At 43.9% G+C, this 60,948-nt stretch overlaps 1 protein-coding gene across 1 annotated transcript; it reads right to left on the bottom strand.

The window, feature by feature from the left end:
• Positions 1-2,039: 2,039 nt before the first annotated feature.
• On the bottom strand, positions 2,040-45,168 carry LOC116898356 (the record flags this gene model as incomplete). Its single annotated transcript, XM_032899672.1, has 4 exons — positions 45,100-45,168; positions 14,758-14,888; positions 2,321-2,638; positions 2,040-2,223 (listed from the first exon to the last, which is right to left on the bottom strand). Coding segments are annotated over exons 1-4 (702 nt in total), but the record flags the coding sequence as incomplete, so codon positions are not given.
• Positions 45,169-60,948: the final 15,780 nt, after the last annotated feature.

Here is a 60,948-nt window from a genome sequence, read left to right as displayed (position 1 = left end):
CTAGAGTGGTTGTACCAGTCTGCAATCCCACCAACAATGGAGGAGTGTTCCTCTTTCTCCACATCCTTAGAAGCATGTGCTGTCACCTGAGTTTTTGATCTTAGCCATTCTCACTGATCTGAGATGGTTGTTTTGATTCGCATTTCCCAGATGACTAAGGACTTTGAACATTTCTTTAAAAGCTTCTCAGCCATTCAAGGTTCTTCTGTTGTGAATTCTCTGTTTAGCTCTGTACCCCACTTTTAATTGGGATATTTGGTTTTTTGGAGGTTAAACTCTTGCGTTCTTTCTATATTTTGTATATTAACCCTCCATCAGATGTGGGGTTAGTGAAGATTTTTTTCCTCAGTCTGTTAGTTGCTGTTTTGTCCTATTGATAGTGTCCTTTGCCTTACAGAAGCTTTTCAGTTTCATGAGGTCCCATTTATCAGTTGTTGATCTTAGAGCCTGAGTCATTGGAGTTCTTCTGTTCAGGAAATTTCTCCCTGGGCCAATGGATTCCAGGCTCTTTCCCACTTTCTCTTCTATTTGAATCAGTGTATCTGGTTTTATGTTGAAGTCCTTGATGCACTTGGATTTGAGCTTTGTGCAAGGTGATAAATATAGATCTATTTTCATTTTTCTACATACAGACTGCCAGTCAGACCAACACCATTTATTGAAGATCTTTTTCTCCTCTGTATGTTTTTGGCTTCTTTGTCAAGGATCAATTTTCCATAGTTGTGTGGGTTTATAGTTCTGGATCTTCAATTCTACTCCATTGATGGACCTGTCTGTCTCTGTATCAATACCATGCAGTTTTTAAATCACTATTGCTCTGTAATACAGCTTGAGGTCAGGAATAGTGATTCCCCCTGAAGTTCTTTTATTGTTGAGAATTGTTTTAGCTATCCTGGATTTTTTGGTTTTCCATACAAAGTTGAGAATTGCCCTTTCCAGGTCTGTGAAGAATCGTGTTGGAATTTTGATGGGGATTGCATTGAATCTGAAAACTGCATTTGATAGAATGGTCATTTTCACTATGTTAGTCCTGCTAATCCAGTAGCCTGGGATATCTTTCCATCTTCTGAGGTCTTCTTCGATTTCTTTCTTCAGAGACTTGAAGTTCTTGCCAAACAGATCTTTCACTTGTTTGGTTAGTTATACCAAGATATTTTGCATTATTTGTGACTATTGTGAAGGGTGTTGTTTCCATGTTTTCTTTCTTTCTTTCTTTTTTTTTTTTTTTTGGTTCTTTTTTTTTTTTTTTTTTTCGGAGCTGGGGACCGAACCCAGGGCCTTGCGCTTCCTAGGCAAGTGCTCTACCACTGAGCTAAATCCCCAACCCTGTTTCCATGTTTTCTTTCTCAGCCCGTTTATCAATTGTATAAAGGAAGGTTACTGAATTGTTTGTGTTAGTTTTATACCCCGCCACTTTGCTGATGTTGTTTATTACCTGTAGATGTTCTCTGGTAGAATTTTTGGGGTCACTTATGTATATTATATTGTGATACATAATCCTGATTTCTTCTTTTCCTATTTGCATCCCCTGGATCTCCTTTTGTTGCATTTTTGCACTAGCTAGAACTTCTAGTACTATATTGAATAGATAAAGAGAGGGTGGGTAGCCTTGTCTTGTTTCTGATTTTAGTGGGATTGCTTCAAGTTTCTCTCCATTCAATTTGGCTGTTGGTTGCCGTATATTGCTTTTATTATGTCTAGGTAAGGGCATTGAATTTCTGATCTCTCTAATACTTTTTTTTTGTTAAAATAAACCAAAAGGAATTTATTTACAAAATGTCTTATTTCAACAACAGTTACAGCCAAGAAACAGGGTATCCAGCAATAATGAAGAAACCCCGCTAAGGTGTTTAAGCCATTATGCCCAGAATGTCTTCCCTTGCTGGCTAGAAGGATGTCTGTCTGAGTCCTCCACTTGCACAAGGGCATCATTTAACCAATGGGGGCTGTGTGAACAGCATAGACATGTGTGGGTTCAGCTGAGTCACAGGTTTCTTAGCTTTTTCTCCTCCCTTGTTTAGTTTTCTACTTTTCTCCTCTGTTGACTCCTTCCTCTTTTTCTCCTCCACTATCAGCTCCTTTCTCAGCTTCCTCTTCTTTATTGTCAGCTCCTTCCTTTCCTTCTTTGTCCTGAACACTGACCAAAACTGCTTTGTTATAGCCTTCCTGGTTCCGAGCAATTTCAATGGCAAAAAATTGAATCCTGGGTGCAAAGATAGTGTTCTCTTCAGTGTAGCCCTGAGAACAATCCAGTCACAGCCAAGTACCATAGTTGTAATCTTCTACGATCCTTTCAAATTTTAAGCAGAATGGCCTCTACTTCTCTATAGCTGATTCAGATTTGAGTTCTTCTAGGTCCAATACATCTACCCTGAGTGTCTCAAAAATTTCACGGAACTCAGAGTAGATTTGGTCATCTACTTTGGTGAGTTTCAGAAACTGTGAGTCAACTGATGCAGTCAGTTTATAATAGACTTCAGCATGCTGCATTGCTCGAATGGCCCAAGCCATTTCAGTATCAGGGTCATTGCCATATGACTTGGGAGGGTAAGAAAGAGCATGGGCGATGGACAACGCTTCCCCAGAAACCGGCTCTTCACTTTCGCTGGCAGCATCCACGTTGCCGCTCTCTCTAATACTTTTAACATGAAGGGGTGTTGAATTTTTCATCATCCAATGAGATGATCAAGTGAGTTTTTCTTTGAGTTTGTTTACATAGTGGACTATGTTAATAGGTTTTCATGTATTGAACCATCCCTGCATTGCTGTGAGGAAGCCTACTTGATCATGGTGAATGACCTTTTTGATGTATTCTTGGATTCAGTTTTCGAGAATTTTATTGAGTATTTTTACATCGATATTCATAAGTGAAATTGGTTTCAAGATTTTTTTTTCTTTGTTGGGTCTTTGTGTGGTTTAGGTATCAAAGTAACTGGGGCTTCATAGAATGAATTAGGTAGTGTTCCTTCTGTTTCTATTTTATAGAATGAGGAGCATTGGTATTAGCTGTTCTTTGAAGGTCTGGTAGAATTCTGCACTAAAATCAGTTGGCCCTGGACTTTTTTTGGTTTGGGAGGATTTTAGTGATTGCTTCTATTTCCTTAGGGGTTATGGGACTGTTTATGTAGTTTACCTGCTCTTGACTTTACTTTGGGGTGTGGTATCTGTCTAGACAGTCACCCATTTCATCTAGATTTTCCAGTTTTGTTGAGTATGGGCTTTTGTAGTAAGATCTGGTGATTTTTTGGAATTTCCTCAGTTTGTGTTGTTATGTCTCCCTTTTCATTTCTGATTTTGTTAATTTGAATACTGTCTCTGTGTCCTTTAGTTAGTTTGGCTAAGGGTTTATGTCTTAGTCAGGGTTTCTATTCCTGCACAAAACACCATGACCAAGAAGCAAGTTGGGGAGGAAAGGTTTTATTCAACTTACACTTCCACATTGCTGTTCATCAGCAAAGGAAATCAGGACTGGAACTCAAGCAGGTCAGGAAGCAGGAGCTGATGCAGAGGCCATGGAGGGATGTTACTTACTGGCTTGCTTTCCCTGGCTTGCTCAGCCTGCTCTTAATAGAACCCAAGATCACCAGCCCAGGGTTGGCACCACCCACAATGGGCTGGGTCTGCTCCCCTTGATCACTAACTGAAAAAATGTCTTACAGCTGGGTCTCATGGAGGCATTTCCTCAAGGGAGGCTTCTTTCTCTGTGATAACTCCAGCTTGTGTCAAGTTGACACGCAAAACCAGCCAGTACAGTTTATTTATATTGTTGATTTTCTCAAGGAACCAGCTTTTGGTTTTGTTGATTCTTTGTTTTTTCTCTTTGTTTCTCTCTGGTTGATTACTACCCTGAGTTTGATTATTTCCTGCTGTCTACTCCTCTTGGGTGTTTTTGCTTCTTTTTGTTCTAGGGCTTTCATGTGTGCTGTTAATTTGCTCATGTGGGATCATTCCAATTTCTTTACAAAGGCACTTAGTGCTATGAGTTTTCCTCTTAGCACTGCTTTCATAAGTTTGGGTATATAGTGTCTAATGTTTTCATTGAATTCTAGAAAGTCTTTAATTTCTTTCTTTATTTCTTTCCTTTCCAAGTTATCATTGAGTAGAGAGTTGTTTAGTTTCCATGGCTTTGTGGGCTTTCTGTTGTTTTTGTTGTTATTGAATACCAGCCTTAGGCCATGGTGATCTGATAGGATGCATGGGATTAGTTCAATCTTCTTGTACCTGTTGAGGCTTGTTTTATGACTGGTTATATTGTCAATTTTGGAGAAAGTACTGTAGGGTGCTGAGACAGTGTATTCTTTTGTTTTAGGGTGAAATGCTCTGTATATATCTGTTAAATCCATTTGGTTCATAACCACTATCTGTTTCACTGTGTCTCTGTTTAGTTTCTGTTTCAATGACCTGCTCATTGGTGAGATTGGGGTGTTGAAGTCTCCCATTATTATTGTGTGAGGCTCAATATGTGCTTTGAGCTTTAGTAAAGTTTCTTTTATATTGAATGTGGGTGCCACTGCATTTGGGGTATAAATGTTCAGGATTGAGACTTCCTCTTGGTGGATTTTTTTATGAGTATGAAGTGTCCTTCCCTGTTTCTTTTGATAGCTTTAGTTAAAGTCTATTTTATTGGATATTAGAATGGCTACTACAGCTTGTTTCTTGGAACCATTTATTTGGAAAACTTTTTTCCAGTCTTTTAGTCTAAGGCATTGTCTGTCTTTGTCACTGAGGTGTGTTTCTTGTATGCAGCAAAATGATGGATCTTGCTTGCATATCCTGGCTATTAGCCTATGTCATTTATTGGGAAATTGAGTCCATTGATGTTGAGAGACATTAAAGACAGGTGAATTGTTGGTTCCTGTTATTTTTGTTATTGAAGGTGGTATTGTGTGTAATTCTCTTCTTTTGGCTTTGTTCTGAGATGCTTAATATCTTGTCTTTTCTTTGGTATAGGCATCTTCCTTTTGTTGGAGTTTTCCTTCTAGAATCCTCTGTAGGGCTAGATTGGTAGTTATATGTTGTTTAAATTTGGTTTTGTCCTGGAATATCTTGGTTTCTCCATCTATGATGATTGAGAGTCCCACTGAGCACATGGCAGGCCCCTTCTGGAGCAGAGGACTAGAGCTTTTCTCATGTCTGGTTCCTACAGAGAGCACGGCAGCAGCTCCACGCTATATTGAACTCTGTGCCTTGCCCTGATGCAAATGGATTCTGGTTTGTACCACCCATCATGCAACAGAGGACTTCTTGTTTTTATGATTTGCTTCAGGGAAGGAATGGGAAGGTGGGCGGTCAAAGCCATCTTGCTTCTGAGGCTGCACGGAGGGCTTCTAACATCCTTTAGCTGGAAGCACCTCACGTGGCAAACCACGTCAGGGATGCTTTCTGAACACTAAATCTATGACAGCTACAAGCGTTTGCTATCTTGCTCTGCAGTTTTAGTTCCTTGCCTGACAGAGCTGCAAGAAGAAAGCACAAGACTCTCACCACCCTGAGGGAGGCCACCCTTTGAACAAGAGAACTTCTCCAGCCTCTGAGTCTTCTCCACCCTAGCCATGCAAAGGGCGAGAATAAGGAAGTGGTGTGAGTCATTCAGTGTGACCACGCCTCAGGAAAGCCCCGTTCCATCCTTCCCCTTGTTCTGGGGTGGCACTTCCTAGCTCTGGGTCACAGGAGCTAAGTTTTCATCTACACCCCCAGAGCTTTCCGTAGGTAGTGTTTCTTTTTTTTTTTTTTTTTCTTTCTTTCTTTCTTTTTTTTTTTTTTTTTTAAAGAAATAGAAACAATAGCGTTAAAGACAGACAGGAAAACCCCTTGGCTGAATAAGACAAGACTGGTTCTTCAAACAAGCTGGTTGCTCAGAAATGGGCACGCCATTTTCCATTTGTGTATGAGTCCTTTACGGTTGTCTTCTAGTTCACTCTCCGCTGCTGTAGTAAACATTACGAACCTTTCACCCCCCGCCCCCCCCAAAAAACCCACTTAAGCAAGGAAAGAGTTAAATTGGCTTACATTTCCAGGTCACGGGTCACGGTTGAAGGAAGTCCGGGCAGGAGCTCAAGCAGGAAGTAAGGCAGAAACCATGGAGAAATGCTGCTTATTGGATTGCCTCCTCAGTCAGTTTACATAGCGCAGGTCCACCTGCTGGTGTCACCAAAATGGGTGTCTATATCAATGAGCAATCACAAAAGTGCCCTCCCCATTCCACAGGCCAATCTGATTGGGGCAAGTTTTCAAATGAGGCTCCCTCCTCTCAGGGGACAGTGGGCTATGCAAGTTGACAATAAAACCTGACTGGCACACCAGCCTACTTAGGCATGTGCCTGGGATGCACAGGGTTTTGTCTCTGTGAGAATGATACACATTTTCCCACTTTGATTTTCAGGGACATGTTTCTTACCACCCTCTGAGGGTCTAAGGTTGGTGTGAGGTGTTCTTTTGGTCAACAGGAAGGGCTTCTGGAAGAGATGGCACTTGGCACGGTGATTGCTCTGGTGAAGCCGGGTGCTTTCAGGCCCCTGATTGAATCAGCCCTCTCCTAGGGATAAGGACATAGGGAAAGTGTGCAACATGGGGAAGGATCGGTCTCCGGGGTGAACAGGGTGAAGGTGTTCTAGTTGATAGTCTATTCTCCTAGCATTTTGACTATATTACCCCACCTCTTTTAAACACCGGTATGTGTTCGTTTTCATTTTAAATATTTATTTATTTACTTACTTAAATTATTTGTGTATACGTCTGTGTGGCTATGTGTGATGCAGTACCTCTTGGGGCCAGAAGAGGGCAGCAGACCTCCTGGAGCTGGAGTTAGGGCTGTTGTGAACCGCTTGACCTGGGTGCTGGGAACCAAACTCAGATCCTCTGGAAAAGCAGTCCGCGTCCTCAACCGCCCAGCCATCTCTCTAGCCAGAAGCTGTGCGTTATATTGAGAGGTTTTACATGTTATGAGTCACTTGCCTTCCATGTTTTAAGACTGTCTTCCAGCGCTCTGATTGCAATGCATCTACTTAAAACCTCCTCGTGCTTAATCCGATTCATTCAGATTCTTAGAAGTGTAGGTTGGTGTATTTCACCATATTTGGAAAAGTCTGCACCACTATCTTTTTCAAGATGTTTCGTCCTTTTTGAGACAAGGTCTTCTATATAGCGGAAGATGGCTTCAAACTTACAATACTTACCCATCCCCCAATTCCTGAGTTTTAAAACTATAGGTATGTGACACCATACTTGGCTTGGCTTATTTCTTGCTGTCATCGTCGTCGTCGTCATCGTCATCATCATCATCATCATCATCATCATCATCATCATCATCAAAAATTCACCTTCTCAGGTTTGCAACCCCATAAGAAGAGCAGCAATATCAACCAGACACCCCAGAGCTCCCAGGGAAAGCACCATCCTAAGAGAACACAGGGATGGGCCTATGGCTCCATCCGCATATGTAACAGAGGATGGCCTTGTCAGGCACCAGTGGAAGGAGAGTCCTTGGTACTATCAAGGCCTGATGCTCCGGTGTAGGGGAATATCAGGGAGGGGAGGTGGGAGGGAATAGACAAGTGGGTGAGGGAGCACCCTCATAGAAGCAGGGGAAGAGGATAGGGAGTCTCTGGAAGGGAAACCAGGAAAGTGGATAACATTTAAAATGCAAATAAAAATATCCAATAAAAGAGAAAAGATTCACCTTCTCTTTTCTGGAACTGTCATAAGGTATAGGTTTCTGAGGCCTTCTTGGCTTTCCTATTTTGTTCTTTCTGATGCAGAATAATCTCAATTGAACTATTTTCTAATTCATTGATTCCACTTCTAGTAGTTCAAATATTTAGTAATCCAATCATCTGACTTAAATTTTTATTGATTTGTTGTATTTATTTGATTTATTGTATTTTATGAGTATGAGTGTTCTGCCTGAGGTATGTATGTAGTGTGTGTGTGTGTGTGTGTGTGTGTGTGTGTGTGTGTGTGTGTGTGTGTGTATCCTGAAGAAGTCAGAGGAGGGGCTGGATCTCCTAGAACTGGAGTGGAGTTCTGGATGGTTGTGAGCTCCATGTGCATGGGTCAGCTTCCTACTGGTTCCAAGCAGTGACACGGTCAGGGTCAGATGCCACGTTAGTTACCTGTCACTGGTGCTTGATTGGTTATTTATCTGTTGGAGACAGGGCCTTGACACTTTGCCTAGCCTGTTCTACACGTGTTTCCACATCAGCATCTGGGGTAGTTGGAACTAGAAGCCCCTGAACCTGGCTTGCCACTGAAGCCATTGATTTTTTTTAAAAAAAAATTCTGAATGTGGGGCTGTTGGCACAGAAAAAAAATAATGTTCCTGAGTTATCAAAACAAAGACAAGCCCTGAATTTGGAGATTTTCAACAAGTAGCTACAACAAGTAAATTTTTTTCCATTATGTGATTTTGGGGAAGTTTAAAATCTACTCTTTCCTCCCCAGTGGTGGTTGGTCATCTGTTCTCATAGCTGTTTTGATGTTGATTAACCAACTTGACACAAATTAGAATCACCCCGGGGAGAAGGAGCCTCACTTGCCAGATTGCCCTATAGACATGTCTGCAGGGGCATCTCCTTGGTTGCTAATTGATATAGGAGGATCCTGCCCACTGTGGGCAGCACCATCCCTACGTATGTGGTTCTGTGATGCACAAGAAAAGTAGGTAAGAAAACCAATGGAAGAAAGCCAATAAGCAAGTGTTCCTCTGTGGACTCTGCTTCAGTTCCTACCTCTAGATTCCTGCCCCAGGCTACTGTCCTAGTTTTCTTGGTGAGGAGCTGTAATCTGTAACTGAAATAAGCCCTTTTCTCATAAAGTTGCTTTTGGTCATTGTTTATCACAGCAACAAAAATAAACAGTTGAATCAGGGAGTTAGGGGGAGGAGAAGGGTTTGTGTCAAGTAAAAATGCCACGAAGCATTCTTCTTACCAAGAGTCAGTCTTTTTTTTTTTTTTTTTTAAAATAAAGACACAGACAGTGCAGTATTGGAATACTATAGTTTGCAGTTCAGACAAAGATGATTTTGATAACTGCAGATTCCATGGTTTTTATGGAAAAGCATGTGACTAGTATCTCTTATTCTGAATTTCAAGAATTACGTCTCCATTCGAGGAGACTATAGAATGTTACAAGATCATTTTTTTTTTTTTTCGGAGCTGGGGATCGAACCCAGGGCCTTGCGCTTCCTAGGCAAGCGCTCTACCACTGAGCTAAATCCCCAACCCCTACAAGATCATTTTTTAAAATAAAAAGTAAAGTCATAATACCAAAACCATAAGAATATTTCACGAGTCCATGTCGATGATTTTAGTTAAGAAATTCTTGAGAAGCTCTTGTAAACTTCTTAACTTACAGAATTGTTTGTAAGTCAAAAGACAGTTAAAGATACACATACACACAGGCAGTAATGATCCTGACATATTGTGGGACCTATAATGGTCTAGGGTTACAGAGGAAGAGTCAAAGGACCCTCAACCCCAGATACCTCAAATAACAAGAGCTGGCTACCTCCTCATCCCAACCTGGTAACCTAAAGCTGGGTCTCCCACCATCACCCCTGGTAAGAGTTTTTCACCCTAACAGTTATCAAGGTTCACTCCTTGTTTGACCTTATATGGTCCCACTCCCCACACCCTACCACTCCTGAACATGTAGATGAAACATCTACCAACACCCCTGCCCTGGCCAACGGTGCAGAGCCACACAAACCTTGCCCCAGAGATGCTGGTCACCTCCCCGGTGGCATAAATACTTCTCTCTCCTTGCCAATAAACAGACCAGCGCTCCGAAGCCGTTCCTGGATGTCTGAGCACTCATCGCTGGTGCTGGCGGAGGTCCTGCACTATACTCACCAGTGCCCAGGTAAGTGTCCCTCCCTCCAGCCCAGTGCAGTGTTCCTGTCTCCCCCGAGGAAGAAGCAGACACACGGAGGCAACTTATGACAGTTTTATAAATAGACGCATATTTGGTGGCCCTTAAAGCCAAATAAAGAATTGTAGTTTTATAAGGTAAAAAGAAAAGTCGTGTTTCCCTCAGCACGCTCAGGTGGTGTGATGCTTGGCTGGTGGGGTGCTTTGGTTAGGTCACATGGTGAATGGCATGGTAGAATCACAACGGAGAGGCAGAAGTCATAAGCAAGATAGGCAACCACTATGCAGGGAGGGGCCAGGTGTGTTCTTTATGTCCACTGCACTTTGGGGGACAACCAGTGTCCCCGGAGAACTCTATTAGTCTCTTTCGAGGGCAGTATTGGCGATGACCTAAATACTTCCCTTGGAACCATGCTTCCTAAACCCATTATCTCTCACACTACCACAGAGGGCCAGCCATCCCGACACATAGACTCTTGAGTGCAGAATGAGACACTCACTCTACATCCACACTTAGCACTCTCTGGTCTGGTTCAACTGTAATTGGTAGCTGTTCCCCCAAAGACCACGAATCCTACTTCTCAGAAGTTGAGAATATCACACCACAGAGAAAAGGAGACACTGCAGAGGGGATCGAGTCAACAACCCCGAGTTGGGGACCTCTGCAGATGATCCGGGTTCCATTGTCACCAAAGGGGTCTCGTCAGAAGGAGGTAAGAGTCTCGGCATCAGAGAGGCTGGGGGATTGTGTTGCTGGGTTTGAAGATGGAAGACAGGATCACAAGGTAAGTGATGTCGGACCTCACGAAGCTGCAACAGCCACGGTGTTGTACCCATGAACCTCTAGGAGAGATCACCTGGACCGTAGGCCACTGAAACCAACGTCTAATTTTGACGTCTCCAGTTATAGGAGGATGGATTTTCACAGATTTGAGTCTGTGGCGAGTTTCCCTTGCAGACATAGGAGACTCATGGAGAGATGGAGGTGTAGGGATGAGGAGGGCTCACGTCATGCTCAGTAACAAATCAGCCCAGCAGTACCGGGTGCCTGAGGCTGTGCCCTCACCCCTGCCTCAGAGGACCCTGTTGATGGGTGTCTTCCCAAGGTTACAAGGCTCAGGTCTTTCTAGTCTGTCTCCGTGGGGCCTATGGTGGTTGGGCCTCTGGCCAAGATAGACTTGGAGCTTCGAGGCTAGGTATAACTTACTAACTAGGTTTTGTAAGGAATTTAGTAAAAATATATCCTATCTAATTATCTGGCCGTAGGTGCTTTCATATTGGGTGCCTCTAAGCCACTGGGCAGAATCCAGGCCTCTAACCATTAACACTTTAAAGGAGTTCAATTCGTTAATTCAGAGCGGGGTAACATGAATTATTATCAGTTCTAAGAACTGATAGGGTTGTGAAATAGGTAAAAGGCAATAAAAGGCCTTAAAGGTACCCTGGAGGACTAGACGGGACACGCGGTAATCTCTCTTGCCCATATCAAAGTCTCAGAGTTTTCCATGACAAGCGAACCGAACTGAGAGGGCGATTACGTGGGGGCGGATCTACACACAGGGCAGGCTGAGACTGAACTCGTGACTGAAGCTATAGAGCGGAGTGCAGGGGTCACATCAGGACTCATGACCGGGGGAGCTTTGCTGAAACCATCGTGTGTTATAAATCCATTACTTCCTCAGACTCTATATCTAAGGTAAAGGATGAAGGCCAGGCGACTACGGGGCGAGGGGGGTTCCCCACCTTGTGACCTTAGAGCAGCAGCTGCACCAAGAATTTATGATGAATTAGAATCCTCAGCCCTACCTCAGTCTTACTGAATCGGAAACTCCAGGGTGGACCATAGCCATCCAGGTGACTGGGGCAGCTAAAGTTTGAAAGCCACCGAATACCACTTCCTGGAAGACAGAGCACTGGTACCCAGGGGGCTTATTTAGCCACCGTGGGACACATCTGTGACTTTCTTCTGAAGTTGCATGGCAGAGATTCTCTCTGTGTAGGAGGAGGAATACATGTTTTATATTAGGAGAAATATAAACTAGTTATTCAGAATTCACCCAATGCCCAGTCAACACCCTGGGCCCATTTGCTGTAGGAGAAACCCCTATCTAGAAGTTATTTCAATATGGCCAATCCAAAGCAAGATCAAAGAAGTATTTTTGCAGCTTTGGGCTTCAAATATTTTGTGTAGGTAGATGGTAGTCTAGTCCCTTAGTCATCCTAGTAGGCGAGAGTGTGTTTAGATTTCCTGGTCTCCACAGCGGGATGTATTTGGTCTTTTTATCCTCCCCGCCCCCTCAAAGGCAGGGATCACAAGGTACCATGGGGGCGTGGCTAGAAAGCCGTGACCACTTCCTTTCTTTACAGGTGATGGTCACGTGACAGCTTTGAAGTGGCATGGGTTTTTTTTTTTTCTGTATTCTAGCTTGGTAATCTGTCTGTGGGCAACCTCAGCACAATTTTGTTTCCATTGTTTTCATGGAAGCTGTTCTCTCCTCAGACCCAATTACTCACTTATTATTACACATTGGTTACAGGTTATACCGATTTAAGAAGTATCTGTGATGTAACACAGTGTGCTCACTCAAAACTTTTCCGCTGAGAGGAAAGAGGTCTGGGATATGGGAAGAATTAGAGGGGAATGGGACAGGGGAGTGGACTTGATCAAAATAAGTTATGCACGTGTATGAATATTAAATAAAATATTTTAAAACATCAGCCAAATATGTATAGTGTGGGAATGCTTCTACAGCCATTGTGAAGAGGGTTCCTATGAAGGAAGCATGGTGTCTGTGGCCAGTTCTTTCTTAAACCTTGTCACTTCACTGAGAACTACATGCAAAGTTTAGATGATATGCACCCCAACTCCTTAACTCTTCCTAACCCTCCCAAAATTTGTGTGCATTTTTGTTTATTTTAATAACCCATTGAGTTCTATTGATACTGCCCATATATCCCTGAGTATGGAGCCGTCTACTTAAGTATGGTGACATACCAGGAGCCATGCCCTTAAGGAAAAATGTGGCTCCCGTCCCCAGAAGCCATCGACTGTTACCACTCTTCCCTCTAAGTTAGAATAGTGAATGGCTTGATCCTGTGCAGACCACTACAGCTGCTATGAGTTCACGGACAGAATGGCCCCATTATGTTCAGAAGATACTCGTTTTCTTCACTCCTCCCTGACCTCTGAATCTTATAATATGTACCCAGCCTCTTCCTCAGTGAGCCTTGGAGAGGTGGTGTGATGTACTCTTCCCATTTGTACTTGAGTTCTCCACAGTTACTTACTGCACACATTTTGTCCAGATGTGAGTTTCTTTGCCAACCATCATACATGCATGCACACATGAACACACACACACACACACACACACACACACACACATACATGATGGCCTCTGAAGGCATATGCTCCCATCCTATATGCACACCCCTACAGATACTCATGCATAAACATAATTAAAAATAAAAACAGTTCTTTTACTATAAGACTTTCAGAGTGTTTAACACAAATATACATTAAGAATCTTTAAGAGAGTGACTTACATGGCCAAGAGCTTGTGATTGGGGAGTTCACAGGCTCTGGAGGTGAACCTGTTAAAAGGCAATATTAAACTGCCCACTAAATTTGTATCTATGTAGCTATAGATTAGTATAGCTCTAAAATCCCATCAAAGAAGGTGTGTGTGTGTGTGTGTGTGTGTGTGTGTGTGTGTGTGTGTGTGTGTGTGTGAACCACAATGTGTCTGAGAAGTCATAGGACAACTTGTGGGAGCTGGGTTTCTCCCTGTCACCAGGTGGGTCCCAGGGATAGAACTCAGGTCTTCAGGCTTGACTGAAGTGTCTGCACCTGCTGAGTTATCTCACTAGCTTAGGGACTGTTTTTAAGCCAACGTTTTCAAATTGATTTGGGCACAGAACATTTTTATTACTGAAGTATCTTATTTCACCTAGTCTAGGAAAAGTGAATACAGACTGGAGGTGATCTTCAGAATTTGATAAAGGAATGTATTAAGTGGGAAGGTGGTATGACGTTGAGATCCTGGAGTCTCTTCAGCCATGTATCCACAGAGCAGTTAAGATTGCCAAAAGTATTCCATAGACTTCTGTTTTACCCACTTAAATTATACCCAGACAAAATATGTGAGGATCAGTTGTGTAAAGCTTTGATATAAATGTAAATTATTTAATGATTGTGGCAATTGAGGTGGTATGGGGCATTGTTGCCCTAAATGTGGGCCAGGGAGCAGCAGTGCTGATGTCCCTCAGGAGATATGCATGGAGCTCTAACTCAGGCTTGGGTTATCAACAGCAGTACCATGGTAGAATGCAGCTTCTGTCAGATCCACGTTTGTAAAGCTCTGTGCAGTGTGCTGTTCCCCTTCCTCATGGGTCTTCCTGCCACTTCTTGTTTCCCACCTGGACTTCCTTGTAGTTCCTCTCTTCCTGGAAATTCAAATTCATTACCATTTATTTCCCCAGACCAACCATCATTCCTCTTTCCCTGAATAATGGTATTATAGGTGGTTTATTTTACATGGTTCTTGGAAGACCATAGTAAACATAAGAATGGAACAATTTTAAGTTCCTTAAACTACTCAAGGCAACATGTCAATTAGTTTTCCAACGTCAGGTTTTCTAAGCCTTTCGTCAGCTATAAGAAGGGGCTGGGGCTTCTGGACCCATGGCTCTCTGTTGGGTTCTTTTTCCTACCAAGCTTCTCTACCCCAATTCATTCCAACCCCTCAATGCTAGGTAGGAGATAAAGAAAGCTAGAGAGAAGGGGAGCATCAATGTCATTAGACTGCTTCCTGTGACTGAGGAGTGTGTGAGTTCCTTGGAGCAAGTTCAATCTTTATCACCAGGGTATCTCCAGCCAGCGACCAGCGACCAGCGACCAGCGACCAGCGACCAGCGACCAGCGACCAGCGACCAGCGACCAGCGACCAGCGACCAGCGACCAGCGACCAGCGACCAGCGACCAGCGACCAGCAACAGGGGCAGGAGTGTCAGCAGCAGCAGCTGCAGTGTCAGCAGGAGTGTCAGCAGAAGTGGCTGCCACTGTACCCCCCTCAGGACCCTGGCGTGTATACCCTCTCAAGAGTCCTCAGGATTCCAAATATAAACTATCTTGAGCTAGAAATACCACGCTCCTGCCAGCCAGAGCATGAGACGAATCACAGTCAGCTGCTGTGGACGATCTGAAGCAGCCTCATATCCCACACCCGGGATTAAAACAAAAACACATTCCCATCGCCTTTCAGTGTTTTTAAATCAATCAAAATTGTCACTACAGGGATATATCGAGAATCACTTTCTGTTTCATAAAGTTTCGCAGTAGTTAAAAAAAACCTGTGTCCTGTAACTATAAAGTTAGCATCCGTGTGCTTGCAGCATCAGACTGAGCTCAGGGATTCTGGTGGAGGAGCTGGCGGAAGGCCTGGAGGAGCGGAGGGGGATTGTAACCCCACAGGAAGAACAACGTAGGCTGGCCGGGCCACCCAGTGCTCCCAGGGGCTAGACCACCAACCAGGGAGTGTACAGGGAGGGACCTGTGGCTCCAGCTGCATATGTAGCAGAGGATGGCCTTGTATGACATCAATGGGAGGGGAGGCCCTTGGTCCTGTGGAGGTTTGATGTCCCAGTATAGGGGGTTGCTGGAGGGGCAGGGCGGGAGAGGATGGGTGAGTGGGGGAGCACTCTCATAGAGGCAAAGGGGAGGGGGAGGAGGGCAGATGTGGGAGGGGGTTTTGTGGAGGGGTAACTGGGAAGTGGAATATCATTTGAGATGTAAAAGAATGGAATGATTAATAAAAATAATAAATTAAAAAATATAACATCCTTATTAGTTGGACTTCAGGAGTCTGGTTGTCAAAAATCATATAGTTCTAAGGCACAGTAAATAAAATAAGCACACACACCAAATTTTCTTGCAAGGTTGTTTCCTTATTGGTTGCTCTGACCCAGGATAGGGAGGAAGGGCTGACTGCTCTGGCAGTGGCCTTGATGCTTGTAAAAGAACCTTGTCCTTTTGTAGCCTTGAGGTTCATTGAAATGACAGAGTTCAGTTTAAGTATAGATTTTTTTTCCCATTATGGAAGATTAAATGACCTTTTCTGACTAGACATAAAATCAGATATCTTAGATATCAGGAAATCTTCACTAGAAAATGCAAGTGGTTTTGGATGACCTCATCACGTGTGTGTGTGTCTAACCCAAGAAGCTAGAGGAAAACTTAAATTCTGACAAGATTTCTTTGGCTTGTTCTGTGGTAGGAAAGAAAGAAGGCAGTATGCAGTATGTGAGATCAAAGACCGCCAAAAGCCTTGAGTTTTCTTGTCTAAAGGAAATACTAAGTCTCTTATCAGCCTCCAAATGACAGAATTCCCCAAATATTCCTGAATGTTCTTCCCTCGCCCCTGCTCACAGTCAGATCTACACATAAAAATAATGTGGCCCCAATGCCTTAAAGCGTGAATCATACAAAAGGGAAGTGAGAAAGACAGCCATGGGAAAAGACGGTGATACACAGAAGAGCTGTGTGTTCAGCAGAAGAACCATGGAAGCTTCTCAGAAACAGCCAGTGCATGACACCACGCGGCTCAGAATCCCCCAGGGGAGATCTGAGTGGCTTGCCAGCGCTCTGGAGCTGATTCAGGCTTCCCGGGAAGAAGTTCTGCAACACTGTATCTCTGTTTGTTTGTTGTCGGTAAAAGGCTGTTTCAAAATGAAATATCAAGAGAACTTAAGCCTGTTCCTGAAATGTGAAATGCGAAAGGTGACCCAGGCCTGTAATTCTAGTTCTTAGGAAGCTGGGCAGGAAGATTATTGCAAGTTAAAGACCATCCTGGGCTACAGACTAAGATCCTGCCTCAAACCACCAGAAGCCAGCTCAACACAAGAACAACCGATCAAACAAAAAACCCAAAATAAATTAATGAATAAAACAAGGGCTGACATTTTACCTTTCCAAGCCCCTGACACTTGTATCCATGATAATAAAAATAGTCTATGTGTCTGCTGTTCAATATGGTGGTTACTTCCAAACTAATTGGTTAGATTTCTAAAAATGTAAATTAACTTTAAGTAGTAGCTGGAGTAGTAACTAGGGACATCTTCTTTAGATCTAGAGCAGTATTTTTATTTGTTTATGCCGTTTTCCTAGCTCATTTAAAAAATGCCTCGTGTCTTAAATGAGAGTGGATCTTGACTGTCATAGCTTGGATACATCTTCACAGAATGAAGAAGCACATTAGGTGGTGTTATATAAGACATCGAAAGGCTTCCTGAAAAGTCCCAAGTGCTCCACACATGGGGTCTGTGGGAAGGCCTTGACTGTACACATCTAAGGGACGGAAGTACGTGGTTGTATTTCCAGCACTTAGGAAGCTGAAGCCGGAGGAGCAAGTTCTAATTCAGCCTAGGCTAGCGACTCTATCTTAAGAACAAACAAAAGTAGAACAGAAATGGAAAGCCACCAAGCCCAGCGCACAGCGATGGGAGGGGAGCGTTGCTGTGCTAGAGATCTGCCATGCCTTTGTCTCTCTCCATTCTTGTCTATAATTCTGTTCAAAAGCATTCCTGGACCCTCTGACTCGATTTGTGATACACAAAAGGATAAAATAGTTTACTATCCGTAGGTTGCTGTTTAAATTTTGAGATACAAACAATTAGGGATAAAATTAATTCTGAGATACAGCAGAAGATCACCCATGTTTTAGGCATGCACCCCGCCTGCCTGCCTTCATGCCATGACTTACGCCTTGGGCATGAATTTCTTTCTGTGTCAGGCTTGAGAGGGGCCCTCTGGGACCCCTTTCTTTGTCTTCTGAGTGTTTCTAGCCCCCTGGAGACATTTGCCCACATTCTGCTTTTTTCACAGAGTGGTCTGTGTGAACACCCCTCACAATCTCACAGGATCTGAGTCTCAAAGATCCTCTGGTTGTGAAGGTTTAAGCCTCAGTGACTGCTTATGCTCTCTGCTTAGTAATTGTGTGTGAGGGAGCGCCTCTCACCGTCTCTTCTCAGGCTCCCTGATGGCTGGCTTTGACTCAGCACCCGGTTTCAAATAAATCTCAAGTGTGGGTCCTCTCTCCATTCTGTTGAGGAGAGAGCCCAAGAAAACCTCCTCATAGTAGACTTTCCCTGTAAAAGGAATTATTCATTCTTGCTAGCATGTATAAAAGATACACAATCCTGGTGTTTTCTTTACAAGCCGTAAACCTAGAATGAGCAGGTTTTGAGCTATTCTAGCTTACATCCCAGCCATATGTCCCTTGTTGCTTGCTGTTTCTCCCAGCCTCAGGCTAATGATCCATCTCTTCTCATCTCTACTTCCTCCTCTCTTGGTTTTCTCCCTTTTCTCTCAATCCTTGAGTCCCGCCTTTCTCTCTCTCTCTACTGCCCAATCACGGGCTCTCGCTTTTTATTGACCAATTATCTCGAGAAGCAAGGTTTACATAGTTGCTAGTGTATTTGAGGATCCGCTCTTAATGAGTAGGGAAGCCAGATCTTGGGGAGCCAGTATTTAGCATCTGCGTACATAGCAGTACCACACCAACCCCAGCAATTCCCAGGTGAGGATGAGGTATTTATTATTTGTCCTCATGAGTTTACTCTTGGGAAGTTGACCTCAAGTCCAATCAGAAAGTTGTTGGCTCTTCCTAAACATCTATGCCACTCCTACGCCAGCAGGCACATCTTGCTAGCTTGCTGCAATTCACAGCCTCCAGAGGAGGGTAAGACTGTTAATGACTTTTCTCTTCTAGCTATCTGCCCAACACCTTCCAATCCCATGAGAGCCGTCAGGAGGCTTTCGGCTCAGTTCAAGTTTGATTGCTCCATGACCTGTGACCAAAGCATGATGATTTCTGCAACAGTCTTATCATCTAGTTATGATAGGCGGCAAGGACAATGTGACAATTGTCCATATTGCTTTGGGAGCCTCTGGGCCTTCCTTCACCAACAGTTCATGAGAAAGCATCCCCCACATAGCACTAACATTTTTTTGTTTAATTAACCTATGGCTTCTCAACGGTCATGTTTACATCCACCTATTAATGCTACCCTCAACCTAAGTCAGAGAGACGTCTTCTTGTAGAGAGCAGTGGTTAATATTGATTCATAATGGGTTGACGTCCTGAGAATAAAGAATAGTGGAGTGTTTAGTCCTAAATGGGTTCATCTATATCAGTCCTTCCAAGGATCAGGGGGCACTGTGGAGGAGGAGCAGAAAGAATGTTAGCACCAAAGGATTGTGGGTCAAGATTGCTAAACCATTGCTTTGAACATGGTGGCTGCACCCATGAACTCAGTGCAGTTGTCATTACCATCACGACCCACTCAAAGATTGAGCCTGTCCTAATCATGGAAGGGGGAAGGGCTCATGTAGTGAGAATTGCGGTTTCTTTAAAAACTCAGTTATGTTATGTGGATAGGTTTTTGTTTCAATCCCCAGTGTGGGATATGGGGCTGTTCTCCATTGTCCACAGCCATTACGATTGTCTCATGCTCTAGGAGGGGCATGATTCTTGGAATTCTGGGGACTTTGGAGAAGGTATAAATGGGACAGTCCTGGAGGGCCTGTGGCAGCAGCTGCCTGCCCCTTCCTGCTGCTACTGGACTTGCTCCCAAGGAACTCCATGCCTCTACTCAGCAGGAAGCAGTCTGAAGAGGAATGGGCCCCCTTCTCCTCTAATCTTCTCTCACTCCTACCTGGTGTTGGAGCAGTTGGAAGGGACTGAGTGTAGAAGGGTTGTAGATACAAGAACCCAATAACGTAGTGCAATAAGTATGACTACAGGCTCAGGAGGTCCTTAGACTGCAGACAGTTAATGGTGTCGAGGGGAAGGGAATACCACTGTCTTCCGTTGGTGTAGCCACTGAGAAGTTGCCTGTGCTCCAATAACTAAACGTTTTCCAGATTTGTTTTTCTAGTCTTAGTATGTGCGTCTCCTTCATTAGTATAGAGAGTTGTGAGGACTGTAAGGGCTAGCCTCCGAGAGAGGGCTTCCCAGGCCCCAAGTATAGCCGTACTGTGTGTGGACAGGACTGAGCTCGCCCATTGTGTGCTCCTTCTATTCCCTCGTGTATAAAGGGAATAGTCAGAGTATCTTGGATATTTTATCAGACTCATGAACAAATTAAACAGGCTAATTTAATATGCCTCGCACATGGTAGGTACTACAGGTCATTGCTGATGTTATTTCTATACAAATCAAACACTTTGCTTCTTAGTGGGATAAGGCAAATAGAATAAAACGAACTTGACTTTCTTTGTATCTTTATAAATATGCTCAGTTACTGAAAACTGACATAAAAGTGGGAACAGAGGAACTATTAAATTATATTATTTTTAATATAAATTATTAGACACCACACACACACACACACACACACACACACACACACCACTTCCTTTATTCATTATTTGGCATGTTTCTAACACTTACTATACATCTTGCAAAGTGAGTCCCTGTAGACATGAAATAGAATCTTTAGGGTGGAGTTCAAGATAACGGACAAAATGTAAACAAATTGTCATTGGTCTACTGACTGAAAAATGAATGGTATTCAGCACTGACTGAGGAGTGGGTGGTACCCAGCAGAAGTGCCAGAGAGAAAGAGGTAAAGGATTATTTGAAGAAAAGTTAGAAAAGTCTTCCCAGAGGAGAAGACATTTGAGAACTCTGAAGGGAAGGCCGGGCTCACCAGCGCCTAGAATGTTCCAAGTACCCTGCAATGTCTTTGATGGAGAACATGAGGGTGAATTGAGTGTTACTTAGTCCCATGCCCGGCTCACCTTCTGACCATGTTCTCCTTCTGGTAAAACTCACATTCCTGATAAGTGAGTGTCTGAAACCACATAGGTGAGCACGTGAAGGCGTGGCACAGAAATCTGGGGGGCACCTCTGGGGTTCCAACAAAGGTTTGACACAGAATGAAAAGGAAACTATAAAAATCAGCTTAATGCTCAAGGTAAATCCGGCATATGGACGGTAGCCTAAGGGAGTAATGAAAAGAAGAAACTCATCTCACTTAAAAAGTGTTCCAAAACCTTATGGGAACGGGATGAAGAAGCTTCCAAAAAGAGAAGAATGCTGTAAATTAGAAGACATATAGGAACCTTAAAATTCTTGTAATCTTTCCTCCCACCGCCCCCACACCCTTGTGGGAAGGAGCTGTAGGAACAAGGATTCAGCCTTGACCTGGACCACATGGACAAGAAATTCTGGGAAAGCAGGGCTTGACGCAGGAAAGCTCAGATGGACGTAAGTCTACAAGTAATGAGCATTTCCTCTCACAGGCAAAGCCACCGCTACGATGTTATGAAGCATCTAACTCTTGTCCACTAAAGGTCCCCCTTCTTGTTGCCCTTGGAGATCCAAAGGGCACAGCCTGCTCTTTTAAGCACTATTATTTAGTTAAACAGCTGCTACTAATTACAGCATGACACTCACACTGCACAAGAGTGGTGGGATTCAATTTCTTTCCTCTCCATGAGGAAGATACCTCTTGGAAGTAAGCTACCCACTTTTCATTGAACCTCAAATCTTTATGCTACTGGAACACTGTTGAGATTACAACAACAACAAAAATCGTGCTTGAATGATAACAACACTTGGAGTTCTGCCAAGCACAAATAAGTCTAGATGTAGAATGAGGTGAAAGTCAATAAAACACTTTTGCACAAGTATAGCACAAAAATTGGCAGCCCAGAGCCCTGGGACGATTGCCGTGTGCCATCTGGTTTATGAATGAAATGTTGTTGGAATGATGCCACACACCCATGCTTTACCTATTGTCTGTGTGCTGCTGTCCTGCTAAAACAGCAAGTCATCATTAAAGAGAGCAGATGGCAGGCTGCAGCCCTTTGGTAAAGGGCTGATGTAGCATGCATGTCATTGGTTCAATCCCCAGCGTACCCTAAACTAAGCAGGTGGTGATGTGACGGTGAGGATCAGAAGGCCAAGGTCCTCCTTGAATATGTATTGAATTCTAGACCAGCCCGTCTAAAAATAAAAGTTAAAGAGAGACGGATGCCCAGCACAGAATAAAAAAATTCTCTCCCTAGCCCTTGATTAGTCTTTGCACACTCACTGCCCAATGCAACCACGAACACACATCAATCTTACCCACTTCTCTTGACTCGAGAGCTTCACTCAACCGACAAGTGGTGGAACTTTGGTGAGAGGTAAGGAAGTTTAGGATCTGGCTCTTGCCAATAATATCAAAAAGGCAGAGAAAGAATTAAAATGGATACTTTCAAGATGCAGCCTCTAGTATAGAGAAGGACATTCATGTTGACACTAGGACAGCAAATCCAGAAGATTTTCCAGAAGCTAGGAAAGACATTCTGGAGAAACGAGGACAGAGGGAACTGATCAAAGAAAGATGCATTACCGTTTCATTTGTATATAACATGAATATAAAATGTTGCTCAGATTTTACACTCATGATTTCTGTGAAGATAAAAGTCAGGAGACAGGAGGAAACTTTCAGAATGATAGATTGATGGCGTTGATCATGACCAGGGTCATTTACTTACTTCCACACCCAGCAAATTGGATGGCTATATCATGTGGATTTTCTGTATGCCAATCATACCTCAATAAAGTGTTTTTAAATGAGTAGGAGTTAGCCCATCAAAGTGCTGAAAGGAGGCTAGGAGAATTTAAAGACCTTTTTTTTAAAAGATTTTTTAAAAGATTTATTTTATTCATATGAGTACACTATAGCTATCTTCAGACACACCAGAAGAGGGGATCAGATCTCATTACAGATGGTTGAGAGCCACCATGTGGTTGCTGGGAGTTGAACTCAGGACCTCTGGAAGAGCAGTCAGTGCTCTTAACCACTGAGCCATCTCTCCAGCCCCTAAAGGCCTTTTTTTGACAACCATCAGAAATATGAGTCCACTATATTTCTGTTATAAGAATCCAGACTTGGGACTGGAGAGACGGCTCAGTGGTTAAGAACACTGATTGCTCTTCCAGAGGTCCTGAGTTCAAATCCCAGCAACTACATGGTGGCTCACAACCATCTGTAATGGGATCCAATGCCCTCTTCTGGTGTGTCTGAAGACAGCCACAGTGTACTCACATACATAAAATAAATAAATAAATCCTTAAAAAAAAGAAAAAAACCCCAGACTGGGATCATGGGTGCCTTGGGCTTCAAGGAGTTGGCAGAGTCTCACAGATAGAAGGGTTTGCACAGTGTGATTCATCAGGCAAATGTGGTTCAGAAAGGATAATGAGGGATAGGAGTTCATATTTTTGTGTTTGTTTGTTTTTGTTTAAGTATATATTTCTCAGTCCACAGTGAGTAGTTATTTATTCCTAACTTGCAAACCTCTCCTTACTACCTGGCTGTGTGGGAAGATTAACAACTTCATCCAGCAAAACACCTCATTTCAGAATTGAATCTAGACCTTGGTGTTGGTGTTGAAGCCCCCACGTTCCGTTTTCCCTACTCCGCTGTTTACGATAATACAAAAGGACCATGAGGATGAACGAGACCTTTGCCTTGTCTTTTTGGAACATGAGTTAGAAGTTTGAACACCAGGATGTTCGTGTTATAACCCTTTACTCTGTAACCCAGAAGTGAAGAAAACCTACCAGTGTTCTAGCCATTCGAATGCCAAATCACATAGCCACACGGAGTCGCCTAGTGATCGACCAGGACTAGAGATTGCTGTGGTGGCACAGTCTAAAATCCCAACACTCCGGTGACAGAAACAGGAGGATCCTAAGTTTGAGGCCATCCTGGGCAACATAGCGAAAATATGTCTCATAAAACTGGCAAGGGGCGGGGAGCATCCCAGAGTGAACAGGCATTCATCTGTTTGCATCCTGGCTCCCTCACTGAGTTCGGCTGAGTTTGGCTCTCACAATGCCAGCCCTGTGCCCTGAGCTGCTTGCTCAGCCATTGCTGCTATGAGCTCACCTCTTATCTACCTCATTAGTGGGAACTCGTGGGAGGTTGATAACCTTCTCTGAGCCTCGGAGAGGGTGAAAGGGTCTCAAACAATCTTAAACCTTAAAAAAAAAATGGGAGTCAAGTTTTGGAGCAGCGGAGGTCTCTCTCTTACTTAGGATCATTAAAAATGGACTGGAGAGAGATAAGCAATGTGAGCAGTTGCTAAATATACTGAGCAAGTTCAGGGCTGGGATCTGTGGGACTATGTGCAGCTGGACAAACAGAAAGACTATTTCTGTAGGGCTTGGACTGCACGGTGCTTTGGGTCTGATGATGCGCTTGCTATTTAAAGACCGCCGAAGGGTTATTCTATCCAAAGTCCAGGGTCGACGTTTCTCTTCAAGGGGAAATTATTTTCAAACCTCTGAGTGGATTTGGAGTAAAATTTATCAATCACAAGCGTTATCTTTGCAGTGGCGTTAAGAGCCCCAAAGGCCAGGCTGACATTAGAGGAAAATGGCCACGATTGACTGAGCTGGAAGACATGTTGGTTTTCTTATCCTTTTAGAGAGGAGAGAGAGAGAGAGAGAGAGAGAGAGAGAGAGAGAGAGAGAGAGAGAGAGAGAGAGAGAGAGAGAGAGACAGAGACAGAGAGACAGAGACAGAGACAGAGAGACAGAGAGACAGAGAGAGAGACAGAGAGAGAGACAGAGAGAGAGAGAGAGAGAGAGAGAGAGAGAGAGAGAGAGAGAGAGAGAGAGACAGAGAGACAGAGAGACAGAGAGACAGAGACAGAGAGAGAAAGAGTAAATATGTGTGCCCTGGTTCAGAGGACAATCTTGGAACCTGGTCCCCACCGCCCACCTTGTCAGAGACAGAATCTCCCGCTCACTAGTGTGTACACCAGGGAACCGGCACACAAGCTTTCAGGGATTCTCCTGGCTCTGGCTCTGACCTCCCCTAAGAAGACCTGGGTGACCTACACACATCAGCTCTGTGTGAGTCCTGGGGCTGGAGCCCAGCGATGTGTGTTTGTTGCGGTAAATGCTCTATTCACCAACCTCGTCGTGTGTCTCTTCTTTTTTGAACAAACCATTTCCATTCTAATGATAGTGAGTTAAAAGGCAACCGCTGGTTTTTGAGATGAGACTGCTTGCGAGATCTTCTGTAGATTGTTTGGGGAAAAATGATTTTTTCCCCCTTTTTGGCCTAAGCTCTTATATTTAGACCAGTGTTCAAATGCACGTTAGACATCAGGAAGCTTATTAAAACGAAAACGGTTAATATTTAGTTGACATTTGACGGCGTTCTGCAGGTTGTCTGTCCTAGCTACACATAGAACAGTGGGACATTTTTAATCCTGAAAATAAAGCAGACTGAAGGGTGCTGTGAGCAAATGTTTGATCCAGTGTCAGGGGACAGATTGACAGTTTCAGGAATTAATCTTTGTAAATGACGCCCGAGCTGCTTGTCACCTCCCGGTTGGTGCTGTCTTGTGTTGCCCAAGTTACTTTCCTCAGAGAGCTGGGCAATTGCCCTTGATTGTGCCTGTGTTTGGAGCACCCCACCCTTAAGAGCAGACGATAGCTTTTCTGTCTATGGAAGAAAACTTGGAATGCGAATGCCCACAAACACAGGCTCCTCCACACAAGGATTTCCTTTCTCCATACTCTCTGTGCTGAGAGTGTCAGTGGTTGTAAATCTTTTAGCTCACCTGATGTCTGTTAATGACCTAGAAGGGAATCAAACCTAGGGCTTCCTGTGCGTGCTACATGAGCATTCTGCAAGGGAGCTCCATCCACAGCTGCAGCCCCACCCCCTTCCCCTTCCCTGCATCGCAGCCTCAGCAAACTGTAACGGGCAGGCCCAGCGTGTGGTCTGCTGTCTGTTTCGGTTTGTTTTAAGTCCCTTCTGCCCATCTGATCAAGCGTTGTCTACTCCTGCTGGGGAGCTAACAGTGAAATTGAGAAGTCTTGAAAGGTGCTAAGGGCCTGGGCTTTGTAAATAGATTTGAACACGGTGGGGCTGGCCGTGATCTTGCAGCAAGGTCTAGTTTGGCTTTTACTGGTGAAGTTAAGTAGCCTGGACAGACACCAGATGGCCTCTAAGCTTAAGACATCGGGCTGTCTGCAGGAGCTCGCTGAGCCTCTCTTGATACCATTACAGTGTATAGCGTCAAGATTTACATCACTTCTGCTCTGAACCCTTAATCCTTGTGTCCACAGTCTCGTTATATTTCAATGCTGGCCACGAAACCTCTTTCCTTTCACTCCTCCAACAACGAGTCCTGTAATTTTTTTTAAATTTCTTCCTACATCTTATCAGGTAGATTTTTTTTCAATAAAGGTTTATAAGGCCGAGTTCCCCTTATTTATATTCAAGGGTGAATCTTGAATACAAATTCACTTTGCAGCGTTTTGGATGACTGCTTCAGCTTTCCTTAAGGAGTTACATAGATCATTGTCTAACTGAAATATGTGAGCTATGTATGCAATCAAAAACTTCATGGAGTCACATAAAAATAATCTCTGGAAATATGTCAAATTAGTTTATCTAATTTAATCCATTTAATATTCCAACACGGAGTCAACATAAGCTTTTATTGAGATTTCTACTTTCTCTTTTACTTTTCGGAATGTGGTGTATATACACGCTTGTGTGGGTGCATATGTGAGTTTGTCTGAGCAAGTTTGTATGTGTGTGGGTGTGCACAGAGGCCAGAGCTAGGCAAACACTTACCTACTGAGCCAGCCCCCTATGCTGTACTGTGTGTGCTATGTTAACCGTTTGGTTCATTTTGTCAGACTTAAGCAGTTGCTCTATTGTTCTATTACTCAAAGCTGTTCTGAAAATTTTTCTTTCTTGTTTACCTTCTTCCCCCACCCCCCAGCTTCCCTCCTTTAAGATTTATATAATAGTTGCTTTTTCTATTTTTCCACAGTTTCTTTTTACTGTTATTATGCTTACTTTTAAGTCTCATGTGCTATCATTTGTGGCCATGGGTTCTTGGTTTTCCAGCCAGCAGTGGCTTTCTGTTTGTTTTTGTGGGATGTTTTCAAGACAGGGTCTCACATAGCCTACGATGAACTCAGACCATGTATGGGGCTGAGGGTGACCTTACATCCCTCAGCCCCGGGTCCTACCTTCCAAGTGCTGCAAGTGCAGGTGTGAAAAGCCCTCCTGCCTAATCTCTGCTTTCTTTTTTTCTTGTGTGGCATATGCATGTGTGTACCTGTGTGTGTGTACCTGTGTGTGTGTGTGTGTGTGTGTGTGTGTGTGAGAGAGACTTCACATTTTATTTATAGAGATAGAGTCTCTTGTTGGACGTGGAGCTCAGGGATAGACAAATCCAACGGGATGGCAAATGTTCAGACCACCCTACTGTTCCTCTTCCCCGCCCTGGGCTGGGATCCAGGTGTACGCTGTGCCATCCCAGTCCTTTTACGTAGCTGCTGGAGATCTGCAGTCAGAGGCAAATGCTTGTGCAGCAAGCACTTTACCTACCGATTCATCTCCCGGGCCTGTGTGCCCTTCCTGAGCCCATGGGGCTTTAGGGTGTCTTCTCTGAGGGAGACAACAGGGTACTGGACTTGATCCCCGTCTGCCTGGACCCTTGGTCATCTGTACAGTTTCCTGACTCGATTGTGGAACAAAGCAAAGCATTTAAGCAGCACCCAGATAGGATCCATCATCATCAGTCAGATCTGGAGCAGACTCGATATTTCACCGCACTGTGGATCGCTACCTCCCCATTCCCACCACGAATTCCTAGTTCTGCACTTAGCTCGATGTCCTCTAACTCCTGGGATGAGAGTATGGGGTGTGGTTCAGGCCTGCTTGCACTTTGAGATTCTCCTTAGCGGATCCTTCTCCCTAGCTGGGGCGTGGCCCATCTCTAGAGTTTCCATTGGCATTGTCACTGCAGTCACAAGCATCCTGAGAGCTCCAATACTCCGAGCAAGGACCAGTCCTGAAACTTTGCACAGAAGACGACTAGAAGACAACCTGAAGCCTACAGAAACTTCACTTTTCATGACCCAAACAGGCACTATCCACCAACAGTCATGCCTGTGGCATTTTTCTTTAAATAAAATTTATTTTATGTGTTATGTCTGAACGCATATATGTGCACCATATGAGTGCACTGAGTACCTGCTGAGGGTACAAAGGAGGGTATCGGATCTCCTGGGCTGGAGTTATGGACAGTTGTGAGCCACCAAGTGGGTGCTGGAGACTGAACTCGCTCTGACCACTGAGCCATCTCTTCATCTCCGCCTGTAGCTTTGTACCATACGCTTTACAGTGAGCTCCTTTTACACTTCCTACTGGATGAACCCCACGTTCCCAGCAGAGGGAGAAGATGTATTTTCCTAGAAATATGGGAAATTCCTAGGGCATGAGATGCCTGCATTCTCCTGACTCACATATGATATATGGTGGTGCAAACCACCACTGAAGCCTGTGGCTTCTTCAGTTTCTGTTGTCGCTCCGGCTGGTTCTTCCTGTGCCTTTTTTTCTTTCTTAATCAGTGACATCTCTGTGCAGTTCTTCTTTTTCTCCTTTCCATAGATGTGTCTTAACGGTACCGAGGAACTCCTGACAGTCTTTGTTATTGTGTTGTTCGGGATGAAGCTTAACATTCTGAAGAAGACATGGGTGCATGCGACGTCGATGGGACGGATGATGTCTCAGCATCTGGATGGGTCACAGAGTCGTAAGTCAAGTGTTTATCACCCCAGGAGGGGATCTCTCCAGGTATGGCAGAGTTCTTTGCTCTTGGACTTAAACAGAAAAATTTAACCAGTGATGTGAAGGAAAACATAAAGGCTGCTTTTGATCAGGCTTAAAACATGAACAATCTAAGGAGCTGGAGGTTAAAGGTGAAAGGCTCTGAATTGGCCATTCTCACCCTGGGGAGTCGAATGATCCTTTCACAGGGCTCACCTATGATCACAGAAAACACAGATACATTTACACTTGTAACAGCAGCAAAATTACTGTTGCAAGTAGCAATGGGGATAATTTTATAAGGTTGGGGCTCACCACAACATGAGGAACTGCATTACAGGGTCACAGCCTTAGGGAAGGCCGGGATCCACTGCTCTAAACCATCTCGCCAGAGTAGGCTCCTGGGTATGAAATTACTTGAAGTACACTGGTATTTTCCACCACCTTCTTGAGGACAATGCTCATTCATAAGGTGTAGGGTCCCTCGGAGTCCACTGTGGCCTTTGAGAAAACAGAGATAACATGATTAGATCAGCTAACCATAGAGCTGCTGCTCCCCACCCCCCAAGACCCTCCACCCAGTTCTACACAGCGAACATCGGTGAGAAGACTTGCGTTCTGACGGCTGGATACCTTGTTATATGACTCTCGGTAGCTATGATTTCTAGGTCAGTGTATTGCACGGGACAGATCCTTCATTATTGTTGATTGGCTAGCAGCTATAATGATTAGAACATAAAAGATGTCACCGCCTAAGGGGCAGTTTCAAATACAGAGAGGTAGGAATAAAGATGAGTCGCCGGGGAGCCCACCAGGTTCTGTTGAGTCTGATGGGGGACGGGGAGTCAGGCAGAGAAGATGAACAAGATGGGGGATAATTATTTGGGCTCCAACAGTTTCATCCTGTCTCAGCAGATGAATTCTGATAGACGTCAGAAGGAGACAGCTGTCCACACTCAGCATGAAGAATTAATTTTCTATAATTAACAGAGATGTTGATATGATTGTCAAACTGCCATCCACCAGGTGCACCGTAGAGGGAATTCCTTGCCTCGGTGTGCATGGGTGGCAATTTTCATGGACAACCATCCCGACTCAAAGACCAAGTAAAAACAGTTATTTGAGGGGCTGGAGGGATATCAGCGGTTAGGAGCATGCACTGCTATTGCACAGGACCTGAGTTCAGTTCCCAGCACCCGTATGGGGAAGGTCACATCATCACTGGGTGATCCAACACCTTTTTATGGCCTCCATGGGCATCCACACCCATGCTCATATTCTTAAATAAATATGCAATGAAAAGTAGTTACTACATGTTTGAAGGAAGAATAGAGAACTTACGGAATGTGTATACTTTTCCATCACTGGCACCCTAAAAGACCTTTAGTCAACCCTGCTAAACAACACGTTTAAAAAATAAATTTGCTTTATTGCAGTCGTCTCGTCCCAAGGTCAGGATGACTAGATATTTGCTTTCTTAATACCCATTATTTTGTCAGATTTGGGCATTTCTCTTTCTGTTTACAAGCCCTTAGATATTTTTGTCTGATTCTAAGAAGTACTTCTATAGCATTGTCTCATGTCAGGATTGCGATGGTGACTGGCAAAGGCTCTAAAATATGAGTATGTCTATGTATTTCACAGGTTTTGTTCCATGTTGAAGCAAACACCGAGGATTAAAGGTCTTTAAATGTTAGCTTTTCAGTTTATCATATCCCAAGTATTTCAGTAATAAAAGGGTGAGTAAAGTCAAGTACAGTCAATGACGTGCTCTCAAATAAATCAGTGTAATTCTTCAGTTTGCCAACAGCACATGTCAGCAGTTTTCTACTCCGGGTGCTTCCCAGGAGGTTGCTAACGTAATTTTGCCCTTGTTTTTCTGAATCCTGGGTATCTTGCTTATAACCTATGCTTCTGGCTTCGCTATATTTTTTCCCAGCTTAATGTGGCACCTGCCTGTAGGATTTACTGCCACCATGCTTGGTCTGCCTCAATGCTTATATAGAAAATTCCGCATATTCCCCAGCCAGCCCTGCCCTGCCAATCTCAGCTCTTTGTCATGGCTGTCCACTGGGATGCGTTTGACAGGGTCTTGGGATCTTCTCTGCTGTGGTTGGCAGAATGTTGTGTCTCTCAGCCACTGGAGTCCAGCTTGGATTGTCATCTCCTCTCATTATTCTTAGGAATCTGACTTCTCAGTCAGGCTTCCCAGACCCTACATCCTTGGCTTACGCTACCGGAGTTTGTTGTTTCCCTGTGCTGGGGACCAGAAGTCCACGATAGAAGGATCTACAGGGCTGATTTCTGTCTGAGGCTACTTTCTCTGGCTGGTCAATGGTTGCCTTTCTGTCTGTGTTCTAATCTCTTTATGAGGCTATTGGTGGGATTCAACTGGGGCCCATCTAATGACGTCATTCTGTCCTAGTTACCTGCAGAAGCTTTGTTTTCAAGCACTAACATTCTGAGGAGAAGGTCAGTGGGGATTTCTGTACGGCCGGTGGGGAGTTTTCAGGACTTAAACATCCACCCTTGAGGAAAGGTAGGAGAATAGAATTTAGCCTGCCACACATATGTACGGGAGAGCTTTAGAGGAAAACTCCAAGCCCAAAGAGTTTTAAACTCATCTACTTTCTTATTTTCCCATGAGGCAATCATGAGGAACCCAGGAGTCTTTAAAGCATCGCTTTTGGGGGCGTTTTATAACTGCTTCCTGAGCAGGGTGGGAAATGAAACTGGCCAACATGGTTTTTCTGACTCTCGCTCTTCCCACATTGCTGAGGGAGGATGACTCATGGGCCAGGCAGGACTCATGGGTTGTGTGTGGGCTACACAGCCTCTGTCTGACCTGTACCACATGTGGGATCCAAAGTTGGCTATCGCGTTGCTCTTCTGACAAACGCAGTTTTTCAAACCAACCTGAACACCAGTGTTTCTTTCCTCAGTATGTAACGCACTATCGTATGAAGTCACATAGGAGCCCGTTTAACTTGGTCTGTGTGCTGGTGTGTATTCATGTGTGTGGGTACACCAGTGTGCCTGTGGAGGCACTGTCGTTTGGGTGCTACCTACCTGCTTTCCTTGAGACAGGCACTGGCCCATGGCTGCCAAGTAGACCTGGATACCTAGAATACCCGTGTTCAACTCCTCACCACCGGGATTACAAACATGTATCATCATGGCTAGTTTTCCCTTGGTGGCTTTGGGGGATTCAGCTCAGTACCTCCTAGGTCAGCATTTACTGATGGTGACCCAGTCCTGCTTGCTGTTTTCCCTCTTGGACTATAATTCCTTTAAGGGGCAGGTTTATGATTTGAAGTGGGAGCTGCATGCAGGGAGCAGGGGGATGGGGCAGGAAATTACTATAAATTTCCTTCTAATGTAGGTTCAAGCCTGTGTCCTCTTGTATCATCTGCTTTGCTTTGGGCTTCAAAAAGACAAAGACACACCAGTAGGTCCAGGTACTGAAGGGAAGATGAGCAAGAGGAATGTTTCCCAGTGTGCACTGAAGAACTGACTTCCCCCTACCCCCCTCCCCTCTCCTCACCCGCCCCCACACACTCCTAAGCTCAATTTGTGAAACCCAGAGGCAACCAGGTTGCTGGAGTAAAGCCCACCTTCCACCAGGAGCTCACAATACTTACACGGTGACGCTGAGTTGCCCTTCTGATGGTTGAAGCTGTGTGTTGAGCTTGTAAATTGGTTGGATCTTGCTGAATGTGTGCTTAGAATGTGTTTAGGGGAGGAAATGAAAGCAGGGCAAACAGCAGACAGAGAGAGTTTCAGACATTCCCATTTTCTATGTATTTCTAAGACCATTCCAGCATTTTAGAACAGCTCTCCGTGCACCTGTGTTAAGTGAGACCTTTAGCCTCCTTTCCATACAAGAACTTAATTTAGCTGTACTCACCGCCTTAAAGTTCTCTGTTTTTATTGTTTGTCGGTGTTTGTATTAGGCACCTCCCTCCTCTTCCTTCCTCTGGGGCCCCTTCCGCCCCACTCCCCTGCTTTCCCTACCGCAGCCCCCGTGGGCTGTGATGTATCCTACTTACATTTACAAAACTTTTTGAGGGGAGGACCTTTCCAGTAGTTGTTCATCGCAAACATATGAACTTGTGATGGCTTGCGTATTCCAAGGCTGTTTGAAGATAGCACATGGTTTATCCCCTGCCCCTCATACCAACACACACACACACACACACACACACACACACACACACACACACGCACGCACACACACATAGATGGTCTCTATATAATGGTATACCGTGTTTTCTGGGAACTCTGAGCTGAAGGTGTCTTTGTTGATGATATCACGTGTTTCAGATTCTTGAGTGTCTCCTTTTGGAGTCACAACTTCTACACCTGCTGACCTGAGCCTGCACATTGTTGGTGTTTAACATCTCAGCCAGCACCCAGACAAGGTACACCAAGCCAACATGGTTCCACGTGGAAAGGTTTAATGAGAGAAGAAGAGTAGTAGAAGAAGGAAAGGCTGGCCATGGGCACGTGGGAGGAAAGGGGGAGATGGGGAGAGAAGGGACAGGGACAAAGAGGGCACGAGAAGAGGAAGAACAAGAGAGAGCAAGAGAGAAATAAGAGGGAGAGGAGGAGGCAAGTAGCCCCCTTTATAGTCAGGCACAGCTGGCTGTTGCCAGGCAACCGTGGGGCGGAGCATACCTGGCTGTTGCCTGGTAGCTGTGGGGGTGGAGCTTAGACAGAATACCAACACAAACCCCTTTTATTTTTATTTTTTTGAGAAAAGGCAAGTATAGAAAGAGACTAATAAATATCTTTCACCACAGTCAGCGATTTAGCTCCCATTTCTGCGCCCTCCATATTCTTGCTGGCTGTGTAGCCTCGGGTCGTTTGCTTTACCTCTTGGCTGTTTTCTTCTGTTAAAGAAGAGGACTGGTCCGCCAGGAGCACCAGTGTGCTTTCTGGCTTGTGGCTGTCCAGTGGTCAGACATTCTTGCTGAGCAATCACCAATGGTTCCGTCCCCATCGGGCTGTGCTTGCCAGGAAGATCTTTTGACTCATCCTTTTCTCAGACTCTTTGAGAGCCAGCGCATGATTTATCCTTGCCAGCTGGTCTAGCCAAGAGTGAATCCTCTTTTTACAAATCTTCTAGAAGAACAATTGCCTCCAGAGATGGGGGAATTTTGTCTGACTGTGCAATTCAGTACATTTGCTGGCTGTCCATGTGAGACCGACACCCCACATCGAAGCTCAGATTGCTAACGGATGGGGTTTGAAGTCTGCTTTCTACCCCTACTGTCCTTTCTGGATTCATCAGCAGCACTCTAAGAACAAATCCACACCCCTGCTCAGCCTTGTTCCTCACTGCCTGGAGGTCCAGTTTCTCAGTCCACACTGAGCTCCCTGAGAGTGTCCAGGTAGATAGGACCTTGGTTGGTCTTGGCTTCTTGACATATTTTTAAAGCACTATTTAATTGATTCTTTTTTAAAAAGTGCTAACTTTGAGTTTTTAAAGTTTCTTTAATTACAGCCCAAGGCCACTGGCTCAGCAGCTGTCAAAGAGCCTGGTAAATAAATACACTGAAAGGAAGAGGCGGGGCTGTGAAGGCAGTTACAAGAACTTGAGCCAAAAAAACACTTTGTTTTCAGTGCCTTTCAGGTGTGTGTGTGTGTGTGTGTGTGTGTGTGTGTGTGTGTGTGTGTGTGTGTGTGTGTTCATTCATTGGATTCCTAGAATGGAGGAAAAGTTGATTCACCATAAGAACATTTAGAATTAATCTAAGAAATAGATTGTAGTGAAGGGAATACAACACTATGTTGGTTCCCATTCATTGAAAGTTAATCCTTTTCTAGGTGACTCCTACACTCCCGGAGCTGGTGACCTTTCATATAACTATGTCTTATAGAATAGAATCTCAGTTTTACTAGGATAGCAAAATCTTTTTTTCCCTAATAATTTCTGTTTACATGCCCTGAGCCTTGAACCAACCTTGTCTAAATTTGTTTACCTCTTCTTTAAGTCATAAAATCCAAATTTTTTGAATTATGGATGTCTTTGGTGATGGAACATATTAGTCAGTCATAGCTGCGGTAACAGTCAGAAGAGCCCCAGGGCTCACATGAACAAATTCTCTTTTCGAATTTACATGAGATGTGGTGATCACCGGCCATGACAGTGCTGCTCCCAGTGTATTCTCCTTCTAGAAACCATCACATTGGTAGCACATATTAGAAAATGATAATTTTTTTGGTGTGGTAGAGAGAAATAAACAGAACCAACCAACCAAACAAACAAACAAATAAACAAACAAAAAGACAGAGTTGACCGAACAGTGCTTCAAAATATTTGTGTGGAACAGGGCCTTCATCATCTTTGCTCATATGACTTTAACTTAGAAAGGCCCTAGGGTCAAGTCTGACCATGTGACAGAGAAATATAGCCCACCCATGGAAAGAAACCACGAGTCTCCCAGAAGTGGACTGTGGCGTATACTGGGAAAAAGTCAACATGGAAGAGTGATGATGCCATCCATCAATCAGCCTAATGTGTTAGACAAGTACCTTCTTGAGGAAGGTGCGGCTCTGGATGGAAGCCTTGGGACCATAAATCTGCCTTGCCAGTCTTTGGGTGCTTGTTATTCAGAAAAGCCAGGAAAGATTAAGTCTCCGGTTTTCATGTTTTGGGAGGGTCTGCTAGGAGATAAGTCTGTCTAGGTACTAATTCCCTGAGATCCCCTTAGACCTGCCTTTGACCAACTCCCCTTTTCCTTCAGTTCTTCTCCGGTTTCCTCATGTCTGTCTTTTCACTGCTTTAGATTGCATTGGCATCTAAATGTCTGCGTGTTCTTCACATTGCTTCTGAGGTAGTGATTTGCAGATGCAGAAATGCTGTGGTTTGGAGCCTGGCCAGAAGACACAGGCATGGGCACAAGCAGAGACCTGGGCTTCTTGGCCCCAACATAGGTCCAGGAAGTAGAAGACAGAAAGCCAGACATAAGAATAGACATTCTGATTCAGAATCTGTCCAGTTAGGATTTGCTACCTGTGGATTTTTCTTCAATATTATCTTGCTATTTATCAACGAATAAAAAAGATTTATTTTATTACTTTTAATTATGTGTATGCCTGTAGGTGTGTGCGTGTGAGTGCAGGTGCCTGCTGAGACTAGAGGCATCAGATCCCTTGGAGCTGGACTTATAGGTGGTTATGAGTTCACCCAGTGAGGGTGTCAGGAAACAAACTCAGGTCTTCTGCAAGAACAATATGCAGTTTTAACCACCGAACCTTATTTTCTGCTCTTCGATGAGTCTTTTTCACTTGATATGAAGCTTGGACGATAAAGTTGTTTCTCTTGACTTTAACATTTTGTTAGGTATAGAGAAGGAAGATTGTTTTCTGACCAATGACAAAGAGTTCCCATAACAACCTAAAAATAGAGGGCAAGTCAGATTTTGGTGTTGAAGAATCAGAGACGATCATTCTCTTTCCAGAAGTTAAAGCAACTTTAAGCATATATATATATTTTTAAAAAAAGCTTTCCTAATGAAGCAAAGCAAATCCTCCCATAATTATTTGGTTGTGTTGGCTCTTCTTTAAGATAATAAGCGAGTTTTGTGATGCATGTGCTATGGGCTATACTTTATTGTCCCTACCACCGTGTTTACCGGTATTTAAGCCTGGGGTTTCTCACACTCCACTCACAAGATATGAAGCAGCAGCTACTGTTGATGACATTATCCGTTCGGCCAGGCCCTATGCTTGGGTTGTCCACTGTGAAGGGTGGACACCTGATTTACGGAGAGCTGTGACTCATGCAAGCCTGCTCATCTGGTCAGCTGTGAAGCTCAGCTGACAATGGCTCCTTGATTCCATAGCCCACACTTGAGAAGCGGTTATTACTGTGTAAGACAATTCTAGTTTATACAGAGTGAAGATTAGTCTAAGCTTAAGTTTCTCTTAAGAGATAGTGGGCTGCCTTACAGGCATGGTTAGATTGGCCTTCTACAGTCAAGTTGATAGATTTTCTGCCTGTGTAATACCTCTTCTGCCATCCACACGAGTGTCATTATTTTAAAAATGAACTCCTCCTCCCCTTCCTTGTTTGCAGCTTCTGTCCCATTTCCTCCCCTATCCTGCCTCAACCTGGGCTTGTCCAAAAAGTGTGCCAGGCAAGTGGAGGCACCACCTCTAATTGCAGAGCAGTTGTTTATTGGTTTCTTAGAATCCTAGGGCTTGGCTGGTCCGTCTCATCTTAATTCCCAGTATTTCCTAGTTTTCCGCTGCCACTATGAATCACTCACGTCTCTTAACTCCTCACTTCAACAACAGAAAGAGTCATCTTTTCCAGTGTAGCTATGCATTGATGTTGACATGTGTGGATGAGGACGCTCCCCTGGGAGAATCTAGCTCACATGTGCAGTTATGATGTGAATGTGTTTGTTGCTGCTTTCATGGTATTTTCAAACCCATAGATGGCATAAGGAAGAATTTCAAGGATTGTGTTCATCAGTGGAGTCTGAAATTATGAGTCACGGCTCTCTGTCAGAATGTGCTGTATCCTTAGATGTATGGACGACAATGGCTTCTTGAGCTAATTTTCTGAGGTGTCTTTGTTAAGCTGACACCTTTGATAATTCTCAGACAAGTCCCACAGCCAGGGAGAGCCTCCTTATGTAACCTGTCCTTGAGCAAGAGGCCTGGGGAATTTGCTTCATCAAATTGGATGAATTACTAGATTGTTTGGCTAGCCAGATCAAGTTCATTCTCTTCCCATGTATGACAGCGCTCATATAAAAACACTTATCCAGCTCCCTTTTACATGCCAGACACATTTCTAAGTGCTGGGCGTGCCAGCAAATGAACAATTCTGAGGCGTACTATTGCCCTTGGGGGACTTAAGAGGCTGACACTAGGTTTCAAAACAACCCGCTTGAAAACTTGGTGATTCGTAAAAGTTAAATAGTTCAGAGACATCAGGTATAGTTTACATGTATGAATTTTTCTAAAGGGCTTAGGCCAGCTCACCCTGTAAACAATGGCGTTTCTCGACCGTTTCTCTGTGTTTTCCTTTAAATACCTGCAAACTCACGCAGAGGACACACTTTTCTTTAAAACAATGCTTGCTACAACTTGACATATAGGCACCATGTTTTCAAAGGAGGTGGACCAGCTCTAGACTTAAGGGGGTAGCCTACGGTAAATTTCCATTTTCCATACTTTCCTGTTGCTGTGATAAGACACACTGACAAAAGCTCCTTAAGGAGGCAAAGGTTAATTGTGACTTACCTTCCAAGGGACAGGCCGTCAAGGTGACGCAGTCAAGTCAGCAAGATCTGCAACAGCTGTTCCCATAGCGTCATCAGTCAGGAAGAAGAGACCAGCGAATCCTGGTGCACTGTGAGTTTCCTCCTTTTCATACAGTCCGGGATTCCAAATGTAGCCCACAGTGGGCAGGTCTTGTGTCAGTAAACTAACCAAGCTCTTTAACGGGTATGCCCAGAGGGCCATCATTGTGGTGACTCTAGGTCTCAGGTTGACATCTGAGATTGACCATCCCATCCTCGAATTCCTAGGTAACATTACTGACTATCCAAAGCTTGGGAAACACAGAGGACATAGGATAGTCATTGTATTTCAATCCTCTTTAAGGAAGAAATATAGATTGTGTGGCTTGAAAATACAACTCACACAGAAGTGAATTGAGTTTATTCTGTGCTTCCTAAATATGTGGAACAGTTCGTTTTTTAGCTTTACTCACTGCAGTGAGGTTTTTTTTCTCATCTTTTCTTTACTCTTTGGACATCAAAAAGGAACCTAAGCCTGGGTGTTATTCACAAGAAGTTGGGATGGATACAAGTGTTGCTTTAGAGCAAGGTTTTATAAGTCTTTCCTACCTGCATTCTTCTTCACAGAGACAGTTTATGCAAATCCAAAGATGCAGGCATATGCTAAAAAACTCTATAAATCAAACACTTACTGATAAGAAATCATAAATTTATTTTAAAACACCCCTTTGATATATGCATAACTCTGATGACTTCCGCATTCTAGACATGTTTGTTTATTTTTACACAAAGAACTAACTCTCGGCAAGATATCTGGTACTGCAGGGTGGGGAACATCTTCCTCATTTAACGAATTGATCGTAGTTTTGATTCTATGATCATCGTTGCGGAGAACAGTGCTTTGCATACATCCATAGGGAAAAATGGCAGAAGTGTGCTTCGTGCCATTCTAGAGGGTGTTAGAAAGCCCTTTCCAGTTTCTAACATTTAATTCATCCAAGATTCATTTAATGACTTTTTCATGAAACACAAGTCAGCAACTTCTAACATTTTTTTAAAACCCAAGCATTCTTTTTTTTTAAAAATTGGATATTTTTTATTTACATTTCAAATGTTATTCCCTTTCCCGGTTTCCCATCCATAAGCTCCCATCCCATTTCCCTCCCCAAGTCATCCCCCCCACTTCCTGCCTATCTGCCCTGACATTCCCCTACACTGGGGGTCCAGCCTTGGAGAACCAAGGGCTTCTCCTTTCATTGGTGCCCAACAAGACCATCCTCTGTTACATATGCAGTTGGAGTCATGGGTCTATCCATGTGTAGTGGACAGTGGTTTAGTCTTTGGGTAGTGGCTTAGTCCCTGGGAGCTCTGGTTGGTTGGTATTGTTGTTCTTATGGGGTTGCAAGTCCCTTCAGCTCCTTCAATCCTTTCTCTAACTCCTCCAATGGGGACCCCATTCTCAGTTCAATGAAACTCAAGCATTCTAACACAGTGAAATGCAATGGTAAGCAGTAAGACTTGGTGACGAGGAACGAAGAGAGGGAAATATGAAGCGTTTGTTTTCGATAATTAAAATTTTGTGCATACAGTAAAGACGCTGCAGTTCTTAACACATAGTGGTCTGTGACCTGAGCCAAGGAGTACCAAGTAGCATTTGCTACCACTGTAGAGCGATGGCATTTGCAAAGGAAAGCGTGCTTGTGCGCTGTTAACCCAGGCTTTGGCAAAGTCTCGAGAGTCCAGAGGAAGTCATACAACGCAAGAAAGGCCAGTGCCACAGAATGACGAGGATTCTCTCCACACTTCATTCTAAGTTTGTTTTGGTCATTACTACACGCGGCACATGGTAGAGGGTGCTGTTTTGATTTACGCTGATGTTCAGGCTAGAGAACTGAAACGATTCCTTTCCTAGTTACGTGATTAAAAGAGCAATGGTGTGTTTATATTTCCCAAGGGTAGACGGGAAACGCATAAAACAAAACCTCTAAGCAGCTAAGTTTCGAATCTGCTGACAGCTGTGGTCCTTTTTCCTGTCCGCGTGCCTAAGTGCTCATCCCAGCCAGCAAGTCCTCAGACCAGAGAGGCAGGAAACCGTGACGGAGCTGGGCAAGCCCAGACCCCACATGCGCCTCTTTCTCTGTAATTTTGGATCCTCTTGGAAACTGGACCATCCGCTCTAATTACCTATGCCGGGAATCCTGTGCACACCAGGCTGCATTTCTCAACAGCCTGCCTGCCTGCGCCATGCCCCTGGAAACAGCTCAGACCTGCTCTACGGGGGCATTAATCCTGGCGGCTGAGGAGGGTGAACTCGTTTTAATCATAGGTTCCTGTAAACAAACGGAAGATCCAGTCTTAAACTCTTAGCCCTGATCCAAGTAGCCATCGCTGCGCATTCTCTGTCCTTTGCAAGTCTACAAAGCAGCTACACACTTTCACCCTGCCCCCTCCCCCACCTCCGGCAGATCTCGGTCAGATAACTTTGAGCGAACCTGTAGGCTTTTCCCCATCTCTGCAACGTCACCCACCAAAACCACAACCCCTCCAACCACCATAACGTTAGAACAAACTTGAGCGTTTGGTGCCATCCCCAGCTGTCTCTCAGAGCTGTTTACCAAACTAGAACAACAGAAGTAAGCTCGCTGTGTCATTAGGGGTTGCTTATATGGGGGTGTGTGGTTCCTTACTATTGTCACATCAAATTGAACAGGTGAGGAGGTGGACATGTTATAATTATCTAGATCGGAAGGCCCAGGCTAAAATTGATTAGTTGATATTACATTTACACAGAATTGGTTCATGAATCCTTTGCCCTGTCAGTTACATGTTAAAAACTAAAGCAAATGTGTGTGGATAATGTAATATATCATCTAATAATATATGTATAATAAATGTATATATGTAACACACATATGTTTTATTTTGAGCCTACAAGCTTAACCTGCCAAATAGATATTAAATTATAAAAACATTTTAGGAAGAAAATATAGCTACTTTTAAAGGTAGTACATTATTTCACCTGAGTGATTCCATCATGTAAAGACAGAGTCATGTAGCTCTGACAGTTTTGAGAAATGTCCCATGAGTGTAAATAAAATTCATTTTTTCTACCTAGTTAAAATTTCTCTTTTGTCTATCCCCTCCTCCTCCTCGTGTATGAGAGAGAGAGAGAGAGAGAGAGAGAGAGAGAGAGAGAGAGAGAGTGAGTGGGGAGGGGAAGGGAGAGAGAATATTGAGAGTTCCCAGGAGTGGATTAATGAGTGTACAGGTGCCTGTGGAAGCAACACACACACACACACACACACACACACACACACACACACACACACACACACACACACACACACACACCAGGTGTTTTCCACATTTGTTTTCTACCTCAGTTTTGAGGCAGGGTCTCTCAGTGCACCTCAAGCTCATCTCTTTGGCTGGACTGGCTGGTCAGTAAGCCCCTGGGATCCTCTCATGTCCCTAGAACTGGAATTCCAACCTGCATATCCCAGGTTTCCTGTGGATTTCAGAGGTTGGAACTCGGACGGTAGCAAGAACTTGAGTAACTGAGGTATCTCCCTATCCAGCCCTGTTGCCATCCCAAGTATGTGTGTGTGTGTGTGTGTGTGTGTGTGTGTGTGTGTGTGTGAGAGAGAGAGAGAGAGAGAGAGAGAGAGAGAGAGAGAGAGAGAGAGAGAATGTAATATAAGCTGGTATAACTCTGAAGTCAAGGCTGGTTTCAATCTACAGATCATCTCAGGCTTCCAGAGTGAGTCCTAGGTTTGTAGGCATTTGCCACAGTCCTGGCCTTTAGTTGATGCTTCTTGACAATTGTGAGGCTAAGGGCTCATGAAAAGAATCCCCAGAGCATACTTTTAAATATGTGAATATATGCATTAAGAACCAACTGTGTATAGACAATTGCTAGTTAAAAGTTATCCATTCATTGTAAAAACTGGAGTTATGAGAGGGAAAGAATTAGTTCTACAGACTTAGTGAAGAGGATTATCTTCGGTAAGCTAAACTGTCCAAATACGAGAAACTGAGAGTAGGGAGATGGGCAATAAAAAGCCAGGCTGCAAATATCTACTTGGCCCTAAGTTTATGTAAGCAGGCATATAGCACTGCTCATGGGATCATGGGCATGGTGGCCATTTGGTTCTTGCAACTGAGGCCGAGTGAAGCCGTCTCTTGCTGAAGTCTTCTGAGGTTGAAAAGAACAGGTGTTCTGATTGATTCAGGTTGAAAGGTCCAGAGACTTAGGCTCTTCTCCAGAGAAAACAGAGTAACCCTTCACTTTCCAGACCTACAAAATGTTAAGTAGGAAAGTGAACTTGAGGCTGACCACTCCTTTCTCTTTGTAATATGTGTTAGGTGACTATGTTCATATGTATGTGCGCATGTGTGGGCATGCATGTGGGCAGGTCTGAGGTTGGTCTATGGAGTTCTTTCCACGGAATTCATTGAGGCAAGGTTTCTTAATTGAGCCCAGAGCTCACCGATATGTCTAGTCTAGCTACCTAGCTTGCTCTGGGGAACTCCTTGTTTCTGCCTGCAGCAATCTGTGATTACACCAAGCTACCAAGCCTGCCTGGCATGTATGTGGGTGTTGGGGATCCAAGCTCCAGTTCTTAAAGCTGATGCTTGAGTGACAAATAGTTTAATCACTTCTCAGGAATCCCTGGGTTTTTTTTCCCCCCCTCACTGAGAAATAGCACAGGAGTTTATAGCAATAGGCACACCTCACATTTAAAGTCAAACCTTAAATTGGTTATTCAAAATGAAAAATGGGCAACAGTCCTTCCTCCGTCTTATGGATGTCCTCATGAAAACTCCTTAAACTCCAAAATCCTAATGAAAAGGAAGATGAAGACACAGTAACAAAGTCCAATGTGGCCTCTTCTAAAAACACCGGCTTCGCTGCCTCTCCAGGGTAGACAGATGCTGCTCTAGGCCCCTGGCTCAATTCTACATGTGTAAATTACTCAAGAGTAAGAATTGCCTTTCCCTTTGGCTACATAGTGATTCCTGTCAGGAACAAGAGACAGTCAGCAAAAGGTAGAGTATACACCGCTACATGGTAATCTTTTCTTGTAGAACTTTGTCTTTTACTCAAAGGATTGTCCAGAGGATTTTATCTAAGTTTTTCTCTTTTTTAGCAGACAATTCTCCACTCAGTATATCCTATATTTTAATGTATTTACTATTAGCTACCACAATGTGGAATCTTCACTCACAAAGGAGGGGTTTATTTCGCCACCTCCATTAAGTTTCCAATGTACTTATTTTGGATAATTTAATTTCTTCTTCCAAGAAGAAAGTTGGGTAATATTTCTTTAAAAGCCAGATAAGGGTTTTGACTTTTCTTTTAGTCACCAACAAGAAACAGAATTGTTATAAGGGTTTTGTTTTGTGCAGAGTCATGTGGGTGGGAGTCCACACTGCCTCAAACAAACATTTCTTTCCCTTTCCTGTTCCTGGTTTTAGAAACCTGAGGTTCCCTCCCAAGTCTAGAAGTCATGTGATTTCCATCCATCCCTCTCGTCCCTATCGGAAGGCTGCATACACAGATATCTCTGCCTAGACCATTTAGCCTGGGGGACTAACATTTTATCTTCATGTTTAAAGCCAACACCTCCAGCTTTCAAATTGTTCCTAGAATCAAGTTCTTTGCTGGCTAAAGAAAAGAAGGACTCAGAACTTGTTTTCAAACAATGCTAGTGCATATGTTTTCTAGAATACTCAGTGGTGGCCAACATTCTCTGTAGATTATTTTTAGTGCACCTAATGACAGAAGCATACCTTTTTACGTTTGGCATTCTCAATTATTTTTATACTTTAAACCTTCAAAATTCATCCCAGATATACTTGAGCATTTTCTCCGAGGTCAGGATTCTATATAACAAAATGGCGTCCGTTCTCAAAGTTTGAAATATCCCTTAGTAAACTAAGCTTATACTCTCTTATTTGGTGTTTCTTTTTAAGAACCATTTTATAATTTTGTTAGGTGTGCATTTTATCATGCCGTCAACAACACTTGTATTTTCCATAGTATTATTACATCTCTGGTAAACAATGTTAAATATTGTGTCAAACTATCTGTTAAATTATGTTTGATATTTTAATATTGAGTGATCTGAAATGTCCTATGGTGTACTCCTCTGATCATCCTCCCCACCCTCCCGTCATTCCCTAAGGATAACTGTCGCTTCTGTCTCCGTCCCGCAGAAAGGAGCAACACCACGACGTTCTTCTCAAAGCAGTTTATTCAGGAACCTTTCTTTCTGCATGCAAGCAACAATCTTTCTTTTCTTTTCTTCTCTCTCTCTCTCTCTCTCTCTCTCTCTCTGCCCCCGAGCACACTCCCTTATATCCTCCCTCAACTCTGTCTCCTCAGTCCAGACTGCCTAATCTCAGTTCATAGGTCCACGTCACATGGCCTGATCTTGCGTCATGGTGCACCTGCGCAGCTCTCACAATGGACCTGGCTAGTTTCAGGTGTGTGAGGAAGTCAGGTGCTAGTCATGAGATTTAGCTGCAGTCCCGGGGGCCATCTTGGGACTGCCGCCCCACAGATAACCTCTTTCAAAAATCTTCGCTACCCTTCCAGAAAATTATATCATCTAAATTATGGTTTTATGCAATATATACTATAAGATATTATATATTATAAATCATACATTATATATTATATATTATACACCATACATTATATATTATACATCATATATTATATATTATATATAATAATGTACATGTATTTCCACGTACATATCCACTCTTGCTGTGAGTCATTTATATTTCCTTTATAGGTATTCTTAACATGCCCTAGCAGCCTCCTCATCTCACTGGTGCACATACATAAGACAACAATTGTTTTAGTGGCTCAGTAGTGTTCTTTTGGATCGTGGTTCCATACTGAGTGTTAGGGTCCAAGAGTCACTGAAGGAAGACCCCTGACTCAGGTAGTATGCAAAGGAGACCTTGAAGAGTTTTGGAGACCAGCTCAGTTCTGTGCTTGTGATCTCCTACAGCCAGGTGTCCCAGGACTCAGCTCCATTCATCTTCCCTAAGTCATGATGTCACTGATCAATGACCCATTCATTGTCCATGGCTTGCTCTGCAGAGCCCGGTTTGCTTCCCGCAGAATCAAAAATAGTTATTCGTCAGGATTTGCTTCTTAGTGGACCTTTCGCTGTGAACACGTTACTTCTGTAACTTAAAGTCACTAAGGTCTGCCCGCTCTTGGATGCTTTGGTGTGAAGAACTGCTACGTACTGGTCTGGGATGGAGAGTTTCCAGAGCCACTATGCTTCCTCCCTTCTCCAGCTCACCTGTGTCTGGCAGGCAATTGGCATCCGGACCACATCCACAGCTTCCCCTCTAGCAGCTGCCAACTGCATTTTCCCAATGGGAAGAGATGCAGGAGATAGAGAGGAGAAACGTAGGAAACAGATACATTTACTCCCGATACATTTACTCTGCAGGCTGACTTCACGCCTGCGCATTAAAAGCTCCCTTCTTCCTGTAAGCGTTATGTCTACCGGTCCTCTGTGCTCCCTCTCTTGCCTGTAGAGTCCTAGATCTCTGTATTTTTTTTTCCTTTTTCTTGTTTCATTTTTTACTGGTTATTTTATGTATTGACATTTCAAATGTTATCCCCCTTCCCAGTTTCCCCTCCACAAACCCCCTGTCCCTTCCCCGTCCCCCCTGACTCTATGAGATCTCTGTATTTTAAACTCTTCTAGCTTCTTTATCCCACTCTCCCCCTCTGCACACCGCCGGTTAACCAAACTATGTTCAGCCCCCGGGTTAAGTTTGTCATCGTGTCTTGTGTGGACTCTGAACGGATATTTCCTCCTGACCTCGCACACTACAGCGCTTGCTTTGGTGTTTAGAGCTTGTGCTATGGTTCAGCAATACCTCCCCTGCACCCATAATACACCGATTTCCTGCGACACTGTTGGAATCTGTGAGCAAGATACAACCTGGAGAAGACACAGGAGCCTGGGTGGTAACCCGAGTGCGCTCTCTCTCTCTCTCTCTCTCTCTCTCTCTCTCTCTCTCTCTCTCTCTCTCTCTCTCTCTCTGTGTGCGTGTGTGTGAAATCTTTGTGTGCTTGAGTGAATTTCATAGGGTAATACACTCATTTCAAAAAGCTTTTGCACGTGTCTATGTTGCGGCATTCTTGTGTAGTATGTATCTATGTAGCCACATGTGTATGTCGGGTGTATGTGCACACATGAGTGTGTGCATAGGGAAGCCCGAGGCTGACATGGGGAATCTTTTTTGATTTATCTGTATCTTACTCACTGAAACTGAACCTCTCAGTTGAACCCAGAGCTTACCCTTTAACCTAGTTTATTATTTATTTATTTAGAGGTTCTTTGTTTCCATTTTGTGAACTGCAGAATGGCAGGTGAGTCACCACACCCGTCCTGCATTTGCATGGGTGCTGGAGATCCAAACTCTTATTCTCATAGGGTATTTTTTAATCTTATTTTTACTTTTATGTGTATGGGTGTTTTGCCTGCATGCGTGCATAGGCACTACATGAAAGTCTGATGGCTTTGGAGATCAGAAGATGGCCTTGGAGCCTCTGGAACTGGAATAACAGATGGTTGTGATTCACCAGGTGCTGGGAATTGAACCCAGGACCTCTGGAACAACAGCTAGTACTTTATTATTATTATTATTATTATTATTATTATTATTATTATTATTATTATTACTACTACTACTACTACTACTATTACTATTATTATTTATTTTTCTTTCATACAATATATCCCAACTGCAGTTTCCCCCTGCCCCCACCCCCACTCAGATCCACTGCTCCTCTGCTTCCCTTCAGACAGGAGCAGAGCTTCCCAGGCACATCAACCAAACATGGCCTAACTGAGAGAATTCTCCACAGTAATGGGATGTCACCTCAGGAATTGGATTACAAGCCACACTCCCCTCACCCCTACTCTCCCTCTCCTACGCTCACTTGCTTGTCCTCAGGAAGCCTTCTGCTATACTAGGCATGATGACCCTATGTAGCCAACAGGTCTAGGGACTCACAGTCCTCTGACTAAGAATGGCAGCCTGTCCATTAACTTTGCTTGTCACTGCGACCAAACGCTAGACACAGCAACGTAAGGGAGGAGGGATTTCTTTTGACTCATAGTTTGAGGTGCCTACCTCTGCAGGGATGGCATAGCCACAAGAGACCCTTGGCAGCAGGGGTGTCAGCAGCTGGTTATGGATGAGCAGAGAGAGAGAGAGAGAGAGAGAGAGAGAGAGAGAGAGAGAGAGAGAGAGAGAGAGAGAGAGAGCGCAGGAGAGCAGAGAAGTCAGGCAATGTTTTAATATTATTATTATTATAAACTTCACTTTTAACCATTTTAAAGCCAAAACGGTAATGTTAGAGGTTCAGATGTTCTGTAGAGAGAGACTTATTCAATCTTCTCTTTCTTTATTGGATACTTTTTATTTACATTTCAAACGTTATTCCCTTTCCCAGTTTTCCATCCATAAGCCCCCTATCCCATCCCCCTCCTCTTTCTTCTATAAGGGTGTTCCCACACCCTAAACCCTCCCCCTTCCCCCCTCCCCGCCCTGACATTCCCCTACACTGGGGGGGGGGAGGTCCAGTGGGAAGGGCTTCTCCTCCCACTGGTGCCAAACAAGGCCATCCTCTGCTATATATGCAGTTGGAGTTAGTCCCTGGAAGCTCTGGTTGATTGGTATTGTTGTTCTTACGGGGTTGCAAGCCCCTTCAGTTCCTTCAATCCTTTCTCTGACTCCTCCAATGGGGACCCCATTCTCAGTTCAATGGTTGGTTGTGAGCATTCGCCTCTGTATTTGTCATGCTCTGGCTGTGCCTCTCAAGAGACAGCTATATCAGGCTCCTTTCAGCATGCACTTCTTGGTTTCATCAATATTGTCTAGGTTTGGTGGTTGTATATATATGGGCTGGAACCCCAGGTGGGGCAGGCTCTGAATGGCTGGTCCTTTGCTCCAAACTTTGTCTCCATACTCTTTCTATGAATATTTTTGTTCCCCCTTTTAAGAAGGACTGAAGTATCAATTCTTAATGTAGAGAATTCAGTGATGTGTTAATGGTTGCACAATAATCCATCAGGTGAAGGTGTCCCAGGCTGTGTTTCCTTGCATGCTAGTTTCTAAACACCTTCTCCATAGATTATGGATAAAAGTTATTTAGTTTTTGCTCAGCAATAATCACGATGAACACATACATTTTTACCGTCAGCCTTTTAAACGTGTTCACATTTGGTAAGCCATTTTTTTAGCAATTGTAATTACTTCATAAAGTATTATTGTGCCCATTTTCCAGAGGCAAAGAAAGGTTAAATGACTTGCGAGTTTTCCATTCCCTGCACTGGGGTTTCGGACTGTATGTAATGGAGAAAGTGAACAGAGCACATATGTCCCTTCCTCCTCTTTCCTGACTGTGGCTACAGCCTAAGCAGCTGCTCTAAGCTCCTGGTGTCTTGGCCTCCACCAGCGTGGGCTGTAACCTGTAACCGTGACCTAAAAGAAACCTTCCTCCCTCACGTGGCTTTCATCTGAGAATCATTTTATCACAGCAACAGGAAAGTAAAGTAGGGCAAATGGCAAATAGTTATAGGATGGAAATGCTAATTACCCTGATTTGATTATTATCCATTGTATCTATGCTTGGGTTGTCTCATTGTGCTCAAAATAAATATAGCTGTTATGAGTCAAATTTTTGAAAATGACAAGAGTAAAACCCACCACATTCTCCTCAAAGAACGACAAGTTCACTGCCCCCCATTTGGGAATACTCATTTTTCCACTCCTAGCTGCAGGCAACCATGATCTGCTCCCTCTGTTTAGAGCTTGGCTGTTACTAGAGATTTCACATAAATTATACCACATAAGATGCAGTCACTCATATCTCACTTCTTTGCATTAGCACAGACTTTTTGAGGCCTGTCATTTTTCCTCATGAGTCAGTAATTCATTCCCCATGTCACTAAATAGTATTTAGTTCCATGAACCTACCAAGTTTTGTTCATGACTTGCTATTTGGAGAACATTTGACTTATTTCCAGTTCAGGGAAATGTTAGTTTTCTATTGCTAAAACTCACAGAAGCAACACAAGGAAGGAAGGGTTTGTTTTAGTTCATGGTTCTCCAGAGCAACCCAGGTCTGGTGAGGTGGAAGGGGCAGGAGCTTGAAGCATCTGGTCACACTGCATCATAGTCAGGAAGAAGAGGGATTTGAATGCTCAGCTCATGTTCTACTCTTTATAAACTCCGGATCCCAACCTAGGGAATGGTGCTGCCCACAGTGGGTGGGCCTTCCTATGTCAATGAGCCCAATCAAGATAATTCCTCACAGATTGTCTCTCATCTAGATGAGTCTGGATCACATCAAATTTTCAGTTGAGTTTGACTGTCACAGGCTATCACAAAGCACAGAAATATTCATTTCTGTTTGGTAAATTCTTATAGTTGAGTTCCTGTGCCTAAGTGTAACTTCTTAAGAAGAACTGTGAATGCATTTAATATTTCTACTAGCACATCTGAGCTTCTATTTGTCTCATGTTCCTCAGAAGTCATTTAAGCCATAGGCTCTGGTCCCCAAAGCAGTGACTATTCCCTATCTTTCTCTCCCAGCTCTGTCCTCATCCCATCAGGTGCATGAACCATACTGGTACCAGTAAAGTTGAGCACTTGATTCCTCAGAAGGATGGGTGTGTAGTGAGATATTCATGTTTCCTTGTGTATCAATTTCTTTTTCTCCTGCTGTGATAAAATACCACGACAAGAAGCAACGTAAGAAAGAAAAGGATTATTTTAGTAGTTGTCTACAGTTCCAGAGTGATAGAGTGTGGTATGATATATGTCTGTGTGTGGTGGTTTGAATGAGAATGGCCTCCCACAAGCTTGTATGTTGAATACTTGGTCTACAGTTAGTGGAACCATTTGGGAAGGATTAGGAGGTGTGGCCTTGTTGGAGAAGGTGTATTGCTGAGGTGGGCTTTGTGAGGTTTCAAAAGTCCATGCCCGTCTGAGTTTCTCTTTCTCCCTCCCTACTTCCCTCTACCTCCCTCTGCTTGATAGCTACACATCAGGATGTAGAGCTCTCAGCTACTGCTCCAGAACCGTGCCTGTATGCTTCCCTCCATGATAACCATGTACTAACCCTCTGAAAATGGAAGCAAGCCCTTGAATGAATGTGTTTCCCTTTATAAGTTGCCCTGCTCATGGTGTTTCCTTACAGTTATAGAACTGTAACTAAAGGTGGAAGGGAAGACACGCAGGTGGGGTAGGAGCTGGGTGACCACATTTTTATCCACACACAAGAAGCAGAGAGAGAAAGAGAAAAAAGAGGAAGTAAGGCAAGGCTGTATCCCCCTCAAAGCCCACCCCAAGGCTCTGCCAACTGGAGACCAATTATTGAACTAGATGAGCCTATGAAGACATGTCATGCACAAGGGTTGTTTCTTGCATGGTAGTCCTTCTTTCCCAAACTTGGTTGAAATTACCGCAGGCCCTTTTCCCTCTGCTTTTTTTATGGTCGTGATTCCCCATGTTGTGGGACAGTTTTCTGCTGTCACCACACATGAAAGTCCAGATATCTAATTTGCAGTGCTTGCCTATCTGGAGGAAGGCTGTACTCTTCACTCTCTGGGTCACAGACAACAATGGAAGCCAGCATGTCACGTGCTGTTTGGTCTGGGTACCATTTTCTAAAAGGTGCAAACTCATTCAATCAAAGCTATGACCTGTCAACCTCTTTGAAATAGCAACGATTTGTTGTCTTTGGCTCCAGTGTTTATGATCTGCTAGTCCTTGGGTTAGGACTCATGGCTTCTTCAAGAAACTGTTCACCTGTGCTCTATGCCAAGAAGCCCATCTGTTCTCAGTGTCTGTGGACCATTGTCAAAGCCAGAGCTGGTATCATCCACAGTCATCTTTCTAGGGAAAATAACGAGTGCAGTTGACGAGCTGCCAGCTGCAGAGAGGATGTGAAATCACTTTTCTTGCCCACTCTGGTTTCAGAGGACAGGATGGAATGGTTTAAGACAAATTATTTGGGCAACCAATTATTGTCCCCTAAGCAGAATCTGACATAGAAGAAGGATTTTAGGTCATAGATTAAAAATGAAGCTTACGACCTAAAGAAATGTTCAACATCCTTAGTCATCAGGGAAATGCAAATCAAAACAACCCTAAGATTCCACCTCACACCAGTCAGAGTGGCTAAGATAAAAAACTCAGGTGACAGCAGATGCTGGTGAGGATGTGGAGAAAGAGGATCACTCCTCCATTGTTGTTGGGATTGCAGACTGGTACAACCACTCTGGAAACCAGTCTGGCGGTTCCTCAGAAAATTGGACATAGTGTTACCTAAGGACACAGCTATACCACTCCTGGGCATACACCCAAAAGAGCTCCAACATATAAGAAGGACACGTGCTCCACTATGTTCACAGCAGCCTTATTTATAATAGCCAGCAGCTGGAAAGAACCCAGATGCTCTTCAACAGAGGAATGGATACAGAAAATGTGTTACATCTACACAACGGAATATTACTCAGCTATTAAAAACAATGACTCCATGAAATTCTTAGGCAAATGTATCATCTTGAGTGAGGTAACCCAGTCACAAAAGAACACACATGGTATGCACTCACTGATAAGTGGATATTAGCCCAAAAGCTTGAAATATCTAAGAAGAATTCACAGATCATATGAAGCTCAAGAAGAAGGAAGACCAAAATGTGGATGCATCATTCCTTCTTAGAACGGGGAACAAAATACTCATGGGAGGAAATACAGGGAGAAAGAGTGGAGCAGAGACTGAAGAAAAGGCCATCCAGAGACTGCCCCACCTGGGGATCCATCCCATATGCGGCCACCAAAGCCAGTCACTATTGCTGACAGGAGCCTGATATGGGTGTCTCCTGAGACGCTCTGCTAGAGACTTACTGATACAGATTAAGGTGCTTGCAGTTAACCTTCAGACTGAGCACAGGCCCCTCAATGGAGGAGTTAGAGGAAGGAACAAAGGACCAAAGGAGCTGAAGGGGTTTGCAACCTCATAGGATGAACAACAATATCAACCAAGCAGAACCCCCAGAGCTCCCAGGGACTAAACCACCACCCAAAGGGTATGCATGGAGGGACCCATGGCTCCAGCCGCATATGTAGCAGACGATAGCATTGTCTGGCATCAATAGGAGGAGAAGCCCTTGGTCCTGTGAAGACTCTTTTCCCCAGTGTAGAGGAATGCCAGGGTGGTGATGTGGGAGTGGGTGGGTGGGAGGAGGAACACCCTCATAGAAGTGGGGGGAGAGGAGATAGGAGAGGGGGTAACCAGGAAAGGGGATAACATTTGAAATGTAAATACATAAAATATCCAATTAAAAAACGAAGCTTATATTAGCTCCTTATGTTACCTTTAGTGAGGTATTTATTTTCCTAAATCTCACTAAAAAACAAATCATAGTAGACTTATAAAATAAATATAAATATTTTGACAAATTAATTGTATGTTTTAATGGGTATAGGATGATATTTTAACCTGTGCATATAAAGTACACCAACTACATTAGGGTAAATGACATTTCCCTCTGTTCATCATACTTCTGTGTGTGTGTGTGTGTGTGTGTGTGTGTACATGTAAGCACATGTGTATAAATGTAAGTGACACATGACATCCAAATCAACTCTGAAGATGACTCTAGTTGCCATCTCACTTGAGCTTGGGGCCTCTCTTTGGCTGTTCACTGCTGTCAGGAGATCTGGCCCACAAGCTCACATCGATGCTTCTGTGTCTGCCTTTGCTGGAGGGTGTAGGACATGTGTACTGCTGTGCCAGCTTCTATGTGGCTTCTAGGGAATCCTCATTTCTGCAGAGAAAAAGCTCTACCCAGTGAGTTGAGCCACCTCTCCAGCCCTCCTAATTTTCTTGAAGCACAAGATGAGTTGTGGTGAACTGTGGTTGTCAATCTGTGATGTATAAGAACTTACTCCTTCTGTGTCTTGGTATCCAGGATTCCACTTCTCTCACCTTTCTGCCCCCTTCTACCCTACAGAGATTAATATTGCACATTAAGATAGACATGTAAGGGGTCGGGGATTTAGCTCAGCGGTAGAGCGCTTGCCTAGCAAGTGCAAGGCCCTGGGTTCGGTCCCCAGCTCCGAAAAAAAGAAAAAAAAAAAAAAAAAGATAGACATGTAAGCTTTCCCATATGAGAGGAGACTTGTCGCTTTGGTCTCTCCCAGCGTGCATGTTTGACAGGATTATATGACAGTACACTTTGTCGTGATCTGTTAATAAAAATCCTTATTAGAGGTATTCATCTTTTCTTAGCATTCCAAAAAGATACTAACTTCAAAACCTCCTACGTGTCACATGTTCGAAAGACGTTAGCATCTTACGTTGAAAGGCAAGCAGACGACACAGGGTCAGTGCTGAGTCACAGTTTTTTCTGGCTTTGGCCTTCATGTAAATGTACAGGCCATCTGTTCGCTCTTGCAGATGGCAAATTGTTGCAAATGTCCCATTGGAGATTCTCCATCAAACTTTTATTTAAATAACTTCTTCCGTAACTACACTGTATTTACCTTTCCTTTAATCTTTGATAACTGTTTTTAGGGTCCCGAATCCTGCAATGAGTTTGCTTAGCTGAGGTTGTCAGGGTGTGAGGAGAGCATGGAAACCACCCAGCGCTACTTCCTGAAGTGTGCACCTATCGTCCGTGAAATTATGAAAATTTTATTTTTTCCATGTGAACTACCTGATACAATTAACTTCTTGTAGGTTGATATCGTTATGGAGGTGAAGGCAGTTACAGGCTAGAACGAGGCCTGTCATTGGATGAGAAGGAAGGATGGGCAGAGAAAAGTTTTAGAGAGGCAGAGGAGGCTGGAGTGAGAAAAAAAAAGCAGCTGAGAGAACATGGCGGCAGATGTTAAGATTCTTCTCTGCGCATAGATACAGGCTGTTATGACTATTTATAAGGGATGGGTGTATAGAGGATTTTGTGCTGTCTAGATGGACAAATTATATCAATTGGATCGGAGGATATTGTGTGATGTGTTCTTTCATGTGGTAACTTAGTTGATTTCAAGAGTGTATGGTGGCGGGACACACCGGGCCCGCCTTGGAATTGGGATGTGTATGCCTGGCGTGGTGGAAACCAGCCAAGAGAGCTGTGAGTGAGGGTGGGGCGTCCCGACAGGGTGCCATGTTGGAACGGCTCGCAGACAGCGAATCAGAGAGTAGATGGGGGCAGCGTGGAACCACTGAGATAAATTACCGCTCGTTCCAATAGCCTTCGAGAGCCAGAACTATCTAGAGAGCGTGACCACCAGGGTCTGATCGGGAATTGGTTCCACAACACTTTTTTATTTTTGCCACAACTTCTAAAGAGAAAGTTTTTAATCTAACTTTTTTCCCTTTGAGATAAAATCTTACTGTAGATCCCTGGTTGGCCTGCAACCTACTAGGTTGCTCAGACAAGCCTTGGATTTGTGAGCGATCCTCCTGCCTCTGTTTCCCTAGTTCCAGCTATGGCTCAAAACATTTCTTCTTTTAAAATAGTGCTTCTGCATGTTCCTGTTACTTTGGGTCTCTGCTTTGGGAGGACTTTGCTGCAGAGGAAAAGCCTGTCTCATGAACCAAAACACAAACAGAAAAGGAAATACCACAGGCCCACGTTCTCCTGTAAGAGGTAAAGGCCCGCCCACTGGAGGCACCAGTTCCTGTAGACCCCACCACACCCTAACACCACCAGCCACAACAGATCTTTGGGGGAGATTTACTGACCCTGGCAGTAGCTTCGCTGTGTCACCTCAAACTGCAAATGTCACAGCCACAGTGTGTGAGAAGCGTTTATTTAAGGTGGAATCGGCAGCCAGGCATGGCGGTACACAACTCTTGACTTCAGCACTGAGAAGCTAAGGTAGGAAGGTCGATAGTTCAAGGATAGCCTAGGCCACACAGTGAGTAAGTGCCCTACTTAGTGAGACCTTTTCTCAAAATGCCCTCCAATCCAACTATATGGAAAAGGCATTAGTGTTGTGTATGTCCGGGTAGTAAAGAAACGTGGTATCTCTCTATATGAGGGGTTTGGCGTCTTCAAAGGTCTGGTGTCCACTGACAATCTTGAAACATATCTCTCAAAATAAAGAGTAACCAGTGTACAACGCTTTTTCTGGTTTTTTCTTTCTTTTCTTCCCCCTCCCTATCCCCCTCCCCTCTCCCTACTCTTCTCCTTCCCCTTCCCTCTCCCTCTCTTCTCCCTCCCCTCCCCTCCCCCTCCCCTTCCTCTTCTCCCCCCCCCCCCCCTCCACCTCCACCTCATCATCATCCTCCGCCTCCTTCTCTTCCCCTCATCCCCCTCCCCCCTTCTTCTTCTCCTTCTCCTCCTCTTCCTTCTTCTTCTTCGGCAGTGAGAAGGGCAGTGTGTATTATGAGTCAGTGAGTTTTAAGGCCATTGATAGTTTTTAAGCTTGACGATCCATCAGAATAATTTTCTGTCTAAACGTATGACTGTAATTTATAACTTCATGCACTGTACTGGGCACTGTATTAGACTCTTTATGACTGTTGTTTAAGTCTCAGAGCAAACATATAAAACAAACTCTAATATCTGCAGCTACCAAGATACATGATTGACTGAGGCGCTGAATAACTTGCCCGGGATCGCAAGATTTCAGTTTAATTATAGAAACCTTTGTTATTGTATTATACCACCTGCTTCTTTGTTCAAGAATGTGGATATGTAATTCCTAATGAATTTTCCTTTGAATGCTTTCTTATTTCAGTCATAAAGTGAATAAGTGAGTCGAAGTTTTGGGGATTTTCCATAGGAAATGACCTTCATAAAATGTTTCCCTTTTTGTCATTCTTTTGGGACATCATTTTCTTCCAAATGGCCCTTGAACGCTCACAGTGCCCTTAGAAAGTGTGAGAAAGAAAATGCCATTCTTATTTTCAAGGACTTTGGACTTACGGACTTCAGAATGTGATATAATAGAAAGAGTGTAGACTTTGGAACCAGACGGAGCATTGAAATCTGCCTTCCATACTCTAATAGCTCGGCTCTTTGAGGACTTCCTAAACAATGATCCTAACTGTAACATAGAACTCACCCCCATGTCCTTCATGGATGTGGTAATTCAAACCACAATATAACAGAAAGATCTCTGTCTCAGAGCCTTATCCACAAGACATGTCCCACGAGTGGTATTCCTTCCGTTTGGCTCCCCCTCTGTGGTCACAGTGTTTTAACCTACCCATGAGGCATTGCGGTCAGTGTGAGTGAGAGCCAAGTGGGGAAGACAGACGGGAAGAGCCAGTCCTCGACATGGCTAGTGTGGCCGTTTATCCACCAGAAGGCACGGTGCAGCGATGTTCACAAATGTGCAAACTCTGCATTATCGTCAGGCTAAGTTAGGTTTTGAAATACATTCATTCGAGGGCCAGCTGGTACAAGCCCGTGAGAACCAACCACACAAAGTTATCCTCTGACTTCTATACATGCACCACACACACACACACACACACACACACACACACACACACACACACACCCTGGGGAAGGGAGGAGGCATGGAAACCTGGGGACAAGCTTAGGATCCCAGAGCTCTGCTGAACAGGCACCCTGCGGTACTGGCAAGTTCCCGGGAAGGTGAAAGCTTGCTCCTGCCACAGGAGGAGGAAGGTAGGTGCAGCTTCCTGGCACGTGCTCATCTGCTGCTGCAGACTGCAGTTACCGGAGGCCATGCCTATGTGATTCTGCCTGCTACAGACTTCTCCTAGCCACGTCTCTTTATTGAATTCTAGCGAATTGCACAATCCCGGCTTGCTCGCCTTTGTTAGGATTTCCTTCCCTTTATCTCTAGCAGGAAAAGTCTTATCCCCTGGGATTTCCTCTGTGACTTAAACAAAGCCAAACAAGGAAAAAAAAAACAGCCACGATAATTTAATGAATTTTCTAAAGGCCTCTTTATGATTGAACTCCACCCCCCACCTCCCCACCCTAACTCCCCCAACCCCCCGAAAGACATGGCCTCTCTATGTAGCCCTGGCTGTCCTGAAACTTGTTCTGTGGCCCAGGCTGGCCTTGAACTCTTGGAGAGCCACTGCCTCTGCCTCACAAAGACAGATTGAAGACCTGTGGCATTATTGGCCAACTTCTATTTTCATTCTTAAATGCTCTTTCCTAGTTTTTTTTCCTTCTCCTGGGGTTTTTGAATAATTTAAAACAAATGTGAAGTTTTGTGTATGCCTTCTCCCTAAACCTCTCCAAAAATAATTGTGTGTGTGTGTGTGTATATGTGTGTGTGTGTATATATATGTGTGTGTGTGTGTGTGTGTGTATCAGTGAATAATATATAATTCATACTTCAGCATGCATCTGCCCACAGATATTTTTGTACACTGTACATTTATGACCTAAGAAAATCATTGGACCTCTGCTGCCCCCAGCACCCAGCAGGAGACTGTTCTAGAATACAGCAGGCTGGGTTAGTCACAAAGGATTTACCTCTTAGAACTCTGGAGACCGAGGTTCAAAATCAAGGCTCCGGTACCTGGGGAGGGGAGGCTCTTGCTGCTTCCTCCCTGAGAGACAGAAAAAGAGAAGGAATGTGTGTGTGTGTGTGTGTGTGCGTGTGTGTGTGTGTGTGTGTGTGTGTGAGAGAGAGAGAGAGAGAGAGACAGAGACAGAGACAGAGAGAGAGAGACAGAGAGAGAGAGAGACAGAGACAGAGACAGAGACAGAGAGAGAGAGGGGTACGGAGAGACACACAGAGACAGAGAACTGAGAGAGACAGACTCAGAAAACCTGTCACCATAAATTATAGGGTGTAGCTATAAGTAGCGTTATTTAAGGAAATCAAATAAAAGTACTTTCAGGATCTTTGGGGCTCAACGATTCTGGGAAGCCAAGTAGGCTATGGGAAGCCCAGTCTCCAAGTCAAGAATTAGAGCTCCTTAAACTAAGACAAAACCAGGATCTGATAACCAAGATTCTAAAGGGTCAGAGGTCAGTAACAGACTTGGTGACACCTAGGTGGAGACAGAAATGATGTCAGAAGTCCATAAGCCTAATCTTAAAAATGTACATTTTGCTACCTTGGAAAAGTAACAATACCCAAGTGTCATCTATGCCCTGCTGTGTTTTCTTTGGCTTTGCCACCTCAGTCTATAGGAAACAGCTACTGGGAAGGCAGTCTCTGAGTAACAGCAATTACAGGAACGAACAAGTCCAATACCACCCTTGCCCAGAGGCAGTGTATCCTGAGTCAGAGGGCCTTGGTCTTAACCGCAAGTTAAAAACTTAAAAACCTTTTAAAACTTAACGCTCATACTACTTTTATAATATCAAGCCCCCCAACTAAAAAAATTCCAATTTGTACACATTTATAACTCATGCCAGATAGCTGCATATCCCATAGGGGTTTACACTATAGATGTTGATCTAGGTAGGGAGCTTGTTTTTAAGCCATACGACCCAAGGGTCAGAGTTTTATACCAGACAGTAAAACGCATTCTCATCGTTACAGATGCCAAGAAACCTAAAAAGAAAATCCGCATTGTAATTCCATGCAGGATGCACGAGCTACATTGTATCCCAGCTGAGCACTGACTCAAAGGTCAGTAGGTCAAGGTAAATGAAAAAACAACATTGTATCCCAGCTGAGCACTGACTCAAAGGCCAGTAGGTCAAGGTAAATGAAAAAGTCACAGCTAGATGCTTCGCTGGGCCAATTATAATCATCACACATCGTCAAAAGCCAATGAGAAACAGCTGAAGATGTCTTCATTTCTATGTGAGGAGACAGACTCAGAGAGGTCAGGTATTCGTCACAAGTGCTAGGGGTGGGTATCAGAACCAGTACTGAAGTCACATGGATCCAGGCTTCATAACCCACTGTCCATTTCTGTATCAGAGGCCAGTCAGAGCTTAGCACTGGGAGAAGAGTCTAGAAGTTGTTGTTCTAGTCATCTTCTGGCTAGCAGGCATGGAGGGGGCCCTGGGATTTGTATCCAAAATGTTTCACTTGTAGAACTAGCGAGAGAGCTAGCAAAGACGCCAGAATGAAAATGGAGTCTCTTCTACCCACCTATCAAAAAAGTAAAGGACCAGCAGGTTTTGAAGGAAAGTTTTTGCCTGGTGGTGACATCGAAAAAGACTGGTAGGCTCGCCAGCTTTGTCTAGAGGCCAGCACAGCTGCACACTAATGGAACTTCTGTAAGGACATCTGTCTCCAAACTGTGCATTCAGTCTGTGCCTCACTCTACCCTAGATGGTAACCACCTGACCAAGAATTACTGCTTCAAAATATCCAATGCAACACTCTCCATGTTTGTCTTTAAAAACTTCCCCTTCCCCTGATTGCTTTAAAAACTGTATCATATAGCGCTCTACTATAGTATGAATCTACTATTTCCAAAGTAAATATCAACATTACTTTGAAAAATTCCCTGGACAGTATTGAGGCTGACAGATCTGATATAATTTATACATCTATGGCTTATATAACTTCTCCAACGAAAGACAGGTATGTACCTTAACAATAAAACATTATTAATCAAAATTCCCTAAATTTTTGAATTCATGTAGAGGCAGAAATTTGTTCACTAAATAGTCTTTGACCATGACATTTAACACATCACATGCAAACAGAAACACATGCATATACATCTGTTTAAGTTAACTAAAATTTTTTTGTGTAAAATATTCTTTTAGTAAAGTGAGTTCGTAGTAAAGCTCACGAATATAGATTTTTAGACATTTTTATTTGAAACTATTTAATTCTCAAGTAAGATTCAAGGCCAAATGGCCTTTGGAACCGCCTGAAGAAGCCCTAACAATGCAATGGGATGCCTGGCACGTGCTTTCAAAGGTCGTGTGTTGACCGTTCAGACCTTGCTTGCTGTTGTCTGTGAGCTCTGGTGATTCTAGTCAGAATCAGGACGGAGCATCACTGACCCAAAGGATAAGTAACACCTACAGGGTGGCGAGTCACTGCGGAAAGGGCTCCATTACACAGGCTCAAAGCCAACCCCTGACCTGCTGGATCCCCTAGAAAGTTCTTTCTTGGACCTCTTTCTTCAAATGCTCTCTCTTTGCTTTGGTTCTACTGTTTCTAAAGACAGGAGCTGCTAAAGGCTTCTGCGTTCTCACTCCTTAGCCCATCTCAGACCAGCTTCCACAGTTCCCATTCTCCAGAAACAGCTGAGAATATACACGGATCTGTAAGGTACGGATAACAGATGCTTATCGAGGCCTCCCTGGTGTCTTCTGGGACCATTAGCAACACTGGTCTGTTTACTGCCTCACTGCTGAGGAATTGATAGGATGGTATTGCTGAATGGCATTCAGAGACCAGCACACCCAATAGCTCTTACATTAATTGTTATTGGAGAAACTGATTGGAAATGTCAACATGAGATCAAAGAGAGAGAGCAGAGTTACTTTGCACAGTGGTGGAGCTCGCTGGGCCAGAGCCCTGACTATTGTTCTGCCTACCTTCCCCTCAGAATCTGGATAGGGTTACACAGATCCCCAGTGTCTCTGAAGCTTGAAACCATCCATCTGCCTGTAGGCTTGATCTGTTCCGCACATAGCACCAGATATGGCTCATACCTTAGGAAGCTTCCAGACTTTATAAACAATACACCTATCTATGCTAAAACAAATCACAGCTTTTGGGTTTCCAGGCATCCTATAGATTGTGTACCTTTTGTATATGACTCTGTCACAGGCAGTTACGCTTGGCTTTATCCAGTACTCTAAGCACAGTCATTTTTTTTTTTTTTTTTTTTAAACTACTGTATCCATTTTTTTTTATTATTAACTTGAGTATTTCTTATATACATTTTGAATGTTATTCCTTTCCGGTTTCTCGGGCAAACATCCCTCCCCCCTCCCTTCCTTATGGGTGTTCCCCTCCCAACCCTCCCCCCCATTGGCCCTCTCCCAACAGTTAGTTCACTAGGGGTTCAGTCTTAGCAGGACCCAGGGCTTCCTTCCACTGGAAGCACAGTCATTCTTACCCCCATGTGATGATACATTAGGATACAGGAGCAGGGGACTTCATATTCCTTGTATGTGTAATCCAACTGCTGAGTGCCATGGAAGATTCCATACTCCTAACCAATGATGTCCAATGTGTAAATG

The sequence above is a fragment of the Rattus rattus genome, chromosome 4, assembly GCF_011064425.1.
Source record: "Rattus rattus isolate New Zealand chromosome 4, Rrattus_CSIRO_v1, whole genome shotgun sequence".
Taxonomy (NCBI): domain Eukaryota; kingdom Metazoa; phylum Chordata; class Mammalia; order Rodentia; family Muridae; genus Rattus; species Rattus rattus.
Note: the sequence above shows the minus strand (reverse complement) of the source record. Positions and strands in the feature narration are given on the sequence as shown.